At 37.8% G+C, this 57,817-nt stretch overlaps 2 protein-coding genes and 1 pseudogene across 3 annotated transcripts; 1 reads left to right on the forward strand and 2 right to left on the reverse strand.

Annotated features, from left to right (window-relative positions):
* Positions 1 to 7,777: 7,777 nt before the first annotated feature.
* LOC112182149 (repetitive proline-rich cell wall protein 1) lies at positions 7,778 to 9,172 on the reverse strand. 2 transcript variants are annotated; one of them, XM_040512755.1, is made up of 3 exons: positions 8,960 to 9,172; positions 8,482 to 8,757; positions 7,778 to 8,448 (listed from the first exon to the last, which is right to left on the reverse strand). In XM_040512755.1, exons 1-3 carry the CDS (start codon positions 9,084 to 9,086, stop codon positions 7,976 to 7,978), a joined length of 876 nt encoding a protein of 291 aa, XP_040368689.1. In that variant the 5' UTR covers positions 9,087 to 9,172; the 3' UTR covers positions 7,778 to 7,975. The 2 variants fall into 2 exon arrangements, with proteins under 2 accessions (XP_040368689.1, XP_040368688.1); XM_040512754.1 differs by having other exon boundaries at positions 7,778 to 8,757.
* Positions 9,173 to 10,145: 973 nt separating this feature from the next.
* Positions 10,146 to 12,684, reverse strand: LOC112199932 (annotated as a pseudogene).
* Positions 12,685 to 47,143: 34,459 nt separating this feature from the next.
* LOC112188005 (ATP phosphoribosyltransferase 1, chloroplastic) lies at positions 47,144 to 55,340 on the forward strand. The gene is given in 15 exon segments (XM_040511704.1): positions 47,144 to 47,518; positions 47,605 to 47,718; positions 48,527 to 48,592; positions 48,721 to 48,828; positions 48,958 to 49,041; positions 49,497 to 49,598; positions 49,956 to 50,069; positions 50,146 to 50,226; positions 50,422 to 50,541; positions 50,908 to 51,520; positions 52,821 to 53,640; positions 54,065 to 54,166; positions 54,280 to 54,335; positions 54,879 to 54,935; positions 55,113 to 55,340. Coding segments are annotated over 10 exon segments (1,056 nt in total). The 5' UTR covers positions 47,144 to 47,269; the 3' UTR covers positions 50,926 to 51,520; positions 52,821 to 53,640; positions 54,065 to 54,166; positions 54,280 to 54,335; positions 54,879 to 54,935; positions 55,113 to 55,340.
* The last annotated feature ends 2,477 nt before the right edge of the window (positions 55,341 to 57,817 follow it).

The following is a 57,817-nucleotide window of genomic DNA, read 5'->3' on the forward strand; positions in this document are numbered from 1 at the left end:
CATTATCCCATTAATCTTTCTGTCAGACAGTACGAAGAATGTGATCATGTTTGAAGAAAAGAAGCAGTATAACATTTTGTCAGTATAACATTTTGTCCATGCAAATACAACATGCAACCAACTATAGAATTCGGATCCTCTCATTAGCAATAAAATTGCTCGAGCTTTCTATGCTTTCAACCATGAAATGTCACGTGTACAAACAAAATCTAAGTGTTGAATTTTAAAGTATTTTTCACTAAAAATTAACAAATTATACACGTACTATTTTTGACGTTTAATTCTAGTCCCATACTAATTATGGAGGCCACTTGATAAATTTCTCGTAGATCTCATAAGAAATTATTGCTGCAGACACATCTTCTCATATAAATTGAGACGCAGTTGAGTCATAATTTTCTCCCAAGGTTAATCACCAAATGACTTGGTAGGCGATATCTTGGTAGACCGTAGATATTTTCGATGTTAGTACGTCTAGCATGTGTTACTGAGTTGTCTGATGATCACATATCTCCAGATGCAGCTAGTAATTTATAGTCCGGTATTTTGATCCCTCTGGTCGTATCAAGAGTAGATAGATATTTGATGTTAAATTCGGATATAATATAGAACTATGATCCAAAAACAACAACGTGCAGGAAATAAATATCCATTTCAGTCGATCGAGTCGATGTGATCGGTAGTTATTTTTCTGATTGAGTATTATTTCTTAGAATTAAATACCGGTTACTCCCTATACTTATAGGGTTTTGTTGTTTCAGTCCCTGATGTTCGAATTTCACCTAAAAGTTCCCTCGAACTCTCAATTTCCTCACAATTGATCTATGCTGTTAAGTTCTGTTTAAATTGTCCGTTAAATTGCTGTCGTGGCATCCATTTCAAGCCAAAATGTCTATTTTACTCTCAATTACTTTTTAAATTTTTTTTGCTCTCTCTCTCTCTCTTTTTTTTCCCTCTTCTTCTTCCAAGCTCTCTCTCCTCCATTGTTTGTCTCCATCTTCTTCTTCCAAAAACAAACCTAGATACATAATCTGCTTCAGCATTAAATTGAGGAAGAATTGAGAATCTCTAGTAATGAATAACAAGATTATCACAGCAAAACAGTATCAGGCAAAAAAAAGATGTCCAAACTCATGTTCCTATAATATCCATCAACACGTAGCCCATGAAAATTGAGGCACAATATACAGTGCAACATTCACATAACTAACCATCAATTCAACCTCCACACTAGTACCGCACAAAACCAAAAATTCATCATGTAAAGGAATCCAATTCAACTAACAAATATAGCAATGAGAGAAAGCAACAATACCTTTCATATTGGGGGCTACTACTAGCTCCAAACCCAGGTTTAAATCATCGAAAACCGCAGGTACACCTTTGTCAGCTTTCTGTGAGCTAAAGCTTTTCAACGACTCCGAGAAAGTCATTAATCCCACTATTATCACTCGCCTGTGGCAGCGATGACGTCACCGTCAAGGAGAAAATGTCGTTTGCAGCGGAGCTCTTCAGCCCCTAATGCTGTCAAAAATGTTGTCATCGTAAATCGGCTTGTCGAAAATCGGGCCAGAATCGGCGACCTTGGAGGCTGAATCAGGGGGCCCACCACCACCGTACATGGAATCCAAGTTGAAAACTTCGAAATTGGTGGAGAACCTAGCTGAACCGCCGGAGATGTTCTCAAAGTCTTGGGCTTTCAGGGCTCCAAAGATCTGGTCACGATCGTCGGAGAAGGACCCATTGAAGGAATTAGAGGTGAAGTTGATCTGGAGGAGGGTCCGGTGGATCTGAGATCGAAAGCTAGGGGCTTTGAAGAAGAAGATGAAGAAGGATAGAAGACATTGAGGCCGATTTGTCGGAGGGCTTGAAGCCGTAATCGAAGCTTAAGAGACCCGAGATAAGGAGACATTGGGGCCAATTCGTCATCGGTCTAGTACGGCGGTGGGAAGCGTTGGCGGGGGGTGGGTGAGAACATTGGGGTGTGGGATATGGAGAGAAGGGAGGCGTAAGTTAGGAGAAGAATGAGGGTTGTGATGGTGGTGGTGGGTGGTCGTTAACATTGATTAAGGGAAGAGAGAGAGAGAGCTAGAAGAAGAAGTGTTAAAAAGAAAAAAAAGGAAAAAAAGAGAGAGAGAGAGAGAGAGAGAGAGAGGGAGAATAATAAAAATAAAAAAAGGTAATTGAGGGTAAAATAGATATTTTGATGTGAAATTGATGCCACGTTAGCAAATAGCAATTTAACGGACAATTTGGACGGAGCTTGACGGCATTGACCAATTGTGAGGAAATTGAGAGTTCGAGTAGCTTTTAGGTGAAATTCGAACGTTAGGGACTGAAACGACGAAACCCTATAAGTATAGGGAGTAAACAGTATTTGATCTTATTTCTTATGTTGATTACCATTAGTTTCTAGACACTTCATGGTAATGTGATTTTCTCAATCTAAACATTACAAAAGTCTAATTATTTGATTGAATTTAGTAATTAGATCACTGGCATGGATTGAATTTCCGAGAGCATGGAGATTCTAAGCCTCTGACTATATATGGAGATTCTAAGCTACAACTGCAGTTGTATTTGCATTGACAGTACTACCTTGCGGCAGGCCGGCTTGCAAGGATTTGATCAAACAGAACCGCCCTAGCTTATCTCATCTTTCTTGCAACACTAAGCTTTGCCATACCAGAGCGCAAGTAATTTACAACAAACAAGCTAGGATTTACCGGGCAGGTGATCCACATTATAGTTACTTCCTAGCTAGCTAGCTACTTTTCTTCCATGTCCACGGCAGGTCACATCTATTACTCTCGATCGAGGCTATTTAACCTTGTGTTACAGTGTCTGTTACTGATGATCTAGTCATGTGGTTGGACTGGTGATGAGATGTCAGTTGAATTAGAATGAGTAGCTACAAATTAAACTTCAACGTACTTCATGAAAGTTTGATTACTAGACTGAAACAGGACTGCATGTGCTTATAGCGTGAGTAGTTAAGGCATCTGCATGCATGTGCTCTTTGCAACCTGAAAAATCGGTGACATAATTGCCGGAGGGTGATGCAGATGGGATTATTGTTAGTTGTACATATTATTATTGGTTTCTGTACGTATGTGATCATGCATAGATCTTCTGGGTGGGTTTAAAACTGAGATCTGACTCATTCGTAATAATTATTCTCATTGTCCACGCCATAGAGTTTTTTTTTTCTTCTTCTTCTTCTTCTTCGAGTAAGGCCATGAGATATTCTATGTGAACCACATTTTGGGATACCAATTGCATCCCACCATATGTACCAGCATGTAGTGAAAATCCAACATACTACATAATTTTATTAGATGACGTGGTTGTGCCACATCAATTGTGTCATGCCCCGAATTTTGAATAAATAAATTCAAATGCGAAACGCGATAACTTAACAAGCACAAGAAAAACACATAGAAAATTTATCAAATAAATTAAACAACTGAGCTCACAATGTACATACCGACTCGTTCTTTAGAGTTACATATTTCATTACAGATAGTTTACAAATTAAACTGAATGACAATTTAATAAGTAAACACACCCACCACAACTCACTACAGCGGAAGACTTAAAACTAAGATTACCCTTTGATGTCCACGCTACCGAACGTACCCCTCAGCTTCGATTACGATTAATCGATATTCTAACCTGCACAATAAACCCTACACCATAGAATAGTGCACCGGGTTGAACAAAACAAACCCGGTAAGCTTTTTAAGCCCGTATGAGTAAACTCAATTAAAGTAACTCACGTCACGCATGCTTATAATTTCTCAACTCGTGAGATAAATTAAAGCAACAACATTTAACTCCACAAAACACAACCAAATATACAAAACCATCCTTCATTTGTCTCAACAAAAGTAGTTGTCACCTCAGTGACATTTCAAATCATTTTCTATCTCAACGACAAATCTACGAAAATCACACTCACTTCCCCTCAACATAAAGCATTTGTCAAAATGATGACCTCACGGCTCATTTTACAACTCACTACAAATCTCAAACCACAACCACACTTACAATTGAATTAAGTAAAATCAGTAATCCCTGCATAGAAACTTAGTTTAGGAGATCACCTTAATAACACACAATATAAATCATATAAATCCCTGCATAGAGTTTAGTTCAAGAATTTACATTAAAACAAACAAATCAAAAAGCGGTAATCCTTGCATATAATTTAGTTCAGGAGATCACCTAAAATTACACAATTCAAACGGCAGTGATCCTTGCATATAACTTAGTTCAGGAGATTAAATTAAAAATTACCAAATAGAAATCATAGTCCAAATCTCATGTATAAATTAAAGAAAGAACACCAGAAACATTCTCCGAAAACCACGTACTCATGATGTAGTAACACAGTTACCACCATGACCGTACGCCTACAACCGACTACGTACTCCTGATGCAGTAACCCAGTTACCACCAGGACCGCACGCATACAACCGACTATGTACTCATGATGCAATAACCCCAATTACCACCATGACCGCATGCATACAACAGACTACATACTCATGATGCAATAACCCCAATTACCACCATGACCGCATGCATACAACAGACTACATACTCATGATGCAGTAACCCCAGTTACCACCATGACCGCACGCATACAACCGACTATGTACTCATGATGCAGTAATCCCAGTTACCACCATGACCACACGCATACAACCCAGTTACCCCACAACACAAGGTACTCTTACAATACTCGGTTTTACAATCTAAAACCAAATCAAAACTTCAAATACTCTTTTCACACAACAAAATCAACAATTCAAATTTCCAACAAGAGTAAATGCTCCAATATAATAATCTGAATAAAATCGCAATTATTATGCTTCGCACAATGCCACACCATTCATATATATATTCCACATAAATATATATATATATATATACCTAGTCATTCACGCAGGAATGACCACTAATACCAACTATAGTTTTACAAATTATACATCTCGAAAATCATTTTATATCAAAACATTGTTAACTTACCCATGAACCGTTGTCGATCAAGTTCATATATTTTAAAACAAATAATTTCATTTGATAGATACGATTTCTCATGCTAACAATTAAATCTACTAAAATAAAACATAACTAATTATCAACCGAAACACTGTGAGATTTACTCACCTTTAAATCCCGCTGTGTCTTCTCTTACAGTTGAGATCACAAAATCAACAATTGTTCGCCCAAAACAATTCCATCAAACACCTAATCACATACAATCTCAACTTAGCACATAAATTAACAAAAACCATTTAATTCCGAAACTCCCGAAACACACTAAAAATCCAAAAGTGACGCCAATCGAGGCGAAACTTCATCCAAGATCACCTGAGGTCTCTGGAATACTTAAATGAACAATGTGACAAAACCACAACTCAATCGGATAGTCGGATCCTCACGGATCGAAAACCGAAAACCCTAAAACTTTGAAAATCCATAACTTGCTCATACGATTTCCAAAAATTATAAACTATATATCGAAATGCTCGTATCGACAAGTAGGTCGAAATCAGGAACAGAAACTGTCCTTGGGGTGACCGGAAGCCACCGGAAAATACCACCACAGTGGCGGCGCTACCGCCCACCCAAAGTCAAAATTTGACAAAACTTCCAACACCAAAGTTCCTCATCCCAACTCCAATTGCAACTTTCATAACTAACACAAAGCTTGAATCAAAGCCATTGGGCAAGAATTTACCTCGCAAGTTTTGAAAACCGATGAACCCTAGATTCCCAATCTTCCAAATTCGAGCTTCACAGGTTGAATCATTGCAAGCGACCTTGGGAGAAAGCATCTACTCCCTCCGAGCTCCAAAAGCCCTCAAGAAACACCGGCGATGGTGGCCGGAATCGGAAGTTCACATCTGGGTCCGACGCAGCGCCGCTGCCAAACTTCTCGGCCTTGCACCGCCCTTCACAGCTCGTTTCATGCTCCAATTCTTCCACAGACCTCAAGAGGGATTGAGATGAAGAGAACCCACTTTAAATCGCGTCCTATGGTGGCCGGAAGAGGGAGAACAAAGACTGCGAAGGGGAGAGGGCGAAATGGGGGTCAGGACCGAAGAGAGAGAAAAGTTTCCCAAAATGGAAACTCTGATTTTTTTGATAATTTTTTGGAAAAATCTCATCATATGAACTCTGATTTCGGCGTTTCGCATGTCCACAAACTCGTATCGACGCGCTCTACAATATTCGTGAAGGAAGTTTTCACAGAATCCTAACGTATAAAAAGTCAACCCTTGAATCAAAGCTTTCTGAACAAATCATTACACGAACTAATTTTTGCTCCACCCTTGAACCACGAAATAGCTCAACGAACACTTAATTAATTCCCGGAAACCATTAGAAATTCATAACGAATTTCCGGGGTCTTACAAACTGCCTCATAGGGTGGGATACAATTGGTACCCAAAAAGATAGTTCACCTAACATTATTCTTCTTAACTAGTCGATTGTGTTCATAAGATTTTGATCTTCGATCATTTTTAAATTCCTTCTTTACGATAATGTTCTATTGTTTCTCAATTCCTCGAAAATTATTTCGGAGAAACTTTGCTGATGAATCCCATGATGTGCTTGCCAAAGAACCCAAAGTTGATTGGATAGGCTAGAGAGAAAAACTAGAGAATGCCGTTGGTTGGGATTGCACCTCGGTGCTAGCTCAGGTAGGCCGGTGCGTTGTGCGTGCGGCCGGACAGGTTCTGTTGCCCATGGACAGGTCTGTTACTCTGAGGCTAAGACGTGGAGGTTTTTGTCCTCATATTTTCTCGTGTCTGGTTGCACCAAGGTGTGTTTTGTTGTTGAGGGATGGGATCGATGTTGGGCGGACCCATGGTGCTGCGATGGGTTAGGCGGAGGAGCCACCACGGTTAGGTGAAGGAATGGAGCGAGGTTTTTGGGCAGTCTTCCTCTCGGGTCTGGATTCACGATCTGGATCCATGCTACGTGGGGTTGGGATCGTGGAATTGGACAGATTCCTCCTCTGGGGGTCTGACCGCGGTAACAAAGCGGATGTGGCGGAGGCCCAATATTGACGGGGAGTGGTGGGCACGGAGGCTTGATGGTGTAGGCACGACGTTGGGCAGGGCGTGAGGAGTGGAGGCTGATTACCTTGGTTTTGTGGGCCCGGCTTTGTTGCTTGGGCTGGTTGGATTTTGGGCCTGGGTCTGGGTTTGGGCTCAGGTTCCAAAATGTTTTATTTTTATGTTTTATTGCATGTTATATTTAATTAGACGTGGCTTTATGCCTGTAATAAGTCCTTATCATTCTCTGATAGGGCGACGTGGGCTTGGTCCCGGTATGCACACCCAGTGTGCTTTGTCTGACCTAGCGAGGCGGCGAGCGATTTGCTTGACCAAATGGACGCAACCTCCTAGTGGCAGGATGAAATTGAGTGTCGCCGGATTGATTTCCTTGTGGCAACATAGTGGGAAAGCTGTGTTATTTGTAGTGATGCTTCTTCTTGATAGAGTTATCTTTCCGGTATGTCACCGCTATGTCAAAGTAAATGGAGTAGTCATTCGTGCACTTTTGGCTATTTGGTGCTTGTTAGAATACATAGATTTAGTGGAGAGTCTTGGTATTATTTTAAGATGTTCTCCTTATGCTTATTGTAATCTGGGGTTCAGGCTCTACATTCCTCCCTTATATTCTGCAATTTCATTAATCGTGACTTTAGGGCAGCTGCACCAGCCCCTCAAAAAAAAAAAAAAACCCAAAGTTGGTATTAATTAAACATGCAGTAGCCACACAACCTGAAGAACATATATTTCATTTCACGCACATGATAAAATCCTAACAACAGTAATTTCCTTGTTCTTTCTTTTTGTCATCGTTGTCTTTCTCTTTCTATGTGAGATAGACTTTATTTTATACTAATATATGACTTCCATGTTGAAAGAGAAATTCATAAGCTATCTTAGGACTAGGGAGCCACATGTGGAGGAAATGGCTTCTTAAATTTTGGAACTAGAGGGAATAATGGTTTCTTGTAAACCGGAACTGGGGAGAAAACTGGCTTCTTAAATTTCGGAACTGGGGGGAAAAATGGTTTTTTGTAAACCGGAATTGGGGGGAAAATTGGCTTCTTGTAAACCGGAAGTGGAGGACATGGCTTCTTGTAAACCGGCACTGGATAATATGGCTTCTTGTAAACCGGCACTGGGGGGGGAATTGGCTTCTTGTAAACCGGAACTGGATAATATGGCTTCTTGTAAACCGGCACTGGGGGGGGAATTGGCTTCTTGTAAACCGGAACTGGATAATATGGCTTCTTGTAAACCGGCACTGGGGGGACAATTGGCTTCTTGTAAACCGGAACTGGATGGAAATATGGCTTCTTGTAAACCGGCACTGGGGGTAAAATTGGCTTCTTGTAAACTGGAACTGGATGGAAATATGGCTTTTTGAATTTTGGAATAGGATGGACAAATGGCTTCTTCAAAAAAGGTTTTTCTTCTTGTGGAATTGGGGAAGGAATCGGCTTCTTGAACGGTGGGATCTTGAAAACAGGAACAGATGGTGGTGATGGCTTTTTGACAATGGGAATATTATGTAAAGGTGGTTTCTTGAAGTACGGCTTTTGTGGAAATGGCTTCTTCAGAGTGGGAACCTTGTGCAGAAGTGGTTTCTTGAAGAACGGCTTTGGTGGTAGTACTGCAAACTTTTCCTCTTCATTGAGATCTGCAGCCTCAGTTGTTTTCAACTCTTCGATCATTTTGAACATGCACAAAGACATACACAATGTTATTCTCAAATATTATCATATAGAAAAAAATATAAAAAAAAAAAAATAGAAAATTGCGTACATAGCTTCAAATAAGTAATTTGTTTTTAGTCTTATACGATAAAAGAAGTGTAGGCACGAATCGATATGTGCTGGATCGATCGATATACATATATATCTCACCTGAGAAAACTTTGCTTGGCCCTCCGGCTGCCTCGATGGTCTTCTCATCACCGTAGCAGAAGCTTGAAGTAAACAAGCAGATCCAGAGACCCAGTAGAGCCCCATGGAAAGCAGGACGGATGTGCATGTCGAGAACCCTAAAGTGTTACACTGAATAGCGCGCGTAACGAAAGTTTGGTTTAAGCAGCTCTTGTGCTTGATGAGTTGATTCCACAGGCTGGCATTGTTATATATAACAAATTTGGGAAGACATCTAGGAGGTTTGCTTTGCTTGCACTTAAATGTCTGAGGGCCAGAGATGAGCTAAATTCATTAATTAGCATTATTATTATTAGCATAAATATGCTAATGCTCGCCGTTTTTGTAGCTCAAATGATAATTCATTTTCATTGATATCGAGCTTCGATCTACTTCTCTAACTGTAACCAGCATCTAAATCTTCTGTCAAATGGCATTAATATTGAGTAAGACTAGTCGTCCCACATTATCCCTTTTCCATGTGAAAGATAACAGTAGACAACCGCTTATTAATTAGTTGAATATTGTGCTTGGTCACCTTAGTGCCTTGGTCGATCGGTCGATCATTTCCATGTCGAAATGATCTTACTGTTCATCCACCCAAACGCCTATACAAATGATTACGTATGGGAAATATTGAAACCGTCCACTAACATTACTGACCAAAATATAAGCTTTAATAGTGATGCTATACAATCCAATGTATTCTTTTTCCATTTTTCTTACAAGTCCATATCATGGGGTGGCTCTCATAATGTACGTCATGGCTCCAACTCCTCGTCTTAGTATTGAGTGTATTAGGGGCAACAAAAAAAAAGTGATCGAAAGAAAGAGTATCATTCGGCTAATTAAAGTTTTTTAGTTAGACATCAGATCTTCTTAATGGTCATTGTGATGTATGTGTTAACATTGGCAATGTTGCTTCAAGGCCACCGATATTATCGATGCCCCGGTAACACAATTAGAACCAACGTAAGAATACTTTTATGGTACGTTTATTTACTTGAAATGAGTATAGAAATGAAGGAATTGATTCTAATAGCTAAGTTCTCATGCGTTTAATTACTACCAACGGGTATGAGAATCAACTAGTGTACGTCTCACGTCAATGTCAGGAATCAATTCCAGAATATCAAGGAGGTTTGATAATCAAGGGGAGAGTAGGTATTAGGAATGAATCTACGGGAATGAAATTTTTTTATCAAAAATATCTGCTAAGTTCTCATGCGTTTAATTAATTACAAATAACAAGAATCATATCAGATCTCCGAATATGGAATATATACAGGTTCCTAAAATAATCAAACCTAGAATTTCATTATTTCCTCTTTACATGGAGCAGAAACATGCTGAAATTTGGAATGGAAAAATGTGAGTCTATTTCTCCAATGCCCTCTTTCGACCTTGAGACCTACTAGATAGAATATCCGTGGAGGTAGCTGGAGGATCTTTCAAGGTTTCTACATCACTATTCTCATCATCACTGACATAAGTTTCAGTTTTGTCTGTGCTCTCTTCCTCTTGTGGCAGTTTCCCAGCCGCTTCTTGTTTTGAGAGCTTGTCCCAAAGCTCTCTTAGTTTAGCCTTCTTTGAATTCAAGACCCCAAGAAACTAGAAAAAGGGAAGAAGTCAGTCAAGGTCTTCAAGACAAAATTCCAGAAAACTACTCAAAGTATTTGATTCCCAGAAAAAACAATAATTCGAGCCAATTAAATGTTTGATCAAATTGTAATTCTGACGCACATTTGGAAGGGTTAAGTAATTAGTTCAAAACCAAGGAATATTTACCAAACAATTGCTCCTAGTGCTGAAGTATCCTATCCATCCAACTTGGCAAAGATGAATAAGTCTTTAACTTCAATGATTATAAAAGAGTATAAAAGAAATTGACAAGACAACAGCTCAACGTAATATCTTCAACATGACACCAAATGCAGCGTTAGGGTTTTCATCTACAAGCATTATTTATCATCTGATTAAACACTAGACTCATAACCATAAATTGCCAGAACATTCTTCATGACTCATGTGGGAAAACAAGTTTCGTGATGATGTGGTGATTTTTAGCTGTTTTATATGACGAGAAGTTTGAAGCTCTATATATATATATATATATAAACATTTTGAGAACACACAGTGAGAAATCAATGAACAAATCATAGATATGAAAAACTTAAGCTACACCTTTGCATAAACTGCGGATTCAAACTCCATCTTCTCATTGGCAATCTTTTAATTCACCCTGTGTTAGACCCTTCTCAGCTTCCACTTTCAACCTTTCAAATGATTTGAGTTTTTCTCACAACTTCTTCCTATACAGACAGACATACACTAGCATGAATGCGACAAACAAAACAGTTGCACTCTCAAATGTACAAGCAGTACAACACTGACTCGAATATGAAAGAACTTCACAAATAGAAGAAGCTTCAATTAGTTACTTCTTAAAAGTTTGCCACACCAGGAGCCAACTTAGTATATTGATTCTTATCACTAACCCCATGACTGGTGAGAGATATTCTCCGAAGTATCATGTTACATGAAGAGATGTCGTCAACTACTAACAAAAAAATCTCCTTTATGATTGATCTTGGCACCTCTTCCCAGGAAAATTGGGAGTCTATATTTAAGCTTTTGTTGAAACATTCAGCTCCTAGGCAATATAAATCAGCATATCTGAGGTTAACAAACTCAGTCTAATGTAGCATACTAGCATCAACTTCTGCCCTAAACCCGATGCATCATAAGTACCCAATGTTGTATTCCTTCATTTTTGTCAAATGGCAGCAGCTCCTATGTGAAATTGTGAACTGCTCTTTTGTCTAGTTGCAGGGCCTCTATATGTTGCCACATGTGAATTGCCCAAGAATGGACATTCCCTTTTGTCTAGTTGCAGCAGCTTTTTGAATTCCTGCTTTTTCTCTTAATTTGATTCCCAGCAGAAAGAGACTAAGAGAGATTTGGGCCCTGGGCTATCGCCCTGCCTGCCCTGGGCTAAGGCCGGGCCTGTGGAAGACCCAAATGGGTTTCCTCATAAACAAAAAATTCTTCACAAAACTTAGATGAGACATCAAATTCCAAATTTCCAAAAGGAAAGTTTAAGTTTTCGATTTCTAATTCAATCTTATTTGTCTACCATCCCACATCACATTCATAAAACACACCTATAACAACATTATGAAATGAATTCCATAAGCTCAACAATGACTATGCAAACACTTACACTTAGCCCAACATTTGCATCCATCAGAAAATCCAACACTAGCTGCAGCTGTTGTTTCCTTATTGACACTTCCATAGCCATTCTAGCTTCATCCCTTCCTTTTCAAAAGTCCATGACAACTGCCACACAAATAATCACCACAAAAAATTCAAACTTTCCCAAAAATAATCTCAAAGTCCCAATCTTTTATATTTGATTTGTGAGCACTCACCCTTCTGTGGCCATCGCTGGCATCAATGAATCCGGAGACGGAAGCAGAGTGTTAGAACCCTAAATAGCGCTCGGCTAATGAGACGTCCTCAGATACTGGCAAGTCCCACTGGGTGGCTCGGTCTCTAACCGCTTCTTCGGAGGCATGGCAGACCCAGGCGTTGAGGTCGTCCGTGATGGAGAGGTCGAAGCGAGACTCGAACCATGTGCCGTTGACGAAGATGGGTTGGGATTCTCTGGGTTCCAGCTTTAAGCATGAGTGTCTGGGGGGCATCCTCCATTGCCTCAGAGAAGAAAACCCAGAGTCCAGAATTTGTTCTTGCTTAAATTAGAGGATTTTGTATTTCGTTCGGCGGAAATGTTTAAGTTAGTTTCTTTATATTGAGTTAATTTGATTCAAGTCCTTTTTGTTATATAAAAATTAGATCTAGTCCGCACATATTTTCTTGTTAATTGCGGTCCATTTGCTTTTTTTAATAGTCCATTTAGCCCTTAGAACCAAATAAGGTAAATAATTTCAAATTCACTAATTATATCACAATTTTAGCTCAATTTTAAATTTTAAATTCAAATTCCAAAATTTACAATTCATCAATAAATAATTTTCAGACAAAGAAGACTAAATGCATTCATATAAACTCAATATACATAAGATGTAGATCTAATACTTATATAACTACATTATAGGATGAAAAACATTAGAACAAAAATTCAAACATTATTGCTTCATTGTATCTATATAGTAGGTATTTAAAGTTGTATCGTAGAGATTTAATCTACCTAGACATACGAAGCAGGAAAAAAAAAACATAGAATATATTCTCAATCTAATCAAAAGGTACAAATATGTATATATAGAACTTATACCTAATTAAAAGATAAAATGTATGTAAGAGAAAATGTGAGATAATGAGAGAACCTTAGATATAGAGATCTACAGAAACTTGATTTTTTTTTTAACTTGTGAAATCTTACCTATAAATAAGGCATGTTAATGTGAAATAAAAATGTCTAATCAAATTGTAGGACAAATCTTACCTATAACATCATAATCGATTCTATATTAAAGGTAAGCAAAAACTTTTTACCAAATCTATAATAAAGGTAGCTGCGAATTGAAGATGTCATGTTAGTAAGACCTAAAAATAATCTAAGAAGGGAGAAGCCACACAAAAAAAATACTAATGTGAAAGAAAAAGATAGAAATAAACAGAGAAATGAGAAGTATGTGTTGGAAATAAGATATGCATGGAACAAGAAGAGGGAAAAAACGATGATTCGGTAGAAAAAAGGAGGAAAAAGAAGAAGAAGAAGAAGAAGACAATGTGTGATAGGCAAGATGAAGGAAGAATAATATCTTAATATATATAGATTCATCTTTTGAATTCAATCAAGAAACTAATAATATAAATTAAAGTCAACACATTAAATTTGCTAATTTTACATTAACAAGATTGCAATAATTTAGGATTCTCATTAATTTATTGGTTTTTACTGTTTATTGTGCAAAATATATTAAATAAGGGTATGTTAGGAATGAAAAATTTAGGTGTTGAGTCAGCAAGATAAAAAAGGAAATAAATCCAATGTGCCAGCTGAGTCATAGGACCGCGATTAATAAAAAAATTCATCCGGACTGCATCTAATATGGGTTGTGAGTTTTGGACTTAGATCTAATTAACTCTTAACCTAAATACAAGGCTATGTGTCAAAATATCATTGGTAAGGCAAACCATGTCAGCAACTGACATGGTTTGACTGTAGGATGGAAAAATTTCTCGTGGGGAGGGGCCTTCATCAATGCATTTTTTTGGTATAAAACAAAAAAATCATCAATGCATTTAGTTGCTCTTTATTTCCTCTTTTGTGCAAGTGGGTAGGGCCTTCATCAATGCATTTTTTTGGTATAAAACAAAAAAAATCAATGCATTTAGTTGCTCTTTATTTCTTCTTCTGTGCAAGTGGGTAGGTAGGCCTCATCATATGGCCCTTGGGCCCAAAGCCCACCCGGCCCGACCCTTCCATTAGGGCAGGCCGGCCCGACCCTTTCTCAAATAGGGTAGGGTATGGGTCATATAAATGAAGCCCGACCCGATTGAACCCTTAAGGGCTAGGCTAGGCCCGGCCCTAAAATTTATATTTTATTTTTGTTATTTTCTATTACATGTGTATAAAACTATAGAAATATAGAACTTATATTGAATTATTTGAATCTGTTATATTAGAAAATGGGTTTTTAAATTGAGTGAGTCCATTTGAGGCCCAAAGGTATGAAGCCCAACTCCAAACTCCAATAGGGCAAAGCAAAACCTAGACGCTATCGAGATTTTCAGACAGAAAGGAAGACCACCCGCCTCTCTCTCAACACCCTCTCTGGCTCTCTTCCTTGAGACAATAAACCTACACTCCTTCGCCGCCGATACAATCACCACCACCACCTCCGATTCCTAATCGGTTGGCGAGGGCTTGGTGGACGGATCTGACACGGTCTGCATCCACGGCCGACGCACACGGTCTGCATCCAAACCTAGATACGGTCTGCATCCACCCCAAACCTAGCTTTTCCCGATCGTTGAAGGTTCCGAGTCATCGCTCTGCATCCAGCGTCGACGCACACTATTTCAGACGCACAAGGTGAGGACTTCGTTCCCTGTTTGTGTTTGTTCTGGTTTTGACTCTCTCTCCCTCTCTCTCACTTGAAATCTCACACTTCTTCCAGATCAAGAATTCTTATATCGAAAACAGATAGACCAGAGATCTTGGCGAGGCATTCATTCCCATACATCGCTCTGCATCCACCGCCGAGGCAATGTAAGATCTTTTTCTCTTTAAAGCTTATGTCTTTACCTTGTTTATGATTCAAATGGTAGCATTTTGCTTAAATTTTGGTACTTTTCTGTGATTTCAGAATGAATATAGACCAGGGAGTCTCACGAGCTACCATACGTTCTAAATCTTCAGTGTCCATTTCTCTCATAAATCAATGTTAACTGTGTGTGTGTGTCTCCAGTTGCTTACATGAAGTGTGAAACTGAACTGAGCTTAGAATGGTTTTGGTTTATAATTTGGTGTACAGAGGAACTTGAAGTTTGGGTTTTGTGCTTTAACAAAATAGTGCACAAGTTATAGAATATGTGAATCATTAATTTAATAGGCTGTGGTGGTTTAATACATATATACTGAATCATATACTTACATATTCTCATATAAATTGAATGAGTATTGATCAATTAGAAATCTTTATTCATAATTGCAGGCAATTCTGAGTACAATAGAGCATGGTGGAAGTTGATTGACATAATTGCAGGAATCTTCAAGTCCACAAGAATGATTGATTTTGTAATTTTTTGTTTTTAAAGAAGAAATTAATTGATATCATCATTGCTAGAAGTAATTGAAAGTTTTTTTTTTTTGAGAGGAAGATGTCAGCCCTTTATTAAAAGTGAATCAATTACAAATTACAAGCTTCAGCTGCAACTGCAGCTGAGAGGAACGAAGGAACAGAAAAATAAAAACAATCTTGGGAGAGAGAGCAAGCATGAGTTGCTAGTTTATGAGCAACAGAGTTACCCTTTCTCCCAATATAAGCCACCCTCAACACTGATGAGGCTTCCAACTGTGAAACTAAGTCATCATACAATCTTCCTAATACCGAAGTATTAGTAACAGTAGCATCCATCAATTGACGCTGAACATTTAGTGCATCCGTTTCCAGAATAACAGGTAGGAAAGAATGGTCGATCGCAAACTCCACAGCCTTCTTGCAAGCCAACAGTTCCCCATGTTCTGGAGAAATCAAGCCATACACCGGACAGGCTCCTCCTGCTAACATTGCTCCAGTCTCATTACGTATAACAAAACCGACGCCACCCTGACGAGTAACATGATTGAACGATCCATCCACATTAATTTTTAGTACACCCAATGAGGGGGGCAGACCAGCGCACTACCTTATACCGTCGACTCACTCTATTAGTCTCTTTCAAATTATGGAACCTAAACTCTTGCAATCGGGACATAGAACTTAGGATCACATCACAGCTCGTTCCCTTTTTCTGACTCCAGATTCTCTCATTTTGCTCCTTCCAAACACCATATAGGAGAAATATCAGAGTTCTAAAATCAAGCACAGACAATTCTTGAGCACACGAGATCAACCAGAGATCCAAACTACTATTCTGAAGTTGAGGTCCATAACACACCTGTTTCAAAACAGCACTAGACTGAAGTACAGATCGAGTAAAGCTACACTCTCGACACAAATGTAGCGTAGACTCTTGCTCCACTTCACACAATGCACACAAAGTCGACTCCAGTTGTACTCTTCTTGATTCAAGTTTGGCAAGTGAAGGCAAAATATCCAAACAAACTCTCCACATATGAATTTTCGCCTTGTTTGGAACATTAACCTACCATAATTTCTTCCAGAAGACACTCCCCAAAGAAGAGATCATAGGATTATGGGTAGCAAAAGAAGAGAAAGAGAACCTGTACGCAGATTTCACGGAATACCGCCCATCCTTTGTCAGCTTCCAGACCAGCCTATCCGCAACCACTCGTCTACTCAGAGGTATGGAAATAATCAACTCCACTTCCTGAGGCGGAAACAGGCTCTGAAGGCGAGATACATCCCAAACTCCTGTGTGCAAAAGTAAGTCACTAACCTTACTGACTGCGTTTTGAGCTAACGCTGAAGGTGTAGGTCGCCCAGTAGGTGACCCCAGCAACTAATTATCAGTAAAAATTCGAATGTCTTTTCCGTCACCAATCTGCCAGCAACAACATTCCTCCAGCAACTCACGAGTAGAAAAAGTACTCCGCCAGGAATAGGAGGGGGAACCATGTGCCATAGCCTCCCAAAACGATGTCTCAGGATAATACTTCGCCTTATATATCCTGGCAATTAACGAGGAGGGGTTGGTAATTAAGTATTCGCCATGCTTGTTTCGCTAGCATGGCCCTATTAAATTCTGTCAAACTACGAAACCCTAATCCACCTTCCTCCTTAGGATTGCACAATGCAATCCAGGTCTTCCAGTGAATTTTCCGCTTATCTAGAGTACTTCCCCACCAAAAGCGTGCACACATCTGTTCCAAATCATCACAAAAATTCTTTGTCAACTGGAATACACTCATCGCATATGTTGGTAGCGCTGAAGCCACCACACGAATTAGAATATCCTTTCCAGCCCCACTTAGCATCTTCCCTTGCCAAATTGATAACTTCTTCGCCAATTTATCCTTGATATACTGGAACGTAGCCGTCTTCTTCAGACCCACATAAGTGGGGAGCCCAAGATATTTTTCATGGACCTCAACCATCTGCACCCCTAAAAAATTAGCTATTTCCTCCCGCCTATCATCTGAAACATTCTTACTGAAAGCGACAGAACTTTTATCAAAGTTAACAAGCTGCCCGGAGGCCCTACCATAAGTCTCTATAACATCTTGAAGTTCATAACAATTTTCCAAAGTTGATTGAGCGTAAATCATACTATCATCTGCGAATAACAGGTGGTTAATAGATGGAGCAGTGGCACAAACCTCTATCCCCGGTAACAAACCCAACTCCTGCTTCTGTTTCAGCATAGCAGAAAAGCCTTCAGCCCCAAGGAGGAATAAATAAGGGGATAGCGGATCGCCCTGACGTAAACCCCTACTCGGTGTCACATGACCCCTTGGCTTCCCTCTGATCAAAAAGGAGTACCTGACCGAAGAAACACAATGCATCACCATATTGATCCAGTCCTGAGCAAATCCAAATCGGGCCATAATCATCTTCAAAAAAACCCATTCCATCCGGTCATAAGCCTTGCTTAGATCCAGTTTCACAGCCATAAACCCCTCCGTTCCCTCCCTCTTGTTGTGCACAAAATGGGCAATTTCATTAGCCACTAGAATATTGTCCGTGATCAGACGTCCTGGAACAAAAGCGCTTTGAAAAGGTGAAATCACCTGAGGCAGAATGACCTTTAACCTATTTGCAATCACCTTCGAACATATTTTATAAATCACATTGCACAGCGCAATTGGACGAAGGTCAGACATATGTTCCGGGTTATCAACCTTTGGGATGAGACATATATGAGTAAAGTTAATCTGCCGAAGTAACTGGCCTGTTTGAAGGAAGCTCTTTACCGCCTCAAAGACATCTGTTCCAATTATTTCCCAATAATGTTGGAAGAATAAAGGTGGCATCCCATCCGGACCCGGGGATTTAGTTGGGTACATTTGGAAGAGTGCATGACGAACCTCCTCCACTGTATAAGGTGCACAGAGCTGGTTATTCATCTCCTGGTTCACTGAAGGTCGAATGGCTGCCAATGTAGTATGGACCGCGTCAAAATCTATCTCCGAAGCTTGGAACATCTTTGAAAAATAGGTAGTAACCACATTCTCAACCCCAGCATCATCGTCAACCCATTGACCATTCTCATCGTAAAGACCATGCAGCAAATTCTTTCGCTTTCTGTTCTCAGTTTTACGATGAAAAAATCCTTTGTTCCGGTCACCTGCTTTGAGCCAAGTAACCTTAGACCGTTGTTTCCAGAACGACTCCTCCTGATATAACAATATTTGAAGCCTATCCATCAAATCTTTCTTCTCCCGCTGTACCCAATCAGAAATAGGCACATCTAGGAGCTCCTCCAACCTAGATCGAATACCGAGCATCTGGATTTGACGTCCCCGGAACACTTTCTTCTGCCACTTATCAAGTTGAATCTGAGTATGCGTTATCTTTTTCGCAACAAAAAACATCGGAGTCCCCATAACGTCCGTACCCCAAGCTTCCTTGACCACCCCCTCACATTCCGAATGCTGTATCCAGAAAGCCTCAAACTTGAAGCGATGATGCTTCGGTCGAGATGCCAGAGGGGTTGTACTAGCCTTCAATAGGATGGGTACATGATCCGAGTCCGATGGAGACAGATGGAAAAGTTTTGAATGACCAAACAAATCATACCAAGAGGGTGTACACACCGCCCTATCCAACCTCAATTGTGTTTCCGAGTTCCACCATGTTGCCATAGCCCCATGAAAACCAAGATCCAATAGATCCCCATAACCTAGGGCTTCCCGAAACCCTCTCATCTGCCTCTCCGCTGTCACAGGTCCATCAATCTTCTCCCAATTGCTAAGTATTTCATTAAAATCTCCCACTACAATCCACGATAATGAATCTAGGTCAGCAAGATCACGCAGTAGCTTCCACGACCTATCTCTCTCCCCTGTTCTAGCGTACCCATAGAATCCAGTCACTCTCCACGAGGGAGTACCCGCTGCCCCAACAATCACCGCATCCATATGATGGGCTGACGTCGTACCCATTCTCAGATTTACCTCATCATTCCAGAACAGTCCAAGGCCGCCAGACAGACCCTCATTGAGCACCATCTCCGCATTCACAAATCCCAGCGCTCTCTGCAACCGGTCAAAGTCCTCCTGTCGGCTGATTTTCGTTTCACACAGGAACACAATTTGAGGCCTATTTTGTGAGATAAGATCCTTCAGAGCTCTTGTTGTCGCATCGTTACAGATTCCTCTGCAGTTCCAGCTAAGTACATCCACGTCCATGGATGCAGATTTTTCTTTCTATGACCTAGAAAGTAAACCCTAGCACAAGAGCGGCTAGGTCAAGTCTAAAGATATTGTTTTTGAAGTAATTGAAAATTTTAGTTTCACTTGCTGTAATTGATATCATTAGACTTCAGGCTATTTTCTTTAGTTTTAAGGGACTTCTATTTAATTGCTTATATTGAAGTAATTTTTTTTTTTCCCAGAGTGAGTTTATTTTAAATAAAGCCTGGCCCGACCCTATTTAAAATGGCTGGCCTGGCCCGACCTTTTTGACCAGTGCGGAATGAGTCTTAAGGGCGGGTAAGAGCTTACGTATTGAAGCCCCAGCTCGGCCCTAAATTTTGTTGACTTGGTCAAAGCCCAGCCCAACCCTGCCCTAAGCCCTAAAATTTAGAGTAGAGCTGGCCCTAACTTGGCCCATGATGAGGCCTATGGGTAGGGCCTTCATCAATGCATTAGTGATTTAGTCACTTTTTTTCTAATTTAGATTAATGGATCAATTGAAGTTTTTTTTTTTTGGTCAAATAACTCATTGAAGTTATTAGTTGGATTCGGCTGTCATAATTGTGTTAATTGATATGCTGTCATAATTGTTTACAATTGTATAATACCATAATTGATATGCTACTATGTTTAGTGAAAGAAACAATGAGTTGTGGACAACAAAGAAATATCATGCTTGGAAATGGATTAAACCAATTCAGTGGGAGTTGAAGTATTTTTTGTGTGCGTACCGGTGGCATTTTCAGATTCAAGCAGCATTTAGTTGGCACTCATTTAGGTGGTGATATAGTTTGGATGGTGATCTCCTAGTTGATGAGAATGATGATTTCCAAGCATGAAGTAGATTTCAACAATTGTTCTTCATCTTTGACGTTTCAACTTTAGATCTTTGATTTCATTTTCTGTTGGTGATTTTGTTGAATCATATGTTAGTTACCAATGACATTTTGACACATAGCCTTAGCCGGCTAAATTAAATTCTCATATATTTATTTTTCCTTAACATTCAAATTTCTTGTCATTGATGTGCCGTTTTGTTTTGCTTGTTACAGGAGCCTCAATTAACTGCCTGTGAGCGAAACCTTTCGCCCTATGATCTTTTATCTGTTTACACATATCAACACCTAATGTATTTTTGTCTTTAGATATCTGTGAAAAAACTTGATGGGTAATAAATATATTCAACATTCTTTTATGTTTCCTATCGATAGGATACCCTTGTTTCCACTGCTCCTTACCTTTGGTATAGCTGTCCTCTGTTCCTAAGATGTTTATGGTGAAACAGGATGGCATCTGAAATCCCCAGTATATGAAATTGTGAAGTACCTTGTTTACTTGTTACTTTTCTGGTCTTAAAAAAAAATGATAAGGTTGCTAACGGGGAACAGACGCTTATACAAAGAAGAGCTTGAACGGAAAATCCGTGAAAACGGAGACTACAGTGTGTCCACTTATAAATGAATGATTCTTTAAACGTCTGGATAAAATGAGACGAATGGAAGACTGTTCATGACCGATTCACATCCGACACCTGTGTTTTGTCTTAAGTAACCAAATATTAGTCGCAACTCTCGTAAGAAAATAAGTAGATTGAGGAGCATTATTGCAGACATCCATGTCGCCGATAGCAATGTGAGCACTGATCGATCAAGTCCCCATGAAAATAACAGGGAGATTAAAAAATGATGCTCAATTGAACCTTCCATTACTGCAGTAATGTTTTAATAAATAACATTGAAACATGGAGAATGATAGCTACAAACCCCATACATAAACTTCCCACTACCCATCTAGAAATATATTTTTTGCAAATTGATCATTACGCACCCTAAGAGCACTGGCCATGATTTTTTTTTCTTTCCTAACGATTACAATAAGCATCACTATGTCTAAAGAAATTTCTCTAGTGTCCTTGATTTGAGAGGATCTGGAGGTCGGAAATTCTGCAACCGCAAGTTGGAGGACGTACAAATCTCATAGAGAACACTCTCCCTTCTCTGATTTGATAATCTCCAAGATATTTCCGAGAACAATCTCAAGTGAGTAAGTGACCAGAAGAGGTAAACAAGACAACTAAAACATGGATTAATTGCCCAATCTGATGACCAGTGAGGAAGCTCTAAAGCATCAACAATCTCAAGTGAGTAAGTGACCAGAAGAGGCTAGGTACACGAGACTTTATAAAACATATTCCTTCCACAAATTTTCCCACATAATTATGCAAAATTAACTTCTTTTTTGCGTCGAAGAGGTTTATCTTGGGCTTAGGAAGCTTTTAGGTTCCTTTTGACAAAGTCAAAAAAAAAAAAAAAAAAAAAACATAAAAGATACAGACATCAGAATATAGATCATGTTATAAAGTAGGGAGAAGATAGAGAGAGAATAGTAGGGAGGAAATAGAAGTGTTCTCATTCAGTCTCATTAGCCTCCTTTATATAGAGGTAGAGTTTGCATCTAAATACATAACTAATGAGTATTTACGTGGACAGCCATATAAATAATAATATTTACAACACTCCCCCTTGGATGTCCACTAATGAATGATGATATTGGACGCGCTTATTGTTGCCTCGTTAAAAACCTTGCCAGGTAACAAAAACCCAGTGGGACAAAAATAACCCTGGTCGAAGGACAAAAAGAGCACAACGCGCATATGTCCTAGGTAGCATGCTTCTGGATGCTCCCCCTGATGAGAATCTTCCCCTGATTGTTGCAAGCTTTAATTATGTATGCGATAAGCTACATGTACCATGTATAGTGGTTTGATGTGTCTATCACTGAAGTGAGACCATGTGTGCTTTGCATATAGGGGCTCATCACAAATTTTCATACCTGCAAAGTTTAAGCAATACCAACAAAGCTAGACGATTTTCAATAAGTCTTACCTCATATAATAAGATTAGAAACAATCTCATATGCTCAAATTCATTCACTGAGTAATAGCTAAACAATATAAAGAAATTGACACATTTAACTTTGTATAGCTTAAAACATTGAAAATCATTATGGCATGCCTAGCCATACACATCAATATCTTTGTGTATTGATATGTCTCATATAAGCTCTTCAAGAGCTCTAAATAATTCATAACTTTGAGAAAGTTAGAATATGTTGCAACATTATAATCATAATTCAAATTTGATAGTAGTCTCGTCATAGTACTCATTAAGGCAATTTAGATCTCGTTGACTAGAACGAAATGAGTACATATGAGCTAGCTTTAGACTCTTTGATTCCATGAGTGAGCTTCAGGCTCTTTCAACCTTTCATGGACTTGCATTTGAATCATTCATGTATTTGAATCCCTTGAGGATTTGATAAGAAATACACTTATTATGACACTTTGCTTTTGAGATTTTGCTTTTAGCAATGTGTCTTCACAATATACGATGACAAAGTGCCATAAATCTCTCGTCAATATAACAGCTATATGTAACACTGTACTTATAGAAAATTGTCATTCATATAAGGGAAGATATTCATAATCTCATGTCTCTATAAATAGACATTGTGTCATAGTGATTTATCTTCACTTTTGATAAATACCCTTTTGTAACTTGTAGGGTTAGAGGTCCAAGTATTTCATCACGTTTTAAATATTGAATTTCATTGGAATTGCCTCTTTCCAATTTGGCCAATAATATACTTTGTCGACATTTATGGTGAAACGTGGTATAGCGTCCATACAGCCCTTAAAGATTTTTGGTAGCTACCAAATGTAAATTATCATCAATGATCAACAATCATAGATCTCACACATTCTTATATGCATGCATTAGCTATAATAAGCTTATTGATATTGGGTACCCATGCCACTTCTGGGGCATACATTGTCGCTTATAGGACAATCATCTCTCATAGATGAATTATATAGCGAATGTGGATCTTTTTACTTATAATCTCATATAGAGCATTATAGGGCTTATATAATCTTCCTTGTATTGGGAATTTAAAACTTTAGACCTTGTGGATACAATCCATACAAATTCACGCCGTTATGCAAATGACAGTAGTCTTTCCTCCCCCTAACGGCGGGAAGACTGTCTTATTATGACCATGCTCAAAAGATGCATTCAAAAATCTATCACTTTCTTTGGAGTGAAGGTGTTCATTTGGAGTGAAGGTGTTCATTGGCTGGTGGCGAACCCAAACCAAGTTTTAGGTCAAAAATGTTTTGTCCATTAGCATCAACCATATTGATTTATTATTGTATCACTAAGACATCATTTCCGAATGGCGTACTTACACCCTCTATATGTGTAGCCATATTAGGAGCTGTGATATTGTTTAAAGACATTCTCTTCAGGAGAATCATGTCAATTGGATACACTTGCATCCCACAAATCAAATGGAGTCTACATTGTTTGTATTAATATGGTTGGTCTCTGGGACTTTAACCCACGCAAATGCCTTTGCATTTAGCATATGATTTATCAATTCACTAGTTTTGATATTTCTCAAAGTCAAAATGAGACGGTGGTTAAATATCTCACACCAATTCATATCGTTCTTCAGGAACAATATTTCTCCCCCTCATTGCAGGAGGATTGTCTCATTAAAGTGACAACTCGCAAATATGTAAATAAACAATTTGCTTGTGAGTAAGATTAGCAATCATCAAACTTGTAAGTGATTCCATGCAACATGGTAGACAAAAGATGAAGTAACCGATCATGCCAAAATAGTGTACGTATTTGGTTCAAGGAACTTCAGGTTCATGACATCATATGCCTTAATTTACTGCAGAAAATTCGATACAGTATATATCCGATGGCATAAAGTCTTCTCCAACCATATAATAAGCAAATAATGCAACAATATTTCAAATTCGGTAACATGATAGTAGCTCAATTGGAGCCATAGATCAAGATCTACAACTCTTGATATGGTTGTTACCTTAGCTTCAGTAAACATTAATTGTGAAATACTGATAATTGGAATGGACCAACTTCATTTTGAACTACTGGCCAAAATGATATACTCGAAAATTTCGAGTTAAAGACTACAATCCATAATAAAAGAGTAGCTTTATTACGTGGAAAATCTCAAGTTCACTGTCACGAATATATTTGTGTAGTCATAAAGAGGAGGGACTTCAAGCCCTCATATAATTGGAGATCCAAGAAACTTCAGGTTTCAATTTGTTTTCAATTTATAACAACCTCTTAAGAAACATCAGGTTCCTAGATAATCGGATTAAGAAACATTTAGTTTCAATGGGGACTTAGAGGTTACAATAAATCTGAGGAATAACACAATAGTGCTTTCAACTTTGCTTATTGTAAGCAAAAGACATCAAGCATGTGAGATGAATCTCAATGTTCTTACTAGTCAATGCAATTTAATTTGACCAGTGCCCATTCGAAAGTGGCTTGATAATCATCCACCATATAGTGTACCATAGGCGACACACACCCAATTTACAATTTCCTCACATATGTGGATGTTAGGACAATATTTACATTGACTCCTGATTTTTCTCTTGCCATGATCCACTTCTGGTGGCATTTCATGGTATAGCCATATCAATCGGCTTTCTTACTATACAATGAGATCTATGAGACGGGGAGATTATACATCTCTAGTAATATTGGAGGCACATAATGCAAAGGGACAATAATGTGTGCTCTTCTGGAGCCATCAATCAGATATGTAAGATCTGAGATGATTGTTATATTAGCCTCATAAGCATAACCATGCATAAAATTGCATTGCCTGAAAGTCACTCAAAACATAAGTTTGAAGATGACAGAAATCAAATTTGTAAGAATTGAACAGTGGATCTCATAGGATATACACGAAGCTTCTGGTCCGTGTTATACAGGTAAAACATGACTTTTAATTATTGTGTTGTTGTTTGATGTAGATTAACATCAAATGCATTTTGAACTTCTAGCCAAAATAATATACTCGAAATGTCGAGTTCAAACTTCATGACCTTAACTTATGAGTGAAGGACTTTAGATGGTCATCTAGTTAGTTTGATCATTGAGGAACTTCAAGTCCTCATGTAATTAAGGATCAAGGAACTACAGGTTCTGATCTCTTTTAATTACAAAATCCACGATCACAAATTTGGGGTATACTCATACTCATTTGTCATAAACCAACAGTAAAATATCTGCTTACTTTTAAATTGGTGTCAATATAATTCCCTCAAAACTTCAGGTTTGAGGTTGACCGAGATTAAAACTCTTCGATAAATTGTCCATATATCCACTCGAAACTTTGTAATTTGAACTGCAAGTTCTAAAATTTCGTAATTTAAACTTCGGGTTCAAATAAATTTGATGCTCGAAACTTCAGGCTCGAGGCGACTAAAGTGAAGCTTCAAGTTCACTTTTAACTAATTTATATTTTATACTCAAAGCTTCGGGTTTGAGTTTTACTGTTAGAACTTCAGGTTCTACTATGAAATTTTGAACTTCTGGTTCAAAAATATTACACTCAAAATTCATATGTTCGAGATATAGGACTGCTGGTCCGTATGAATAACAAAAAAATTAATTAATTTAAAAGATAAGTACTGTAACGAAAGTACATAAAAAATAGAAAAGATTGCAAGGAGGAAAAATAAATAGATAAATTAACACTGGAAACTTCCGGTTCCATGGATGAAGAAAACACACAGAACTTTTGGTCTGGTTAACTTCATATGATACTATATCCTAAATCATTTGATGCCCTTGTATCAATGATACAAAACACATCAAGAGCTAGATTAGAAGCAGAAAAGAGAGCCTGCGAATGAAATCCAGGTCGGGAAGTACCCCGACTATTCCAAATGAGCATCTTCATTTAGAGACTTTATTAAATTGGGAGGGACTAGCCTCCTTGTTCTTGTCATTCTCAATAGGCATATCATCCATCATGTCTATGGATTGTTTCAGTGGGCTACGATATCCAGAGCTAACTTCCATGTGATCTTCCAGATTGTCGTTGTCCCAAGCCTCCACGGCAGAATTTTCAGAAGCAATTAGAGTATTGATGAAAGCATTTTCATCATCCTCTTTGGCATCCATAAAGTTGTCCTGAAAAAAAAAAAACAAAACAAAACAAAACAATAGTATTTTTTGATACTAGGAATACAGGTACACAAGTTATGATTCTCTTTCACCGTATAAACCTTCAAGGGTTAGACCGTAAGTGCTACAATGATCCAAATTTCCCTATTTCAAGATTTTCAAATTGAGGAAAGAACCCCACTGCGAAAAGATCTTGCAGTAACTTTCCCTATAGAGTATAGACTATAGAGGTAGGAAAAAAAAATCTAAATCTTAATAGTAGCAAGTATGCTGCTCAACTGTTAGCGTGACAACTAAAACATGACAAACTGCATACCAAGTTGTAGAGGAATTGGTTGTCAGGAGAAATTTCATAGTAGATAGAAATCATAGCCCCTATATTTCTCTCTTTCCCTTGTTTAGCTTTTATTTGGCCAACAAGAAATTATGAACATGAGACCTTTATGGCTTTATCCTTCCCTCATCAAATGTCATTTAAGCTAAGGCTGACGGACCCTGTATTATAATTCCACATAATATTTAAGAGCAACAAACGTTCTGATTCTGATTCCAATATATCAGTTATGGAGGTCATTCTGGTGGGGTGACAACCAACATTGTGCATGTGGTAGTCTAATAATACCCTTATGGTTTGTAGAAACCTCTAGTTCTCCACATCTCTTGACAAAATAGAGTTATAGCTACTCTTAATAGAACCAAGGAGATGCTTTTAAGTTATTTGCATTGTCTGCATAATATATGACAATTTCGTTGGGAAAAATGAATGAAAATTTTTGAAGGAAGAGTTGACAAAGAGTGCAACTAGAAGGGAATTATTAGACATTTTAAACCACGGGTAATATTGAGGGTCACCCTAACCACAAGACACTAAACCTTAAACTTTTAGCCTACATACAAGACAAGCAATCACCAAAAGTAACCAAAAGGCGTGTATCTAAAGTTCTAAACTACATTGACTCACATAATGAATGTTATGTAGTTTCTTTTCCTTTCTATCTTTTGACCACTTATAAAAATAAGAATTGGATTAAGTTGTACCCAAAAGCCCAAAACAAAAAGTCCCCACCACAGTTCTTTTACTGAAGTTAATTGTGCTGCCCAACCATAGACCCAAATCCTATCCATTCCCATAGGCATAACACACAGGCCCTACATCCCTTCCACTAAATAAAAATGATTTCTAGCACCTAAGAGCTATCACATCAAAGTTATCACCTAAGAAGTATCACATCAAAGTTAGCACCAAAGGACCAAGAAATTAATACAACTAGAAACGTATCCCGCGGGATTTATTGGAAGAGTAATTGTGCCTATACATAAGAATATTGTTGATTTGATAACATTATATAGCACAAAATTTGTACAGTTGGTCTGGGTTGAACTTTTTGATTTTGGTGGACAAATTTACATAAGCTGTACCTGATCTCAAAGGAAAGTTGGTAAGGTGTATTTGACCTCAAAGAGTGCTATAAAGACAGATACAACACAATGAGATTGAGATTCAATTGGTCATAACACAGAATGAAGTAATGTTCTAATTGAATCTCAATCTCGATCATTCCGGTGTAACTGTCTTTACATACGTTTTGAGCTCAAGTACACCTTACCAACTACCATTTGAGGTGAGGCACAAATTTTCCATTACAATAAATGATGAATTCAAGTGGAGGGTTACAATGTGTCACTGGGCCTATAACTGATTATGTAATATCAATGAGTTGGTGACAAAGTCCAGCTGCAAACAAAAGATGATCATACTGGATGTTTTTTGACTTTGTGTAGGGCTAGTGCCTCAGATTACTGCACATGTAAATGACTCCATACTCTTAAAAGTCATATGATGTTAAGCTCAAATTTAAATTAATTAAATTTCTTTTGTAAAAATATTAAAAGAAAGTCACATTCAAACTCTGTTATCTATAAAAGGAGACGACATGAAGAAATAGAGCCTTAGAGACTCGACAAAAAAAATGGTAGCAACATTGTTTCGAGCGGTGGCGGTTATCGTAATATTATTACTGCAGTTTCTGACGGTGGTCATGTGCAGCTTTCCGGCGACTCTGACTCTTGAGAGAGCTTTTCCGTTGAAAAAGCTTACCAGATGGATTTCTTGTCAAAGCAACTCATCTAAATACTCTTTCAGGGAAGTGAAGATCTTATCATTATTCATGATGCTCTTGGGTATGCGGAGTGTAACTTATCCCTTGCAGTGAGTTTTTTTTATTTTTTTATTTTTATATATTTTTATTTTTTTAACAAATAGCCAACCCTATCTCACTCATTTTATCATCAGTGGTAGTCTTGAAACATGATATTTTTTTTTTCAGATACCAAAATATAGGATTTTTCCGGCCATCTCATAAGCATTATATATTAATGAAATCACAGAGCACAAAAAGGGAACATAGTACTTAAACCCTATATTACAATCAATAGAACATCCCCAAATGATAACATGGCTATCTATAAAAATCTTATGCAGTCTAACAAGTACCGGTTAGAAAAGTAGATGTTTATCCAAATAAAATAGAGCACACCTCAATATGAAGTTATGAACCTTTCACAGTGCTAAATTTTATAAATGATTAATACAACAAAATAGTCTTTGCCCATATAAACCTTGTCAAATTAATATCAATATAACAAACTTAAAATTTTCAATATTAAAGTAAATTATGTGAAATTCAACCGCTTTAATATGAACTGGTCTCAAGTCACATCGCACTCTGACTCATTTAAATTGTAAATTAAAAGGAAATGTTCAGTTAGTTTGATGATGAATTATATGTTGAAGGGTTAGGTGAAAACATCCCATACTCGAAGGAATAGAAGCCTAGAAGGTGGTGCAAGAGGAAAGTAGAAATAGACCATACCTTATATAACACCTAAACAAAAGTTTATTTTTTATTTTTTTGAGATAATGAGAAATTCATCAAAAGGCAACAACCCAAATTGAGCCCAGAGAACTCTGAAGCCCACAAAGCATACAAAGGAAAGAGAAAAGCTTAATCACCCACTATACCCAGAAGGATATAGAGACGGGGAAAAAACCAGAGAGGGAAATCCTAAACAAAATCAACTCATGAGTCATTTCCGTGCGGGCATGGGATACCGTCGTTCCGGAGCACCATATATGGGTTAAGACCCACCGACCGATTGGCAAGTGAGGCCGCCTCATGGGTGACACATCATGAACAATGATAAGATTTTCACTCCCCTGAAAGAGTATTTAGATGAGTTGCTTTGACAAGAATTCCATCTGATAAGCATTATATATTGATGTAGTTTTTTTACAGATATTTTAGATAACAAACAAAAGAAATAGCTAAAAGCTTGAAATAAATGGACAACATAACTAAGCGTTGTCTTTGTGATAAAACATGCAGAATGAAAGATCTCCAACACACAAAGGCGAGTTCCAGTAACCACATCATAAATATTAATGCACTTCATCACAGTAATTTGGGATAACAAACACAGGTAACAACAAATGATTTTCAAAAAAACAGACAACATGATTGCAAGTCATTATAAAACATAAACAAATCAAGAATCAAGCACAATTATACTCTTATTTCATCCATACTTTCCCTTCCACGCAATGATAGGTCCAAGGTACGTAGAGGAGAGGACACGACATGGTGCTTCAATTCCACCAGTGTGAGTTTGTAAACTCTTTATTATCAGCCGTTGGATTGGCTGATGCTGATGTGCAGCTTAATGGCAAATTATAGCAGATCATAGCAAAAAGAAATTATAGTAGAGAAGCCAAGTCCCAAAAATTCAACTTCCGTCACTCCTAAGGTCTCTAAATATTTCCACATTAAATGGCAACCCCCAAATCCACACCAAGTCAAGTTGAACTTTGATGGGTCCGTTCAGAATGGTATTGCCACTACAGGTTTTGTTTTTAGAAATCCGGATGGCAATCCTCTGTTTGTAGCAAGTCGAAAGATTGGTATAGCAGATGTTCTAGTAGCTGAGACCACTGCGTTGCGAGATGCTCTTCATACAACCCATCTCCATCACTATCCCAATGTTGTAGTCGAAGGAGACTCTAAATTGTTGATTGACTGCATAAATGTTCCCCTCGTCTCACTAAGTTCTCACTAATTGAGTATGCTCCACCATTTCTAGATTCTTATAGAGAAGGGGAGAGAGAAGGGAAGGGAAGGGAAGAAGAAGAGGACACGATATGGTGCTTCAAGTCCACCAATGTGAGTTTGTAAACTCTTTATTATCAGCCGTTGGATTGGCTGATGCTGATGTGGCAGCTTAATAGCAAATTATAGCAGATCATAGCAAAAAGAAATTATAGTAGAGAAGCCAAGTTTGAATCTTTGGGTAGGGCTGCACTGCCACATGGTGAATCAAAATCGAATATGCCATATTCTTTTATCTAAAATCTGTTATACTTTGTTAAATGTAGGAAAACAGTAACTTACTAGGGTGTTTGTATTTAGACCTTCATATTTGCTATTTAGACCTCTTTTAATATTTTTGTACATCAAATTTTCAATTTTGTCCACATTCTTTTTTCACTTCCCACCTCCTCCTCCACCTCTCTCTCTCTCTGTCTCTCTCTCTGTTTATTTCAATCTTGAGAAGTTCATTTTTAAAGTCTGATCTACAAAAAAGCTACATTCAATCAGTTGCAGGATGTCATAATATTCGATATTTTAGAAACATTAGATGCAATTTGAAGTTGAGGTGCTAAAGTTTTCTTACGTTTCATCGCCTCTGATGCTTTCATTGCATGGCTTCCACAATGGTCTCTGTCACGCCTCTTCAAGCTTCTAAAACAGTCCCTTGTCACAGCCATTCTCTGTACTGAACTATTGATATCTATATAAACATTTTTTTGTAAGAGTATGATTATGGCTATATGATGGCTATAGATGGCTATAGTCTCAAAATATTTTAGTTCTGCTTTTGGTGTCAATTACATAGCTCTCTTCGGGTTTAAAGAAAAACTTCCATTGCATACATAGTTATACACCCTATAACCAATCAACCACCCATTCCATATATTCAGGACCAGAGGACAACAAAAATACAAAAAGCAAGTTTTCGACACACTAGACAGCATATGGGATGGCTCAATTACATAGTTTTTTTTTTTTTTTCTACTGGAACCTCCAAATTTACTCACTTTACCTTCTATGCTTTTTACTCATCCTATCAAATTTTCTAATACTAAATTTACTTACTAAACCTCACTGAATTTCCTCAAATAACCTCACTCATATAATTTGCAAACAAACTATTATCTTTAAAATAAAAAACTTAGTTAATTCAATGAATTAATTACTCTATAAATCTTAATTACATATCAATTCCTTAATCAGACAGCATAAATTTTTTTTTTCAATAACAAAAATTAAACACAAGGTATTGAGTTTTAAAAATTAATTTAGAAACAACAAGAAAATAACATGAACTATTTTGTGGTTTTTTTTTAACTTTTTTTTTTTGAGCTTCTATTCATACCTCCAAATCTCCAATATTGGTATTTGGACCTCTCCTTTTTTTAAATAATAGTTGACTTTGTCAACTCATGTCAAATTACCAACAAAGACATAAATAAGGGGACAAAAAATCTCTTCTTATATCTACGAACAGTAATACTCTTCAACTTGGAAAAAACCTTCTACTCTAATATAAACGCTAAAATATATATCGCCAAACGTTATTTAACGTTGTAGTCAAAATTTTCAGAATTTGACTTTGTCCTCGTAAAGTGATAGACTTCCTTGCTCACACAGTTGACAATTTACAAGATCTATCACTGCGCTATAAAAAAATAAAAAATAAAAGGAGAGAAAATGAGAAATACAAAGATACCTCAGTTGATGAAGCCTTACTCATTTTAAATGCAAACAAACATGTGAATGAGTGGCGACAAAAAGCAGTACTCCAGCACGTTTATATGATAAATGCAGCAATGGGTAGTTGTCCACAAGATCGATCTTCCCGCACATCATCAGTCAGAGCAATTTTATGTAGAACTATTCTATAGATATGATGAAAAATTCATCCTTATGATATATATCTATAGAGAATGCACTAGACTCATGATTGATTATTGTAATTTCCTCCACTATCCCATACATATCTAAAACAAAAGAACCATGTTAATTTCAAGTTGCTATTGAATCAGTTTAGGGATAATGACACCTAAATGCAATGAAAATCATACTTGAAAAACATATTTATACGAGATGATGAACAAACATGGTATTGTTGCCTACACTAACCAAGAGTCGACAATTCATTGAAAAAGTGCTAGCACCTCTGTAACTCGTATATGGAGGATGAACTTCCAAAAAAGAAAAAGAAAAATTGCTGCAAACCAAATCTTCAAAAACTAAAAAATGTCCAATTAATGATTTTTGAAAGTATGAATAGAACTAAAAAAAAAAAAAGAGCTTTTATTGATTTTATTGGACGATGGGCATTTTAAGAAGATTAGAGAGGTGTAGATAGCAAAATAGTTATTTGTAAAAGTAAGTTGGAGGTCTATTAAGTGGAGAGGTCCAAATGCCAAATTTGGAAGTATGAATAGAAGCTCCTTTTTTTTTTTTTTTTTTCTGTTTTAGCTCTGCAAAAAAATAAGAAGATTAATCATTTTTCTTAATGTTTATTTTATGTACCTCGTGATAAATTATTTAAATATTTTTGGTTTTTTGGTTTTTTTTTTTTTTTTTTGTAAATATAATGGATAGACTTAGATTTAGGTCATAATATGATTTGTTTTGTTTTCCCTCACCAATACGCGTCCAACATGTATATCATATATTTTTATGTCACATAATCATAGTTTTAACTCTTATTAAATATATATGAATGCTTTAATGAGTATGTAGTGAAATTGAAAAATTAAAATAGATAAGGAAAATAATAAAGAATGCAATCTAATATTATTGAATTGGAAAGTCTACAGAAAATCAATGTAATATTTTGTTGGTCTAATTATTGTCCTTAATAGTCATTTTATAATGGGTTATATATGTCATTTAATAATTCATAATAGAGTGAGGTTAAGTGAGCAGATTTGGAGGTCCCAATAGCAACACTTTTTTTTTCCTGCCAAATTCTTTAGTTAAAATTTCATCACAGATATATAACTCTACTCCCTAAAACAAAAACTAGTATAAATAGAAAGAAAAGTAGATAGTGCATGGTTAATACCCGTACATATTCACTAACGGTGTCAAGACCGGCAATGCCAAGGTCCAAATCCCTAGACAGCAACTTCCTCACAATGTCCTTTTTTTTTTTTTTTTTTCAAAAGGGGTTTGGAACGTAGCCTAACTGGGAGGCTCAGCCCCACGCCCGTTCTCATTAATAAAAGTAGAAGGATGATTGTATAGCGAGAGGGACGTAATACCTATACCTCGAGTACTAGTACAAGAATCCTCATAGAGTACATCCTGGATAATCACAGGAGTCTCATCTAACCAGTAATCATCTAAATAATTAACACTAGCAAGGTGCGTCAATCTATGAGCGACACCATTTGCTTCCCTGTAAATAGATGGTAAATTGCAGGATGGAATTGCACTCATATAATCTTTGCAATCCTCCACAATACAACCTACCTCTGAAAGATCTTCCATATTTCCATTAAGTGCTGTAACTACCGCGGCACAGTCGGTCTCAATGTCCACACCATCCATGCCTTGGTGAATAATTAGTAGAAGAACTGCTCTCATAGCCTCCAACTCCATCTGGAAAGCTGAGCTAACATGGGAAAAGGGCCGTGCAATTGCAGCTAAACACATACCAAACTCATCTCTGAGAACAACACCATTTCCTCCTTGTCTAGTTGAGCCATGGTACGCTCCATCCGTATTCAGTTTGAGTCTCCCACTCGGTGGAAGCTGCCATTTGGTCCTTTGTCTCATCTTCCTCGTCACATGAGTCGGATGCACTGCTTGATAGTCACTCAATAATTTCGACGCCCAGGCCGCTGTGTTCAAAGGTCTGAAAGTAGACCCCCTCCAGACTGTGGCATTGCGTTCCACCCATAAGGCCCATAATAACATGTAGAAAAGCTCCCTTTGATGATTGGGTAAGAGCTCACACACATGCATTACCCATGTAGAAACATTCATAGCATTATGTGTACGTACCTTAATAGCTAATGGACATGATAGCCAAAATTCTACCACCACCTTACAATTCTTAAATAAATGCAAATCATCCTCCACAAAAGAGTCACAGAACGCACACCTTGTATCCACAGGCAGTGGCGTAGCCAGAAATCTTAATTAGGAGGGTCCGAATTTAAAATATAATACTAAACAAACATAAACTTCATCCAATAATATAATTACAATACTTAAAAATAACGTCTCTCTAAAACAATTATAATTGTCCAAGACGATTACTCATATTTTGAAATTTTTTCATGATGGTTTCATTATCAACACCATTAAATATATCTTTCTCAATATATGTAATCATGCTACCATTCATCCACATGTCTCCCATTCGGTTTCTCAAATCACTTTTTATGATCTTCATGGCAGAAAATGCTCTTTCTACAGTGGCAGTTGCAATTGGAAGAATTAGTGTCAATGTTATGAGCAAGTAAACTAATGGATAGACCTTGTCTTTCTGTGTCTCAACCATTTTTTCTCCAAGGTCACTAATTCCTTTAAATTGTGTAAGCACACCACTGCTTAGGAAAATATATATAGACATACATGGCAGAAAACATACACTGATTAGAAGAATATATTAAAAAATTAAAAGGAACGTGAGACACTAGATTTCTGTCCAAAGTGTCCAAAGTGGGACATTAGTGACAGAAAACAATCACTCATTGATTAGGAAAATATATTAAAAAATTAAAAGATAGTGGGAGACTAGGAGTAGGAGTTCTGTCCCAAGTTGGTAATTATAATATTTAAAACAAACATTTTCTCTTTCTTATCAGAAGATTAAAGTATAACATATATATATATATATATATATATGTCAGAATATATGTGATAGACCAATCATGGCTTAGTTTGAAAATCTGAGAAGGGTCAATTGACCCTTGTCACCCTACTGTGGCTACGCCCCTGTCCACAGGCACATACTTCTTAGCCAAAGCAGCCTGTGTCGGCACAATTCCCCTATGCAATCTCCATACGAAAGTACGAATCTTGGGTGGCATATGGGCCTTCCAAATACTCTTCCAGTACTTTTCAGTTTCCGAACCCGAACTTCCGGACTATGATGCCCGACGTGACACGTTTTCAATGCATCTGAAAACATGATAGCCACTGCGAACACTGTAGACACCATTTTTACTATAATGCCACATCAATTTGTCATTAGGCTCACGGACGCTTAGCAGAATATTGGCAATGATCCCTACCTCCTCTGGATAGAAAATTTCATTCATAAACGAGATTGCCCATTCTTTCTGCTCTTGATCAATTAGATCTTCGACAAGCATATCTTCTAGACCAACCATAGGGGAAGAGTATGGTTTGAAACTGTATGGTAATGGAATCCAGGGGTCATCCCACACCCTAATAGCCTTGCCATTCCCCTACGTAGCACCTCCTGACCCTTAACAATGCTTCTCCAAGTAAAAGAAACATCCCCAGCAATTGAAGCCTGCATGAAATCAGTGTTGGGGTAATACCGTGCTTTTAGAAGACGCGCAATAAGGGAATCAGGATTTTGAATAAGCCTCCAACCTTGCTTTGCCAACAGGGCAAGATTAAAATGATGCATATTACGGAAGCCCAATCCTCCTTAAGCTTTTGAGCTACACAACCTGTCCCATGAAAGCCAATGTATCTTCTTGTCCTCTTCGGTAGAGCCCCACCAAAACTTAGCCATTAGGCTATGCATCTCATTACACAGGTCGATCGGAACTTCAAAACAACTCATGACGTATGTAGGAATAGATTGAGCTACGGCCTTAATTAGAAGCTCCTTGCCTGCTGCACTAAGCATCTTCTCACGCCAACCCTTAGTCCTCTTCTTTATACGTTCATTCAGAAAACTAAAAGCTTCCGTTTTGGAAAAACCGATTTCAATGGGAAGACCAAGATACTTTTCATGCTTCTCTACCCGCTCCACATGTAGAAGCAAAGCAATCTGGTCTTGCATATCACTACACACGTTTTTGCTAAAAGCGATACTACTTTTTTGGTGATTCACCCTCTGACCTGACAAACCCTCATACACTTCCAGAATATCTTTTAACATAAGTGCATCCTCCAATTTTGCCTTGAAAAAGATAAATGAATCATCAGTGAAGAAAAGATGGGAAATACAAGGCGCACCTGTGCATATCTTGATTCCATGTAATAAGTCCTCACTCTCTGCTCGGAAAATAAGTCTTGTAAGCACTTCCGCACAAATCAAGAAAAGATAGGGTGAAATTGAGTCTCCTTGTCTTAGACCCCTAGAAGGAATGAGATGCCCTCTGGGCTCCCATGCATGAATGAGTAAGATACTGTTTCCACACAACACATTATCCACTGCGTCCAAACAAGGCTGAAGCCAAATCCCAAAAGCACATATCTCAGAAAACTCCATTCAACTCTATCATAGGCTTTACTCATGTTAAGTTTTAAAGCTCCAAAACCCACGTTCCCCTTCCGCCGTTGCTTTAGAAAATGCGAAAGTTCAAAAGCAACAAGGGAATTATCAGAGATAAGCCTCCCCGGGACGAAGGCACTCTGAAAAGGTGAAATAATATCGTCTAGCAGAGGCTTCAACCGATTTACCAATACCTTAGAACCAACCTTGTAAATAACATTGCAGTGATATCGGTCGTAATTGAGTTACCAACTCCAAATCTTTTACCCTAGGAATGAGTGTAACGTTGGTGTGATTTATCAGACACGTCCTTTGTTCACATCCAATGAAACATCTTATGGCCTCCAGAACATCCTTCCCAACCACCGCCCAAAAGTGTTGATAAAAACTTGGAGAAAAACCATCTGGACCAGGGGCTTTTGAAGGATGCATTTGCCTTAACGCTCTATGAACTTCATCTAATGATATCAGTTTTGTCAGTTCCGTATTCAACTCATCAGTGACTACACTTCACAATGTCCTTAGGCCTTTGAAACCACACTTCCAAATTAGACAGCTACACCAAAAAAAAAAATTGAATTTGGGTGCAACATGCAAAAGAGGAATAAAAAATGGTGATGATAGAGTGAGAGAGTGAATGACCTCAGGAATTTTAGCAACGTACTGGTGAGGATTATTGACTTGCTTGATGGAAAACTGGCAGTCCTTGAGGAGATCGAGAGTGTCGGCAGCCATGCGGCCTTTGTTGGGCAGTCCCAGCCGAATCTCGCTCCTCTCCTCCTTCGCCGACGCCACCGCAGAACAGGTGATTTTGAAGGACGGCGAGGGAAAGGACGAGAGGGGAGGGAGTGAGTAAGAAAGAAGGGGCATTTGGGTGGGTTTGCCGCCAACATGTTTCACAGATTAAGAGAGAACCAGCGGCTGTGAAGAGTGAAAGGAGTGAATAAATACAAAAATCAAAGAGGGAAGTGAACCGACACTGTGTTGTTCATAGGGTGAATCTTTGGGTAGGCCTGCACTGCCTCATGGTGAATCAAAATCTAAAATGGCATATTCTTTTATCTAAAATCTGTTATACTTTGTTAAATGTAGGAAAACAGTAATTTATTAGGGTGACTCTATTCAGACCTTCATATTTGCTATTTAGACCTCCTTTAATATTTTTGTACATCAAATTTTCAATTTTGTCCACAATCTTTTTTCACTTCCCACCTCCTCCTCCACCTGTCTCTCTCTCTCTCTCTCTCTCTACCCAAAGCCTCACAGCCGCCGTGTTGGGGCTCTGACCCAATATGCAACTTACCTTTTTACTGTTTTTCATTTGTTATATTGCAGTAAGTTCTCAGGTTAATTTGTTGTGAGTCAGCAGTAGCTTGATCCTTATCTGAAAATGGACAGCTGTCCATTTTCTTTTCCTTCTAGTTTCTAGCTATATGTACTGGGCTAAGGCTCTCTTGAAAGCATCGATGAATACAACAACTTACTTTTCATTCCTCTGCAATTACTCTTTTTCTTATTTTCCTATCACTTTGGGGTCCAGACCCATATTATCTGGTATCAGAGCTTCACGCTCATGGGACCGTTGCGTAAGGGCGGCACCAATCCTCAGTCGTCGAAGGAACTTTCGGCCGCTGAGATGGATTATTTGGCACAACAAGCGGTGGCAGAGGCTCAACTTCAGGCGGTGTGTGACTCGGTTGATGAAATTCGGGCCACTCAAGCATTGATCCGCTCTGAAAATGCTGAGATTCATGCTCATAATGCAAAATTCCGCTCTCAGCTACTAGAAGAGCTTTGAGCTCTCAGAACCCGTTCTGACTCTATTCCAGTCTCTCCGAACCCGCTGCCTCCCAGCTCTCTCCTGGCCTCTGAACCGGAAAATTAGAGGGTTTCATTCTCAGAACCAATTTATCCTCAAGGGTTGGGAGTCTTAAGCATCACTCCAGATGAAGTCTCTTCAGGTATACTCGTTCCTTCTGCAGCTCCTGCTATGCCCATTTCTAGTCTTCCTGCTACTACTCATGTTAGATCTGGAACTAGTAGTACTCGTATACAAAATGGTAAAGTGGTTGCTATTGGTGGCAGTCCCATTATTGTTAGTGATATATCATGTAGGGAAAGATTGTTGAATGATGCATTTCAGTCTAGAGATAGAGTTGAAGGGTATGATTATGGTGGATTTCTATATCAATCTCATTATTATCAACATACTGTGGTTCCTAATCATTATACTAATGTGCCAGCTTATAATCCACAATTTGTTCATGGCTTACCTACTTCATCTATGCATTATGTCCATGGAAACTCTGTATTTAGGGGTCCCTTACAGCAGGGCCAGTCTAGTCACTCTTCAGCTGTACCTCCATGGCAACTATCCTCGAGCACACCCAACTATCAGGAGCAGAATGTTAGGCCTACGTTACAGTTTGCTGTGAATCATTACCTTACATCACAGATGTCTACTTAGACCATTCCATCTTATGCACCACCAACATACTCCACAATTCCATCTTCTTATACTTGCTTCCAGCAACCACAGCTCTACCAAGCACCACAACCACAGTACCCTTACTGTCAAAATCAATTTCATGGGGGTCCCTTGCAGCAAGGACCTCAATTTCAAGGTCAGTCTGAGATGGATCCTAATCTTCCAACTATGAAACAAATGAGGTTGGAGTTTCAAACATTTGGTGATGGTAATCCATTACAATGGCTTAATAAGGCGGAGCAATATTTTGAGTTGTACCAAATTCTGGAGGACAAAAAAGTTTCCATTGCAGCTATGCATCTCACTGATGAGGCATCTGATGTTTGGCACCTGTTTAGACACCAACATCCTGGAAATTGGCGTGGCTTTGCTGATCTCTTAATGCGAGAATTTGGTTCCCATAACTAGGGGTAATTTGGACCCCATAACTAGGGGTAATTTGGACCCCATAACTAGGGGTGGCCCAAGCCCATTTATAGCGGGCTTGGGCCGGGCCGGGCCGGGCCTTGCTATATTTTTAAATAATTGCGGGCCGGGCTTTATTAAAAATCAAAGGATCCAAGCCCGTCCATATAAAGGGGCCTTGCGGGCTTTTTCCGGCCGGGCCGGGCTTAGCCTTGCGGGCTTTATTTATAAATAAATATTTAAAGACACAAGTATTTTTTTTTTTAATCAAGCTTTGGAAATTCAATGGATAATGATCAAATACAACCAAAGATAACAATCTATATAACTATATTGTACCCAAAAAATCTATATTTATATATAGATACTAATTTGTTGATAAATAAATTTTTAAAGACACTAATTTTTTATAAATCTATATTTATACATCATACACTCCAAAGAGCTACATATAGCAATTCAAAGAAAATGAGAAACCGACCGTTGGATGAGTTTATTACAATAAATTATGAGTGTGGTAAAAAATTTAGCCAATTTCACCATATTTTTGAATCCGATCGGATTGGTCAACCGTAATCACTTAAATGTTTTATTGGTTGACCGATGGCGTGGCAACCGCGAAACGTGCTTATTTTTTCACATCACGTTTGTATATATTCCATCGATGGATGTGCGTAGACATAAGATAAAAAAAAATTAATTTTAATTACAAACACATTGGACTATACTAATTTTATTCCTATAGTTATATGACTTATACATTGCATTTAAATTGTTTAAGTTCATTCTAAAGCAACCATGAAATGGAAAATGAATTCAGAGAAACCAACCGCTTGATGGAGAGATTGTAATGTTTCATGGTGGTTGTAGAAAATCCAGCCAATTTGGTTCACGTTTCGAATTCGATCAACTAGGTCAAACGTAGTTACTCTTATAAACCTATATTTATATATCATACACTCCAAAGAGCAACCCCTATCAATTCAAAGAAAATGGAAAAACCGACCGTTGGATGAGTTTATTACAATAAATTATGAGTGTCGTAAAAAATTTAGCCAATTTCACCATATTTTCGAATCTGATCGGATTGGTCAACCGTAGTCACTTATATGTTTTATTGGTTGACCGATGCCATGACAACCGCGAAACGTGCTTATTTTTTCACATCACGTTTGTATATATTCCATCAATGGATGTGCGTGGACATAAGATAAAAAAAATTAATTTTAATTACAAACACATTGGTCTATACCAATTTTATTCCTAAAGTTGTATGACTTATACATTGCATTTAAATTGTTTAGGTTCATTCTAAAGCAACCATGAAGTAGAAAATGAATTCGGAGAAACCAACCGCTCGATAGAGAGATTGTAATGTTTTATGGTGATTGTAGAAAATCCAGCCAATTTGGTTATCGTTTCGAATTCGATCAACTAGATCAAACGTAGTTACTCATAAATCTATATTTATATATCATACACTCCAAAGAGCAACCCCTATCAATTCAAAGAAAATGGAAAAACCGACCGTTGGATGAGTTTATTACAATAAATTATGAGTGTCGTAAAAAATTTAGCCAATTTCACCATATTTTCGAATCCGATCGGATTGGTCAACCATACTCACTTATATGTTTTATTGGTTGACCGATGCCGTGACAATTGCGAAACGTGCTTATTTTTTGACATCACGTTTGTATATATTCCATCAATGGATGTGCGTGGATATAAGATAAAAAAAATTAATTTTAATTACAAACACATTGGTCTATACCAATTTTATTCCTATAGTTGTATGACTTATACATTGCATTTAAATTGTTTAGGTTCATTCTAAAGCAACCATGAAGTAGAAAATGAATTCGGAGAAACCAACCGCTCGATAGAGAGATTGTAATGTTTTATGGTGGTTGTAGAAAATTCAGCCAATTTGGTTCTCGTTTCGAATTCGATCAACTAGGTCAAACATAGTTACTCTTATAAACTTATATTTATATATCATACACTCCAAAGAGCAACCCCTATCAATTCAAAGAAAATGGAAAAACCGACCGTTGGATGAGTTTATTACAATAAATTATGAGTGTGGTAAAAAATTTAGACAATTTCACCATATTTTAGAATCCAATCGGATTGGTCAACCGATATGTAGAATATATATATATATGCACATATTTTATATAGAAGCATAATAGTATAAGAACTTCCACACACACACACACACACACACACACATATATATATATATATATCTCTCTCTCTCTCTCTATACACACACACATATATATAAAATATTTTGCGGCTTTTACGGGCCGGGCCTAGCGGGCTTTTGGAGGGCTGGGCCCGGTTTTTGCGGGCCTCCATCGGCCCACCAAGGCAGGCTTTTGCCGGTTTTTTGACGGGCCGGGCCGGGCCAAAAGCCCTGCGGGCCGGCGGGCCTCCATCGGCCCACTTGATCCGCGGGCTTTTTGATGAGGCCTACCCATAACCAAGCTGATTATCAGTCTGCCTATTAGACTGAATCAAACTGGGTCAGTGAGTGAGTTTAAATCGCAGTTTAACAAGTATGCAAGAAGAGCTCTAGGATTTTCAGATGACAGTTTGCTCGCTTGTTTCTTGGGAGGACTCAAGGAAGACATTCAAGTTGATGTGAGAGCCATGAGACCAACTTCTTTGTACCAGGCTTATGAGTTGGCCATGGTATTTGAAGAAAGACATGTTGGTCATAAAAGTACGAGGTCTTTTTCACAAAGATCTCAATTCTCAAACTCTACTGTTGCACATAGAATTCCAGTTTTAACTCATTCTACATCAAGGGCTGCCCATACACCAACATTGAGGCCTCCTCCTTCTCAACCTGTGCGATCTAATTTGCAAGCTAGTAGTAGCTCAGACAGAAAATGGACTCAAAATGATTTCCATGAAAGAAGAGCTAGGGGACTTTGTTTTTTCTGTGATGAACCATATAATGGAGGCCATGTATGTAAACGAACACCTGGTTAAGGACGAGCATTGTTGATTGAAGGCATCCCTGAGGAAGAAATAGTTGATTCCCATCCGGACCCTGATGGAAGTGATTCCAATGAAATACATGGAGACAGTATGAATGAGGAGACAGCCACCTTACATGTGATCAACTATGTTGATAACCCAATGACTATGCAACTCAAGGGGATTTTTAACAAAAAGGAAGTCCATGTTCTCATTGATGGGGGGGCTACTCATTCATTTATCCACCCAAGTTTGTTGCAAGACGGTAATATCAAGGTTGATTATAGTAGTTCTTTGCATGTTGTGGTTGCTTATGGATCAAAGGTACAATTAGTCGGGAAATTACAAATTCAGTTACAATTACAAGACACTCTGGTAGACACTAAAGTGTTTGTTTGTCCCGTTAATGGTTGTGAAATTTTGTTGGGTGCTTCTTGGTTGAGAACTTTGGGTGATATAATCTAGAATTTTGAAAAAATGTCAATGAGATTCACTTTACTTGGAAAATCATACCTTTTACAGGGTATTCTAGCTGGTGAACTGTCAATGGTGAGTTCTGCAACTATGACCAGATTATTAAAGGAAGAAAAAGAGGCTATGTTTATTGAACTATTAGCCATTTCAGCTACTAATAACCTAAGGTTGAAGGATGTTCACCCCGCTGTGGTTTCTTTAATTGATGACTTTGCTGCACTTTTTGAAAATCCAACCGGATTACCTCCTCATCGATTACATGATCACAGAATAGAGTTACTTCCAGGTTCTATTCCTGTTAGTGTAAGGCCTTATCGATATCCACAGTTTCAAAAAAATGAGGTGGAAAAAATCTGTGCGGAACTTCTAGCAAGAAGAGAGATACAACCAAGTACTAGTCCTTTCTCTTCTCCAGTAATTTTGGTTAAAAAGAAGGATGGCAGCAATAGGATGTGTGTTGATTATAGGTCTCTCAATGCAGTAACAGTCAAGGATAAGTTCCCCATACCAATTGTGGATGAGTTATTAGATGAGCTGCATGGTTCAGTGTACTTCAGTAAATTGGATTTGAGGTCAGGGTACCATCAGATACGAATGCATCCGGCTGATGTCCACAAAACGGCTTTTCGGACTCACCAAGGGCACTACGAGTTCCTTGTGATGCCATTTGGTCTCACCAATGCTCCCTCCACTTTTCAATCCTTGATGAACGATATATTCAAGGAACACTTGAGGAAATTTGTCCTCGTGTTTTTTGATGACATTCTTATTTACAGTAAATCCATTGAAGAGCATCTGAAACATTTAACTATGGTTTATTCCATATTGTAGAAACATCAGTTAAAGGTTAAGATGAGCAAGTGTACATTTGGAGCTACAAGTGTGGAATACCTTGGGCATTTGATTTCAGCAAAAGGGGTGGTAGTTGATCCAAAAAAAATTGAAGCGATCAAGAATTGGAAGAGACCTATGACTCTAAAAGGATTACGTGGTTTCTTAGGCATGGCTGGGTATTACAGAAAGTACGTGAAGAATTTCGGAATCATTGCAAAGGCTTTGACAAACATGCTCAAGAAGGACAATTTTGTTTGGACCTCTGAGGCTGAAAAGTCTTTTGAAGAGTTGAAGGTAGCTTTATGCTCAACACCGGTGTTAGCTTTACCTGATTTCACAAAAAAACTTGATGTTGAGTGTGATGCTTCAGGCCTTGGGATTGGAGCAGTTCTTTCTCAAGATGGTCACCCCATAACATATCTCAGTAAAGCTCTAGCCCCCAAGCATTTAGCATTGAGTGTTTATGATAAGGAGATGCTAGCAGTTGTTTTTGCAGTTGAGCACTGGCGACCTTATTTGTTGGGACATCCATTCAGGATCATTACCGATCACCGGACTATTCAGTATTTTTTGAATCAGTGAATTACCACCCCTGCACAACAAAAGTGGCTATTAAAGTTACTTGGGTATGACTATAACATTGTTTTCAAATCTGGTAATACTAATGTTGTCCCTGATGCTCTATCAAGACAAGGTGAGTTAAACTCTCTTATCAGAATTTCTAGTCCTGTGTTTACATTCATGAGTGAAATATCTACCTTGTGCAACAATCACTCTGAGACTTGCAAGTTGATGGAAGGCATCGACCAGGGAACTATCACTTCTGAAAACTTTACTGTGGTTAATGGTCAGTTGCTTTATAAGAAGAGAGTTTTTGTCCCTGATGCTGATGGGTGGAGGTTGAAAATTATCAAGGAGTTACACTGTGGTAAGAGTGGGGGACACTCAGGTTGGTTAAGGACCTACAAAAGGGTTTCTAGAAGTTTTCTATGGCCTGGAATCAAAAGGCAAGTAAAGAAATTTGTTTCTGAATGTTTAATCTGTCAGCAAGTTCACTATGAGACAATTTCACCTCCCGGATTGCTGCAAACTAACCCGATTCCCATTGGTTTTTGGACTGATATTTCGATGGACTTCATTGATGGCCTTCCTCACAGTGCAGTTAAGACTTCCATTATGGTAGTTATTGATAGACTTACTAAATATGCACATTTTATTGCTCTCAAGCACCCTTATACTACTAGAAGTGTGGCTGAATTATTTGTTCAAGAGGTTTTTAGACTTCATGGAATGCCTGATAATATTATCAGTGATAGAGACCCCATATTTCTGAGTGCATTTTGGAAAAATTTCTTTGAGCTACAAGGTTCCAAGTTATGTATGAGCACTGCATACCATCCCCAAACGGATGGTCAAACTGAATGTTTAAATAGGGTTCTGGAACAGTATTTAAGGTGCTTGATTTTGGAGGAACAAGGTCAGTGGACAAAAATGTTGCTATGGGCTGAGTGGTGGTATAATACCTCCTACCACTCAGCTATTAAGATGTCTCCTTATCAAGCTTTGTATAGGGTTCCTCCTCCTCAGGTACAAACATATGTTCCAGGTAGTACTGCTGTACATCAAGTGGATTTGCTATTGAGAAATAGGGATGAACTATTGTCCAAACTCAAGTTTAACATGGAACAAGCCCAAGCACGGATGAAGGTATACTATGACAAACATCACACTAAGAGGGAGTTTGACATTGGTGATTGGGTGTTCCTAAAGTTGCAACCCTACAAGCAAAAGTCAGTGCAAGTCAGAAAATCCCACAAACTCGCTCCAAAGTACTTTGGCCCTTATCAGGTGATTGAAAAAATTGGCAAAGTTGCATACAAATTGCTGTTACCCTCGACTGCAAATGTGCATCCCGAATTTCATGTGTCACTTCTAAAGAAGAAATTGGAAAGTTCAGTAGTTCCATCTCCAACTTTACCTCATAGCTTTGATACCAACAAGAGTAACTGGGTTCCAACAAAGATATTACAGAGGAGTTTGTTCAAGAAGGGTAACTGTCCTGAGGTAAGATGGTTAGTTCAATGGAAAAATGGTTCTGAGGATGATGCTACATGGGAGAGTGCAGATGAATTTCAACTACGTTTTCCTGATTTTCAAGGGAAGCTGGTGATGGTTTCTGTCAAAGGAGGTGGGATGTTGGTGCTCTAAGCCTCTAACCCAACATACAACTTACCTTTTTACTGTTTTTCATTTATTATATTGCAGTAAGTTCTCATGTTAATTTGTTGTGAGCCAGCAGTAGCTTGATCCTTATCTGAAAATGGACAGCTGTCTATTTTCTTTTCCTTCTAGTTTCTAGCTATATGTACTGGGCTGAGGCTCTCTTGAAAGCATCGATCAATACAACAACTACTTTTCATTCCTCTGCAATTACTCTTTTTCTTATTTTCCTATCACTTTGGGGTCCAGACCCATATTACGCCGGCCTCTCTCTCAATCTCTGAAACATGTTGGCGGCAAACCCACCCAAACGCCCCTTCTTTGTTACTCACTCCCTCCCCCTCTCCTCCTCTCCCTCGCCGTCCTTCAAAATCACCTGTTCTGCGGCGGCGTCGGCGGCGGAGGAGAGGAGCGAGATTCGGCTGGGACTGCCCATCAAAGGCCACATGGGCGCCGACACTCTCGATCTCCTCAAGGACTGCCAGTTTTCCGTCAAGCCCGTCAATCCTCACCAGTACGTTGCTAAAATTCCTGAGGTCATTCACTCTCTCACTCTATCATCACCATTTTTGATTCCTCTTTGGCATGTTGCACCCAAATTCATTTTTTGTTTTTGGTGCAGCTGTCTAATTTGGAAGTGTGGTTTCAAAGGCCTAAGGACATTGTGAGGAAGTTGCTGTCTGGGGATTTGGACCTTGGCATTACCGGTCTTGACACCGTCAGTGAATATGGACAGGTGTTAACCTTGCACTATCTACTTTTCTTTCGATTTATACTAGTTTTTGTTTTAGGGAGTAGAGTTATATATCTGTGATGAAATTTTAACTGAAGAATTTGGAGGGTAAAAAAAAAAGCTATGTAATTGAGCCATCCCATATGCTGTCTAGTGTGTCGAAAACTTGCTTTTTGTATTTTTGTTGTCTTCCGGTCCTGAATATATGGAATGGGTGGTTGATTGGTTATAGGGTGTATAACTATGTATGCAATGGAAGTTTTTCTTTAAACCCAGAGAGAGCTATGTAATTGACACCAAAAGTCATTATCTATCCCATGTGCTTTGTACTGGTGTGCAAAGCTGTGTTTGTAATTTTAGTCAGTCTTTCAATTCTGATGTAGTTAAACCCTCATTTCTTGGTACGTACCTTGGACCTATCATTGCGTGGAAGGGAAAGTATGGATGAAATAAGAATATAATTGTGCTTGATTCTTGATTTGTTTATGTTTTATAATGACTTGCAATCATGTTGTCTGTTTTTTTTTAAAAATCATTCGCTGTTACCTGTGTTTGTTATCCCAAATTACTGTGATGAAGTGCATTAATATTTATGATGTGGTTACTCAAACTCGCCTTTGTGTGTTGGAGATCTTTCATTCTGCATGTTTTATCACAAAGACGACGCGTAGTTATGTTGTCCATTTATTTCAAGCTTTTAGCTATTTCTTTTGTTTGTTATCTAAAATATCTGTAAAAAAAAACTGCATCAATATATAATGCTTATCAGATGGAATTCTTGTCAAAGCAACTCATCTAAATACTCTTTCAGGGGAGTGAAGATCTTATCATTGTTCATGATGCTCTTGGGTATGGGGAGTGCCACTTATCCCTTGCAGTGAGTTTTTTTTATTTTTTATTTATTTTTTATATTTATTTATTTATTTATTTTTAGCAAATAGGCAACCCTATCTCACTCATTTTACCATCGGTAGTCTTCAAACATGGTTTTTATTTTTTTTTCAGATACCAAAATATGGGATTTTTGAGAACAGTAACTCACTGAATGAGCTAGCAAAAATGCCTCAATGAACCAGAGAGAAACCTCTGCAAGTTTCTACTGGCTTCACCTATGTAAGCAATGTGTTGGAGAATATTTCATTGTATTTTTTTTCACTTTTGTCTTCTGGAACAATTGTCTGTATCTTTCTGGCAATAAGGATTCTATTTCAATTTTAATTTCTCCCTTTCCTTTCATTGCAGTTGGGTCCCAAATTTGTGAAAGAAAATGGACTGGACCATGTGAGTTTTTCCACAGCTGATGGAGCAGTTGAGGCAGCTCCTGCGGTAAGAATACGGTTTTGTTGGGATTTGATACCAGGAGCATCATTCTTTGCCCTTCTATGTGGTTGTATTGCTCAGTTAACATGATGCATTTTGCCCAGCATGGATATATGTTCTAGTCATTTTAGTGGTTCTTATTATAATAAAATACTATCTTAATATTCCTTTAGAGAAAAACATAGGCTATCAATTTTTCAATGTCTAGTTCTATTTCTGACTATTTTGCTTCAAATAAGTTGGTGTATCAACATAATTTTGTCTTATTGGAAATTGCACTCGTTCAGAAAGTTAGGAAGGCACCAGTAAAATGAATCTGTAGTTAGCTACTTGATAATGGGAACAGTGTTCAACTTTTTGTATAATGTTTGACGTGGTTGGCCATTGCATTTGATGGTAGGGGTTCACTGATCGGTGAAAGTCAAAGATAATTAAATACCATATGTCTCTCTCATATGCAGATGGGGATAGCTGATGCAATTTTGGGCCTTGTGAGTAGTGGGATAACACTAAAAGAAAACAATTTGAAAGAGATCGAGGGAGGAGTTGTGTTGCGAAGTCAAGTAAGCTTTCTGGGTTATGACTTATCTTGCATGTTTTGTGATAGTTCTTAGAGCAAGTCCACCCGTTGAGTCACCAGATCACTTACTATTCACTGTTTTTTTTATGTTTATTTCCACCCTCTGGGTCACGGGTGCAGTTTCCAAACTGACCTGGGTCACTCCCGGTGACCAGGTCAGTTTGAAAACTGTGCCCGTGACCCAGAAGGTGAAAATAAACACTAAAAAGCAGTCCATAGTAACTGACCTGGTGACCTAACGGGTGAACTTGCTCTTATGATGCTTACTAGAAGGAGAGCTGTTTCTGCATCCTACTTTCTTTTCCAATCTTTTCTTACATGGGAATTAAATTTTCTATAGGCAGTTCTTGTTGCAAGCAAGAGATCCTTGCTCAAAATGAAAAGTGCACTTGAAACGACACATGAGATTCTGGAGAGATTGGAGGCACATCTAAAGGCAGAGGGTCAGTATACGGTGTGTATATCATCATTCAAAACTCTATATGTTTGTACCTTCAGGGGTTTGTTGTTTTCTCACTCATTTATCACAGGTGGTTGCAAATATGAGGGGAAATAGTACACAAGAAGTGGCTGAGCGAGTCCTTAGCCAGCCATCATTAGCTGGTTTGCAGGTGTGGTTGGAATTTTATTTAGCTTTACTTTACTGATGAACCTTAATTTCAAGTTGCAGTTCCTTGAAAGGAAAAGTTTTAAGATGTAGTTCTTTTCAAACGAATAGATTCCAGTTGCAGTATGACAATAGTAACTTGTCTTCTCTTGGTCACGTCCTGATCCTTTCCCAACAATGTACATGGTTGCTCTGGCAGGGACCCACTATAAGTACAGTGTATTGCAAACGTGATGGGCAAATAAAAGCAGATTACTACGCCATCGCCATATATGTGCCAAAAAAGGCCCTCTACAAGTCTGTACGACAATTGAGAGCGGTGAGCCATGATCTTTCATTTAGTAATTTTCAATGTTACAGAAGCTGAATTGGCTTCACATCTCAATTTTGTGTGAGTGCTTGCTCTGCTTTCCCTCACCTTCACATTCAAGCAGCTAAATTCTTCTGGCTTCTATTTCTCTGTGTAAGGCATAAAAAATAAATATCATGGGTTGGCAAATTATACATATATTGAAAGATGAGTTCACTGTTACTACTGTTCATCAAGGGGTGGAGAAGACATTTTCGTCCCCGCTTTTCTGTTATATTGCAGGAGTGACTGCTGTCTGAGATGATGTCATCTGGGTATATGCGTCTTTTTACATGAATTGACTCTTTTGCCCTTGGTTTGCTGTTATAATTTCAGGTTTGTACTGCTGGCTGACCCGATGCTGGCTGGGCATATGCGTCCTTATGTTTGGGAAGATGCGTCTTTTTTTACGGGTTTGCCGTCAACCTCACATGCGTCTGGAGGTTTCTTCTTTCTTCTACGGCCAAAGAATTCCAAATCGCTCTTGCTCTCACTCGAATCAACAAATTTCTCTTGCTTTCCTCGCACAGAATTTCAAAACCAAAGAGATAGAGATACGTTTGCTGCTCAAAATCTCAAACTTGCTACCGGTCAGTTTATTATTTTGAGGTATCGTTGGTTAGTCTGGATCTTTTTTGTTTTGAGGAGGAAGAAGAAGAAACAGAGGGAAACGGGGAAGAAGTTGGCGCTCAATTCGTACAGAAATTGAATGAACTGATCATCCCAGTTATTCTACGATGGGTTCAAATTTGTTTGATTTATTTTTTGGTCCATCTCTAAGCTTTTCCATCATCATACATCACCGTTTTGGTTTTTCCTGTTCAAGAATCAATCCAAGTAGTTTTCCATTGATCCGGGTTTGCATTTTGTAGGGGTATTGTTCGTGCTCCAGTTTGGGGTTTGAGTGATTAATGGAGGAGGAGGTTGAACCGTGAGTTTTTGATTTTGGGTAATTTCAGAACTGTGGCTTTTTTTTTTTTCTTTTCTTTTCCCGATTGGGTAATTTCATGAAGTTCATTCAATAATCTTCACCTGTTTAAGATGAACAGCTTTACTGAGTTTAAAATGCTAAGGTAGAACTAATGGAAACTAGAAAGTTGCACATACATACCGGAAAAAGATTTATTGATCAAATTAAAGTTTACCAAAGTAAAGCAAAGTCCATGGATTCATTGTCTCCGTGACCCCTTGATTCTGTTGTTAATTATATTAGCGCTTAGTTTAATTGGTTAATATCAGAGCCACTGTGGCTTCTATTTAGGATTGGCCAAATGGACAGTTGCAAAATAAGTTTGAGCACGAAATACAAACTTGGTTTGTTGAGACGTTGGCTTCACGGCTGAGTCAATTTGATAATTTATGTTCAAGGTTTGAATATAGTCCAAGTGCTCATTGATAGATTATTATTATTTTTTTCATATGTACGATACATCAGATTCTGACCTGAATCTGATTTGAGTTCATCTTTGTAGAAGTAGTCTTTTCTTTTTTCTCAATTAGATATTAGTTATTTGTTTTATGATAATAGCTGTTCATAAACAACAAATTAGCAATTCTCTATATACTAAACTAAAGCTCAGTTGCCCGGATTGCTGTTCATCTTTGTTATGGAAATTGTTTATCTGTTATAAGTTCTATGCTCGGCAAGAAACTTTGCATTCTAAGGTTTATCTGTTGGGTTATTCAGTTGAGTGCTAGACAATAGTGTTCTTGAGCTTATGCCAATAATTATTTATTTATTTTTTTATATTTTGTGAGAATGCTGATAATTGATTTGATGTGGTCTTTCAGCTATGAGATGGGATGTTAACATTTTGAGCTTTCTTGATATTAGAAAAGCTTTAGCTGGTGTAACTTTGATATAATTTAAGCCTAGCCCCTATGCAGGCTAAGCGTTTACCAATCCCAAGTAACCTTTATTTTAAAATTTCATTTCTATTTTAAGATTATGTGCACATTAAGAAAGGGGGAATTCTAAGAGAAGATATTGATTACTGTTATGCTTCATTGATATGATTGCCTTCTTATCTGTGGTTTCTTCTTCAGACTGGTTTTCCTTATACTTTCAACTGAATTCATAGACCCTTTCTCGCATATTCATGATCTTCATAGCTATAGTTTGTGTTTGATACGAATTATATGATGCATTTCTATTCTTAAAAGCTGTATGCTTAATTTTTCTTTTGTCAATTGCATCATGTATTCTTCTTTGTATGAAATCCTTATTCGTACTTTTTATTGCATTGCAGGTCTGTTAGCAAAAAGAAATAGGTGAGATTTCTGCAGGTTTGATCTTTGTATGACTCAATTCCTACTCATGAAAAAAAAAATATTAAGCGTGATTTGTTACAAATCACCTATAGTATTTGATACCATTTGCATTGGTTCACATATCATTGTAGTGCTCTAATCCATCGAAACAAGGAAAAAACTTGCATGTCTTAATCCTCATTTATTCGATTGTTGGATTACTTTTTTTTTTTTTTTTTCCTTGCATGTCTTAATCAGGTCTTCCAGTTTTTTGTACCATGTTCTTTAGTTTCTCGCAGAGGATTGATGGTATTTTTTAATATGTTATTTTGTGATTGCCTTATGTGCAGGTTGTGTTGGTTGAAGTTTTTAGGGTTGGGTTATTGTTGGATTGCTTGCTTTTCGTAAGGCAGGGTAGTGAAGATAGTGCTTCTTCTTCTTCTTATGACTTTTCTCTAATTGGATTATATATACTACTCACATTTCATAGATTTGATTTTAAAAATAGGGGATACAGTTATGAAGATTGTAGCCAAATTTTATTGCTGAATTTTTTTCCCAAATTCAGATTATGGTTATAGCTTTGATATCTTCTTTTGATTTGTGGACTTTTATTGCTATGTTCTTTGCATTACAGTTTTAGCGAGATTTTATTGCTTTTGTGAAGTTATAACTGTAATCCAAAGAAGGTAGTGGCAAATTGCTTTTGTGAAGCAGAGTATTTTGTATGAAAAGGAGGTATGGAGGCTCATCAATCCTCAAAGTTCTTCTTTCAGCTGATGTACAGAAAGATAGAGACGAATGCCAACAAACAAATTGGTAAAACTTGGATTAGCTGTTCTCTTTGTTTTTTTTTTTTTCTCCTATAACTTTTCTTTGATCACCAACATACTGCAACCCAATAACCAGTAATTGATTTGATGGATTTAGTTTGAGATTGTTTGATGAGAAAAATCAAATGCTTCGAAGAATTCATTAAGTGCAACCGGAGAACAAAATGAATTTGATCTGATTAAGTGCTAGGAAATAGACAGTTCAATGAGCTGTGATAAGTTACATAATAGATAGCTGAACTGAACAAAGACAGCCACGACACATAAATATTTCAATAGTTAATAGTCAAAAGCAATAGATTTGAAGGGGTGCCTTCCTTAATTTCTGTGTTCATGAAACCAGTCTTCTGGGTTTCTGTTTCATTACACCTAATAAAACCTGTTTTTCCTTTGGGATTTTGTTGAAACAGAAGAAAGGAAAAGAAGAAGAGGAGGAGGAAGAAGAAGAAGAGGGAGACGGGAATAAGTTGATGCTTGATTTGAACAAAAATTGAGTAAACTGATCATCCCAGGTACTCTACCATGGCTTCAAATTTGTTTCATTTTTTTTTTTGTCAGTCTCAGCTTTTCCACCCTGAGAACCAATCCAAGTATTTTTCAATTGAGCTGGGTTTCGATTATGTAGGGGTATTGTTCGTGCTTCAGTTTCGGGTTTGAGTGATTGATTGGAGGAGGTTGAAGGTGAGTTTTTGATTTTTGGTAGTTTCAGAAATGTGGCTTTTTGTTTTTTGTTTTTTTTTTTTTTCTGTGATTGGGTAGTAATTTCATGAATCATTTTATGCTTTGGTAAAATTGGATCTGCACTTTGTGTGTCACAAGTTCTGGGTTCGATGAATTGAGAAAATTAGGGGTTTTAGGAATTTTGTGTTCGTTGGGTTTGTACATTTAGTGGTTAAAAGAAGCATGCTTTGATTCTTGCTCTGATACTGGAATTGACTTGCACAAAGTAGAGCTTTATTCATTCTCCTTTCGATACATTGCCGCAACTGCACTTTTCATGCTTTTTATTTTTCTAATGGGCTTTAGATTTGTCTCCCAAATACATTAGTTTGCTACTGTGGAATAGTTTTCATCAAGGAAATGTCAGTGTTTAGAGAGATATATATCAATGCCTTCATCCATGTATTAAAGTAGTCCTAGCAGCCATATGCCAGTCGGACAGAGTGCTTCCAGAAGTTTTTGTTTTTGCTTCAAACTTGAGCACCCTTTTGTGTTGTTTTTCAGAGCTTTAGCTGAGCTTTTGGAGTGAAGTGCATTACAACTCACTATATGCTACTGCAGGTGATGAACTAAACTGATAGTTGAAAAGTGATTGTCTTAGCGCTGTATTAGATTCTCCCATATTTCCTGAGGTTTGCCACAAAGAACAGTCAAATTTTAGTACATGGTTTCTTTTTAGTTTTCTATTTTCATTTTTTATGTTATTACCTAATTATGCAATGTTTGTTTTCCATTCAGGTCAAGCTGAAGAGATATTTGGAGAGGGGAGCTGATGGAGAGACTTGATCAACTTCATTTTTTGTTGTAAAACAGGCTTAATCTTTTGATAATATAATGATCATGTCAACTATGTTTTCTGTACTTTTAAATTTAGTCCTTAAATAACGTTGTGTTAGCTTCAAAACCCGCGTCAAAGTGCGGGCACAATTTCTAGTTGACTGTTCAATGTGAGGTGTAGTTTCTTCATCATTATTTGTAAAATATCATAGGAAATATGATCTTTTTTAATTTTTTATTTTCCTTTCTGAATTGGTTAGAGCTTCAGTAGTTTGCTTGTTTTCTACACAACTGAATGTGGAAGACCAATTAGAATTTGGCATTTGTTCTTCCAAGGGTTTTAAAGGAGTCTGAATGTGTTTTGTAGATTAATTAGCAGACATGACGGCTACATATATAAGCATGAAAGTTTTAAGCATTTAAAATGTAAATTGTTCTGAACTGGTCAATAGTTTTAAATTGGTCAGTGGTTTAACAATCCTGGCATAATTGCTCGTAATTTGAACTGATGGCTGATGCCCTTCCCTGGGGATACACAAGTCTGTCTTTTGAACATCAACATTTTGAAGTTTCTCTGCCTAGCTTTTAGCTGCATGTTCAAGTTGTGCATGGCTCACATAGTAGTTACCTGATTTTATGATAAAGGCAGTTGTTTCCTTCGGATGCTGGGGTTTAATTTCCATGCAATAATTTGTGCAGATTGGAGGCAGTGGGGTTCTGTATTCCCCTTTGACTTGCATTTGTGATGAAGAAACTCCAAGATGGCGTGAACTTCTCTCTAAACTTGGCCTCTAATTGTCTGTGATGTATGTATACCCTTGTCTGTGATGTATGTATATCAATGCTAAAGATTTTGTTGAGCACATCTTTGATACCTGCAAATGGTTAAAAGTAGAAAGGATTTTATTTGAAAAGTCGGATCTTTGTACTCTACTATATGAGTTGAAACATGACATTGTGGTCAGACTGGTCATGTAAGACATGTTTTGTATGTTGTAAGCAATTTTTCTCTATTCTTCTGTTACGGTTATATAGCTGAAATCTGCCTGGAGTTTGGTTAAATTGGTTTCATGATCTTGTACCGTAGAACAAGGGTTTTTGATTGGCAGTAAACCATCACTTTTAGATTATAACTAGGTTCCAGTTAAGACCACAATCGATAAGAATTATTCAAATTTTTTCACTGAGCCTCCGAATTCTCAGAACCCATCAAGTTCACCAAGTTCAAAGACTTGATCACCAATATTTTCCCCAACAACCTCGACAAACTTATGAAAGCACCGAATGCTACTTTAACTTATATATACTCCAGCATTTCTTAATTATGTTTGCAAATTATCTCATATTCTAACTGCTAAAAAAAAGTCAATTCTTGTAGCGTACTCACCAATACAAGGAATTGTTTATCAACACAAGACCTAGTAGGTGTCTGGAAAACTTCAAACAATTTTTTATTGAAATTAATTAAAGCAATTCATCTGTCATGATGTATGCAGAGAAGATCTCTCTCTCTCTCTCTCTCTCTCTCTCTCTCTCTCTCTCTATATATATATATATATATATATATATATATATATATATCGGGGCACCAATTTCTCTCTGTAGGAAACTTGATTATATTATAGGATTGAGCTTCATCATGTTGCGACTACATACATTACTTGAAAGAAAAGAGACCACAACTTACATCACCTAATCATTACTTTAATTCTTCTTCCTAATTATCTCACTGTCAGCTACACAAAGTCGTCCCTGAAATAGTAAAACTTTGTAAGGGTGGGTAGCAAACCATCCAAGTTGTCTTGAAACTATAATATAAATGCCATTTGAAAATTGTTAGATCTTTAATCACTACAACCGGCAAACAAACTCTTTTTTTTTTTTCCCAGTAGGTGGAGCATCTAACAAGACAGGGTGTCTATATAAAAGGCATATATCGAGTATCGAAATTAGGATACAAATATAATTTTGAAACTAGTTTGATAATCATGAAGCCATTGCTAGAATGTGAGCTCATCTATGATAGGTATCTTGGTAATGGTTCTAAGCATGACTTGTGCCACATAGCAGTAGTTTTCAGAATGTGTGAAAATCAGAAAAATGAGTTGGTGTCTATTAGTCTTAGCAAGAAAGTCCATATTAGCACCTGACTCTACTATAGCAACCAGCAACCAGCAATTCAAACTATGGACAAAATCGACCACATATAGCAGCTAGCAAGAAAGTCCAATGGTGGCCAGACAACCGAGGTATGGCCTGAAAACTAACTGAAGCGATTTCCGGCTCAGGGAGGGGGGGGGGGGGGGGGGGGGGGGGGGTGGGGTGTTGGGACTAGAGGGGAGAGAGAGATTCAGTTTCCTTTTTCGGAAACTAGGGGTTTTTCTCAAAATTTCTGAAATTTTTCTATTTATCCAAAAATGAAAAATTTTTCCGTTGGCCATAACTTCTTCATACGAATTCTGATTTTCGTGTTCCGCATGTCCATGAACTCGTATTGATGCTCTCTACAATTTTTGTGCAGAAAAGTTTTCACAGAATCTTAACGTTTAAAAAGTCAACCCTTAAATCGAAGCATTCCGAGCGAATAATTGTCCGAAATAATTTCTATTTCTTGATTAACATAAGAATAAGGCACCAAAACGATCTACCGGGAACATAGGCACTCT

This window comes from Rosa chinensis, chromosome 1, assembly GCF_002994745.2.
Source record: "Rosa chinensis cultivar Old Blush chromosome 1, RchiOBHm-V2, whole genome shotgun sequence".
Taxonomy (NCBI): Eukaryota; Viridiplantae; Streptophyta; class Magnoliopsida; order Rosales; family Rosaceae; genus Rosa; species Rosa chinensis.

Coding starts and splice junctions, on each gene's coding strand:
- LOC112182149 (XM_040512754.1), bottom strand. CDS start 9,086: ATGCACATCCGTCCTGCTTTCCATGGGGCTCTACTGGGTCTCTGGATC. Junction 8,758..8,959: donor GCCAAGCAAAGTTTTCTCAG/GTGAGATATATA, acceptor AAATGATCGAAG/AGTTGAAAACAACTGAGGCT.